General features: G+C 41.4%; 2 protein-coding genes across 3 annotated transcripts; both read right to left on the reverse strand.

Annotated features, from left to right (window-relative positions):
• Nucleotides 1–445: 445 nt before the first annotated feature.
• gatad2ab (GATA zinc finger domain containing 2Ab) lies at nucleotides 446–39,573 on the reverse strand. 2 transcript variants are annotated; one of them, XM_012871650.3, is made up of 11 exons: nucleotides 39,403–39,571; nucleotides 14,249–14,557; nucleotides 9,379–9,502; nucleotides 9,041–9,172; nucleotides 6,676–6,747; nucleotides 6,426–6,542; nucleotides 6,141–6,320; nucleotides 5,805–6,054; nucleotides 5,331–5,725; nucleotides 5,012–5,237; nucleotides 446–3,182 (listed from the first exon to the last, which is right to left on the reverse strand). In XM_012871650.3, exons 2-11 carry the CDS (start codon nucleotides 14,542–14,544, stop codon nucleotides 3,049–3,051), a joined length of 1,926 nt encoding a protein of 641 aa, XP_012727104.2. In that variant the 5' UTR covers nucleotides 14,545–14,557; nucleotides 39,403–39,571; the 3' UTR covers nucleotides 446–3,048. The 2 variants fall into 2 exon arrangements, with proteins under 2 accessions (XP_012727104.2, XP_035997267.1); XM_036141374.1 differs by lacking the exon at nucleotides 6,676–6,747 and having other exon boundaries at nucleotides 39,403–39,573.
• A 3,137-nt stretch (nucleotides 39,574–42,710) lies between these two features.
• Nucleotides 42,711–60,727, reverse strand: mau2 (MAU2 sister chromatid cohesion factor). Its single transcript, XM_012871665.3, has 18 exons — nucleotides 60,460–60,727; nucleotides 60,076–60,159; nucleotides 59,795–59,890; nucleotides 56,601–56,695; nucleotides 55,923–55,950; nucleotides 55,591–55,746; nucleotides 55,310–55,456; nucleotides 52,609–52,699; nucleotides 52,414–52,517; nucleotides 51,607–51,684; nucleotides 47,763–47,828; nucleotides 47,545–47,628; nucleotides 47,076–47,125; nucleotides 46,907–46,984; nucleotides 46,718–46,829; nucleotides 44,440–44,530; nucleotides 44,201–44,328; nucleotides 42,711–44,026 (listed from the first exon to the last, which is right to left on the reverse strand). The coding sequence occupies exons 1-18, from the start codon at nucleotides 60,691–60,693 to the stop codon at nucleotides 43,952–43,954; spliced, it is 1,797 nt and encodes a 598-aa protein (XP_012727119.1). The 5' UTR covers nucleotides 60,694–60,727; the 3' UTR covers nucleotides 42,711–43,951.
• Nucleotides 60,728–60,948: the final 221 nt, after the last annotated feature.

The following is a 60,948-nucleotide window of genomic DNA, read 5'->3' on the forward strand; positions in this document are numbered from 1 at the left end:
TTTTTCCCCCTCAAGAAATGAAATAATTAGACAAATACATACTATGCTAACTGGTTACCAAGTTTTCCACAACATGCATCAACAATATGTCTTTGCTTCCAGTAAAGCACGAGTGAAAAAAAAAAAAAAAAAAAAAAAAAGTCATGGAACAGGGGTTAAAATTAGTTTTATTATTTGACAGAGCAGAAAAAGAATCCAAAACAAACAAACAAACAAACAAAAAAAATCTTATACATTATTGTCCATTTGCGCTTCACTGCAGTCAGCAGCTGTCTGACCCCAAACAAACATACATAAGGGAATGGTGATAATGTTGCCGAACAGCAGCAGCAGCAGCAGGCAGGAGCCAGGACAGCACAGGGTTGCACTAAGTGGGCCATGAAAGAAGCAGGGGCTCATTCCAGGTTGCTTTGCTTTTCGGGGTTTTTTGTGTTTTTTTTTTTGGTTTTTTTTGCTTGTCAGGAATGTACGCACACCCTGGAATATTTCCACTGCTGCTCGAGTGCAGAAAACATGAACTTCACAAGAGATCTGCTTTAACTCTTAGTAGGTTTGCATTACCACCAGGATGGATGCTTATGGTAACTGATACATTGTTTTAATTTAAACACAAACACAAGGGATACATCTCAATTAATGCACCGCAGTGCAGCTGTTTGATTACATTATTGAAACATGATATCTGACGGGAGCACATCAGGCTGCAAGACGTGGAGTTTCTAAGGACACGGTCTTTGAATGCAAGGAGGAATCAGAAAAGGTTCAAATTTAATTAAAAAAACAAATGTAAAAATCCACCCAGGCCTGGCAGTCACTTAAACCTAGTTGTCTTTTTTTTTAAAACTAAATTTACCCCAATTGTCTGATTTTTTTCTTTAAAGATCTGCAGCAATCACTTTTCTTTCCCATTCATTAAATGCGTCGAAACTAGGATCGCCGACCATTTCCCTCCCGTCAACAGAGCGCGTGTTTCTAAAACTTGGGCGACATATGCTTTGATGCAGAAACGGGAATATTCTTGGAATATCTTAAAATTCAGCTAGATTCAAAACTACCGCCTCTATCAATGAACCCCCGCGACACACGCTCCTCTCGTGTGTCACGGACCTTCGCATCAAGAAAACGCGTGGATAAAAATCAGAATAAGCAGGTGAGAACGGAAAGAAAAACCGGAAGTGTGCGTCGGCCAGGAACGGCTGGGCCGGTGCATCCCAGTTTCTCTTTACTGAATGCCATTTCCCATTAAAAACACAGAACAGAGCACTTTCTGATGAGCGGCACATGAGTAAAGTGGACGACCCTCGAGGCCGACGAAAGGAAAAAAAAAAAAAAAAAAAACGTCCGCTTCTGTCCGTGGCCGTAACAAAATCCTGTTATTCACCGTGAGGCTTTCCTTTTGTAGGTCTGCCTGTGCTGCTGCCATCGGATTAAAAACGCACTATAGCTCCTGTAAAAACGCAAGGATTGACTTTAGAGAAACCCATACACACCTTGAAGACTAAGAAGTTCGTCATGTGCTGCGGAAGGGCTCGCCTTTTGTTGTTGCACGACTACATTCTGAAAGCTGTGCAGCTTCGCTCGGGCCCAGATGAAGTGGTTTAGGAGCCTCTTGACACGAAAGGAGGAAACAACTTTTAAACCAATATCCATTCAAACGTAGGGCATATGCATATGTCTTTACTAACCCTATAAATAAATTCAGACAGTTTGTCTATAGAAGGAAAATTTAACAAAATAATGCACCACAACCTATAACTAAAAAGCAAAAAAAACCAAAAAAAACAAAAAACAAAACAGATGTCAAACCTTGACATTCCTTACACCCACTCAGTTTAGCATGAATTCATGTTTATATCCAGAGAGGGTTCAAATAAACTAGAAACCTTCTAGCTGAAGGGGTTCCATTTGGGCTCCACTAGTTCTTTGGAAGGTTTATTTTACAATATTCAATAAGAATAGTCCTCCAAACATGATCCATGTTTTTTTTTCTGCTTTTTTTTTTTTATCTTTTTACATGAGTCTGTGAAACCCTTAATCTTTATTCTTCCTCATCATCTTAGCAAAAAACAAAGTATTTAAAACTAGGCCACAATAATGGAAACCAGCAGATGTAAAACCACCTCAACAGTAACATTAGCCTTTTCTTTTTTTTCTCCTTTTTTTTTTTTTTTAATATTCGGACCTCGACAAGAGGCCGCTATCCAAAGTGTCAGGGAGCACAATATTCCAAACACAGCATAGGACTTACAGAAGAGAAGACAAAATCCTAACATTCAGCCATACAAAAACAGTCCAGACAGACACATCCACTTCTCTAATATACACGCTGAAGGATGGTGAGAAGAGGCAGTCTGTGTGCAGATAGATCCGTTTTCTTTTTTTTGTTTGTTTTTTTCCTTTTCACAGTCTTTTTTTTTCTGTTTATCTTTTTCATTGTTGCAAAGCTAAAGCAGTTAATATTTTTTTTTTTTTTTTACGGATGGTCCTCGTAGCTCAACAATCCCTGTGATGAGGACCTCAGGAGGGTTGAGTTAGGCCCGCGCTCGGGGGGGGGGGCTAGAGTCTGAGTGGCGCAGGCCGGAGAGGGCGGTGGTGCGCGGCGATTCTTCCTGCGTATAACGGTGATCGTTGCTAATCCCTGCATGGTCCATAAGCAGGAACGCTCAGCGGTTTTTTTTTTTGCACCGCCCTCCTCCTGCTTTGAGCAATCAACAGACGGAAGAGGCGAGGTGGGACCCAAGTCGGCCCTAAGTCTTGCGAAAAGGTACCCAAAAACGTTTGGGACACGTTTCCTTGCATCCCTGAAGCTGTTGCAGCACAACTCCGTGAAGGAAATGATTCGGAAAAAAAAAAAAAAAGGACCAAGGTAGCATAAGAAGGTGTAGAAAAGGTTTAAAATCCACCTCTCACCAACAAGAAAAGGAGTTCTCATCCTGGCCGTCGGAGCCAGAGTCTATAGAAAACAATAGAATGATAATGAGCATGGCTGTTATTGATTTTAGGAGGGCTAAAAGCTGTGGCTTCAGTAGGAGAGAGTAAAAGATTGCATTATTTCCATGTGTTTGCTGCCTGGGAGATAGAACGGGAGGGAATCATGTCCAGCAGATATTCCCGCTGACGTTCCACGGCGGAGGAGGTCTTATGAGCAGACAAGCTGGGATTGACATAGGCCATCGTCACTCCTGTAAGCACACAGAGCGTCAGTGTTCAGTCATATTCCATACACCAGAACAATCATGAAGAATTTACTAACTCTAATCGCCAAGTGAAACGCGCTATATGGTTAAATTACAAGCAATGAAGTTTTCAAGCATTTATTTCTGTTAATTATGAGGATTTTCTGCTTGCAGCTGATGAAAATGCAACATTTAACACTAGAAAACTCACATCAGACCAATAAAAATGTATTTTTAACACAAATGTGGGCTTAGTGAAAAGTATGTTTAATACCTGCTTAATTTTAACCAGAGTAATTAGCCTCATTGGAACACATATTCTCATTTACTGTTAACAGCTGTATATCAAAAATCCGAGAGTAAAAGAAACAAGATGAAAAAAATGCTTCATTTATGATTACATCTCAAAGGAACGCAAACAAAAGCAACATCAGAATCGTGTGCCTTGCTAATGTATTCACAATAACAACCACAACCTTAATGTGTTTTATTAGGATTCAATGTGACCAACACAAAGTGGTACGTTAAGCGGAAAGAAATGGATCCAGAGTCATCCACTTTACAAACAGGAATCTGAATGGTGTGGCACACATTTAGCTGCGTTCAGACAGTTTACCCTGATAATTAAATAATGCCATCAGACAGTTACCATGCATGTAATCTGATATAAACACGTCATGCCCTGAATAACCTGAAACATGGTAGTGGCAGCATCATGCTGTGTTTTTAGCAGGGGCAGAGAAGCTGCTCATAGTGGATTAGAACAAAGAGGAAGCTAAATAAAGGACAAACTGTTGGAGGCTACGGTGGAGGTTCACCTTCCAGCAGGTCAACGGCCCTGAAAATACGGCCAGATCCACAATGGAGAGCTTCAACTCATTTCCACTCATTTTCATGAATGGCCTAGTTCGGGGATTTGCAACTTTTACAATTCAAAAAAAAAAAAAAAAAAAACATTTTTGGCCTCTGTCTATGAATCTAAAGGCTCAGTTCCAGTGGCTCGGTTTGGCTGTACACCAAGTCGGGTTTCTCCAGGCCTGCTCAACACCAGGGTCAAACCCAGCCGACTAGCAAGGAGTTTTGACATCAACACACTGCTTTCCAGTGATTGGCCGAGCGGAGAGGACAAATTAGAAGGTTTTACTCTGAGGATGTCCAGAAAAAGAGCGATGACATTCATATTAAGGACCACTATGAACGGAGTGGGTCAAATTCTACATTTTGCAAACCATGAATCACGCCTGAAAAAAAGAAAAGGGAAAGGACACGTTTTGCTTCTGAAGTGTCCATCCATCCGCCTCATGCGGCAGGAGGCAGCGGCTCTCTACAGACAATTCTTGAAAGCCATTGTGAAAGGTCCAAACAGCTGTTTGTGGCTCCATAGCTGCAGGTTGCAAAACTTTCACCTAGTCAAAGCCCACACCACCAATTATGTACAAATCTTCCAAAATCTTCTATCAAACATAGCTGAGCTTGAGCAACGAAGAATGGGGAATAAACGTCAGCCTCTAGATGGGCAAAGCGGGGGTAGACATATCCAAAAATATTTCCAGATGCAACTGCAGAGTTGGGCGCTTCTACAAACTCAGAGATGCTGCAAACAAATGCACACTAAACTTGTCAGATTTTGATTTACACTTTTATCCATAAAAAAACCCCCAAATAATTACCTTTTCACAACCATGTACCATTTAAAATGCGTTGAGTTTAGTTGATATTTTATGACAAAATGTGAAACGCGTTAAGCGCCATGACCACTGTGCGTATTACGCTACACAGAAGCCTAAAGAAGGAAATGCGGAGAGCGCTCTCTGGATAACGTCGTGCTCGTGTACCTGCATTCCCACTGCTCTGCTTCCTCCAGGCTCCCATGTTGCCCTGGTTACCGCTGCCGCTGGCGCTGACCTTTGCTCCCTGCTGCAGCGAGAGAGCTGCGGCGTGTTTCCCTGCTCTGCTGCTCAGCGCGGCTGCAGTCACCGCGTTCTGCAGCTGGGAGGTGGTAAAGGAGTGGGCCACTCCACGAGAGCTCACTGCAGACTGGATGCTGTGCGCCAGGTGACTCTGAGGAAGGTGGAGATCAAACAGATATGATGCAGGAGCAAACAGAGGGAGGGTAGTGGTGCAAGCAACATCGTGATTAAAAGGAATGCCAACCTGCTTGATGGAGTGGTGCGCAGACATCGATCTGTGCTGCAAGTCAGACCTGATGTGCTTGTACTGCGGGGACACCAGCACCTCACTCTTCGACAGCGAGGAAGAGGAGGACGAGGTGGTTTTGGAGCCGGAGGAAGATGTGGAGGCCGCCTGCTGGAGGATCCGCTGTTCGATCTCCTGCTCCTGTTGGAGTGCCTTCACGAAGGCTGCCTTCAGACGATTTGTGTGCTCGGCCTTCAGGGCCTTCTTCTGGTTGGAAGACATGCATTGGTCGCAGAGGATGGTGCCAGCCTTCTCCTTCCTCCAGCGGGAGGTGAAATCCGTCTTGCACTGGGCGCAGGTGTACGGGTCTTTGGGATTGGAGCTGGCCATGGCAGCAGCAGGACCCAGATTACCTAGATAGGGAATGATATGTGATGATGTAGGTCGTTTAAACAGATTTACATCCTGCTGTCCCTTTCAACAATAACCTACCTCGGCCATGCATCTCAAGGAGCTTTTGAACCACCTCCTCCAAACCCAACAGGTAGATGAACTCATTATTGGCTGCGGATGGCAGGAAGTTGAACTCTGGAGCAGGAGGTTTGGGTGGAGGAATCTCTAGCAGCGTCTTCTCTAACTGCTTCCTCAGGGCTAGCTTAGCAGCCGCCTGCCTGCTGGCTGGAGAGTCGTTCACACTGGAGCCGGGGGACCCCGATGAGCCTTTAAGGCCGGCAGGAGAAGCCTATAAATACAAAGCCCAAATCTAAATTCCACACACAGAGTGAGGATATTATAGGAGCCACCATAGGTGAGCTGAGCGATGCTGACCATAACGTTGTTGGCCACATTAGCCACTCGAATGAGTCCCTGCTGAATGATCCTCTGGCCCTGGATCTGGACGTTGGGCACAGAAGCCCTGGGCGCCAATAACAGCGGGGGAGGGCCTGAACCGCTGTGCTGCTGGTGCTGCCGCAGGCTGGCTATCTGCTGGGGGGTCACTGCAATAGGCTGACAGACGCACAGACGCAGCAATTATAGGTGACAACCCTTCACAGATATAAATAAGAATCAAAGGTTTCAAAAGAACGACTTTGGGCAGTCATGGACAACAACCTGGGCTCCTCTGACCAGGGGCGGCATGACGATCTGAGAGTTGTGTTTGGACGGGATGTGCTGTCCTCCCCGCACTAAGGGTGGGGGGATCACGGTGCCTGAGCTACGACCTGTCACCTGCAAACACAAAAAGGATGACATTTATCAATAAACAGTTTCCACTTACTGCTCCCCACTTTCAGAAAAGGAAGAAAAAAAAACAGAAACTAGTCTGAATATTGATGGTTAGGCTTAGAGGGTGAATTAATACCTGGAGGGGTCCTTTACTGGATGTCATGCTGCCTCTGACAAGTGGAGGAGGAGTGGCCACTGAGCCACTCGCCTGAACACAAAGTAGGGTTTTAAAAACAAGTTAAACAACCCTTTCACAATAAACACTGTGACTTGATTTCAGTGGGGTAGCAGTAGGATTAAAAATATCATGACTTTAGAAGTGGGTTTAAATTGCAACAATACTTCTAACGCTCTCATTATTGATGTCCTGATCCAATCCAAAGTATCGAGTCAGAATCCCCATCCAGACTTTTTTAAATGATAATTAGTTCAGTTTGTGACTAAACTCAACTCCTCATCCCTGGTACTGTGGGATTTAGTCTGCAACACCCCAGCAAGAAGACACTCCAGTACCACAGTTTGCTGTCATTCACGTAAAGTGGAAAGGGCCCAGAGCGTTATAACCCTGACGTGGCCATTTTATGGCCCGCGGGCCCCATCTGGACCCTTTGGATCTCTTCAAGTGGTCAACATAAAAATTTAAATTAGCATGCAAATGCAGTTATTTTTAAAACCTGGCTTTTATTCCCTGATTTTGAAAATAAGCACGGCGCATCTTTATAGGTAGCATCCGCACGTGTAAATAGAGAGATGAAAGCCACCATAAGAAATGCCAGCTCAGGCTAAACAACAATAACAAAAATAAAAAAAATATTAATAAGGAATGTAGTTTTTAAACATGGACCTTTGACTATCATACCTAAACTGACCTCTAGCTATAACACTATGATGTTTAGTTTGTGGAAAAGTTTCAGACCTTTTCTCTTAGTAATTACTTAAACTAGAACCTAAATGATCAGACTAAGCATCATACAACTTGGCTATTTTTAACAAGAGCTTTGTTAAAGCTAAACACTTTTAGGTTAATACAAAGCTTCTGTTGTCAGTATGTGCAACCATAATCATAAAATTGCTTGCAAAATAGGTGAATTATGTAAATGGACCAAAGGAGATGTACTAACTGGTTACATTTACTTGAGTACCCTATTGAAAAAAAAAAGTTTTAAAAGTAGTTTTTCTGCAATGTACTTTTTCCTTTGCCTTTAATAATTATAATATTAAGAAGCATTGCTAGCCTCTCTCCCGTTGAATGCTGGAGATAGGCACCAGCACCCCTCGTGACCTCATGAGGGATAAGCATGCATAGATAATGGATAGATGGAAGTATTGCTACTCTTGAGTAAAACTTATGGCAACTCTACCCACCGTGAGTAACTTCACTGAATGAAAAAATGCTTGTTTTAACCAAAAACGCACCATAGGGAAATGTGTCAGTAATCATGTTTGTTAAAAGACAACGTAGCTTCATTAAGTTGCTGGATTCCAGGTATCTGGACTGACTAAAGTTACTTCTGAAGCCACGGACAAACAGCATTCAGGAGCATTTTATTGTGCATCTAAGGTAGCGTTACACGGTCGTACGGAAATTAAGACCTATTAGAAAAAAAATTAAGACTTGAACACGATAATTCAGTGAATTTAAGGCCTTAAATTTAGATTTTTAAATGCAAGACTTTTTAAGACTCCATGGAAACCCTGATATAAAAACAGTGTTTTAGAATCGACAACAATTACTGTTGCTTATGTGGCACATTGGGGAAATGAATTGCCCAGCTCTAATCTAACAAATCTTTGGTTTTAGTGTTTTTCACCCTTAACAATGACATCCACAGAAAAAGCGGGTCTGCATTGGTAGCTACAGCTTCCTCTCTTTCTCTGCATATATTATCTACTCTGTGTGCTGCACTCAGATACCCCTTATCTGGCCAGCAGAGCTGTACAGACAGCTGCTGAAACATTACTCATCAAATTGTGTTACAAGAATCTGAGAAAAACATTTTCTGTGAGTTTCATCAGCAGTTGGACAATCGCTGCATTATCAAGTCATTTGACAGCAATGCTAGCATTAGCCTCGCATTTTAGCAAAGTGCTCTGCATAAAGAAGTCAAAGGGGGGGGGGGGAGATTAAAGCTTATTGAAGACTGTAGCTGTTTTGATTCAGAAGCATCTAGAGAAACAAAAACATGTTCTTCAGAAACCTCTATGGCAACAAATCATATGCTGTCGCCAAAACTGATACAGCAGCATCCAAAGCCAATAAGATGTAAACAACCACAATACTAATGTAGACCATGTAATCCTAAGACTCCGCATTGAAGTTACTGAGTTTATGAGCATTCATTGTAAAAATCACCAAATGCCCTTCTTAGTATAAGAAGAAATATAATAAACAAAAAAATCACGATCAGGACATCCAGAGCTTTCAGCCCTTTACTAAAAGGTCAGAACAGGGACAGAAACTTTTTAATGTTGGAACCTTTAATCTCCTCTGTGACGTTTACCTTCTGCACAGTGCTTTCCTTCTGGATCTGGCTTTGTCGCAGTTTCTTGAGGAGGACCAGTTTGGCTTCTTGGAGCCTCAGTTCCTCCTTCAGCTGTTTTATAATGCGCTCCCTCTCCTCAGGTGAGCTCTTCTGCACGCACAGCAACAAAAGGAAGACAATTTAGCTGAAACACGTTGGCACCAGGTTATCTTCCAATTGTAGTGAAATGAGTTTAACATAACGAACGCTTTCAAATTAAGAATTTTACAATTGTTTAACAGAATAAGGTGCATACTATTCATATAATTATACTGCACAGCAATAAGCTATAACATCCAATTAATCGGTTTTCCTACCATGAGTTTATCTGTGTCTGTCTTGGTGAAGCAGTGGCCATTCATGACGGGACTGGAGGGCTCGTTGTCTGATAACACGATCACATCATCTGGCGAAGGTGGCTGTCGTTCTTTCTTAATGTCACTGAAGGGAGAAATAATGACACATGCTTTTTATTCAACAAATAAGTCAACTTTATTACACACAAACAACTTAAAGTTGAATTATTTTTTTTCTGTGAATGGGATTATAGACGACCTAAAACAGGCATTTATTATAGGAGATCATAACCAGGTAATAATTTCTATCTCTAACCAGGTAGTAAGTTGCAGTCAAACATGTTAAACACAACAAAATCAAATGCATACTTATAAAGCAGAGCTTCTAAATATATCACCCAGCATCTGTCGTCGTAATATTAACCCGAGTAATATTGCAAACACCAAGAACGGCATGGGTGTGATATTCAGTGGGCTACCAAATGTCAGGATTGAAATTGTGCTTTCCAATAATACTTTGGGATATTTAGAGCCTTTGCCTCATGCGGAGGAGCTCATGTATCTTCTTTTTTTGTTCAAGGGTGACGGTAGGATGGAGCGAGACGTAGATGGACTGATTTGGGCTTCATCCGCAGCACTGTGGCTGCTGACTCAGCACGGCAGGAAAAAAGAGCCAAGCCAAAAGTCTACGTTCCAACTAGTGTTGCGCCGATGCCATTTTTTGGCCCCGATACCTGGCTGTGCAGTATCAGCCGATACCGATACCATTACTTTGAAATTTATGTGTGTGTGTATATATGAAGAACAGCATACTACATGGATGTAAAATAATTGCTATCATGGCTTTTTCAAGCTGCTACCTTATTAAAGCAGGAAAAAAGTGAATCCAGTAGAACTAGTGAGTGTCGGGAGAGAGAAGGCTGCGTTCAAGTGACATACAAACATCAAAATGGTATCGGTGGCCTATTTGTTGGTACTCGCCGATACCGATACCACCATTTTAGTGCGGTATCGGCACCCAGGCCGATACTGGTATCGGTATCGGTGCAACACTAGTTTCAACCCTGAGTTACGGTCAGGAAATATGGATTGTGACCAACAGAGTGATGTCCTGAAAACAAGCAGCTAATGAGCGTCCTCTAAAAAAAAAAAAAAAAAAAAAAAAAGAAAGGAGGCTGGGCGCACGCTCAGCATAAGGAGCGCCGTCAGAGTAGAGCCGCTGCTCTTCTGCATGGAAAGGAAGCAGCTGACGCCCACACTCGCATCTAAGAGCAACTTCGTTAACCAATTAAGTCAACCGCCATGTTTCTGGAACGTGGGAGAAAACCCGGAGTGAACCCCCGTATGCATGGGGAGAACAGGCAAACTCCACGCAAGGAGACCGCAGGCCGGGATAAGAACCCAGGACCTGTTTGCTGTAAAGAACCTAGATATTTTACAGCATTCTCCAATCTCAATCCCTGACATTAAGTATGCATCATTGATGGTCGATTAGCATTTTTGCTGTCAGGAACAAAGTTGTCAGTCTTTATCCTGTAGCTTTGTGTCTCATCCAGTAGATGGCAGTACCTAACTATAATTCTGTGATCATTGCTGCGGCGCATATGTGTGCAGGAACACACAAGACATGAACCAAGAGATCAATAATGGGGTAATGGCGGCGGAGGAAGAATGCAACAGCCGATTGTTTCCGGAAAAAAAAAAAAGGCAACGCCAGCAGAGCAGCGCCGCTCTCCCGTCCAGGAGCGAAAGGACGTGGGGAGTAGGGAGTCCTCATGAACTGCAGTGGAGAGCAAAGTGAAGTGAAAGCTGAACACCTTCGTTACATTCAGTCTTTCCTGGCGACTAGGCAAAACAAAGATGATTTACGGCACGCTATGCTCACCGTACGAAGAGGGGTGGAGAACAACTGGTAGTAGCAGAAGAAGAAGAAGTGGGGGGGGGGGGGGGGGTGCTCAGTACCATTACAGCACATGAACAATCCCTGCCTTTGACCACTGTGGGGACCCTGTGTAGGCCGAGGCAGGGGGACTAGCTTTATGCGGGGTGTGCTAGTGTTCGGGAGACGATGCCATGTTTACATCACGCTGTGGAATTATGCTCCGTCAAGTTGGAGAAAAGTTCAGTCACTCCCAACGAGACGCTCCAGGGCCTGAGGCGAGACCCGGTTTTAAAAAAAAAAAAAAATCGGCCCAAACAGGGCCTCACCCTGCTCTACCTCGATGGCGAAGGCCTGTGGCCTAGCCGCATCGACGCAGCCTGGGCCTCGGCTCTCCCCTCCCTCCGAGCTGCCAACACCAGAGTCACAAGCGGAGGAGAGCAGAGGTCTGCCCGAGACGCTGGAGAGGGTGACAGCGAGGAGGGGGGGAGGGGAGGACATGGCCAGGAGCCAACCTATTGTGTACACTCACTCTCACTCAGTCACCACTTCACGCACCCCTCCCCCAGCCTTACGTGTTCATCTTTTATACTCCAACTCACTGAGTCAGTTCTTCATTTTTTTCCCCTTTCTTTTGCTCCCCCCCAGAGTCATGTCTCTGCTACCCTCTTAACTACTCCCCCCAATAGACATCAATCGGTGGCTATATATATATATATATATATATATATATATATATATATATATATATATATATATATATATATATATATATATATATATATATATATATATATATATATATATATATATATATATATATATATATATATATATATATATATATAAGCAAAAGGCAACACAGGCTATGAAAAGGTTTTTACAGTCCTACTAAAACCCTTTCAGCTTTTGCCTTGTAAAATAGACATATGACCTTGTAGTAAATTATATTACTTTGCTGTATAAAGCATTTTCCTTATGTGTTTAAGTTTAGTATAAAAAAAAGAAACACTGATCTTCATAAAAATCCTGCTTTTCAAAGAAATATTAGCCCCTTGAGGAAAACTAAACCCTGAAAGGAGCAGTTCTTCCTCCTCCCTTCTGTTTACACTCTGCATAGGAGCTAAAACTGTAGTCAGGAGAAATACTGTAAGCAGCGCTACCGAGGCGTCCTAATGTGCCGCAAAACCTTAATGGCCACCCTGCACGCCGACCGATGTGGCCTCATTACCGACGCGACACAGACTAGCTGATGAAGGTTGCTACCATCTATTGAGAACAGCTTACACAAGCGTCACAACAACGCATGCCAGCTTGGTTATGTAAGGTCCAGTGTCTCTGCATGCCTCAGCTTCCCTGATCATAGCTTCACACTGACCCCCATGGTAGGATTTGCTGATTCAGTCGTTTTGAGGTGCAGACGATGGATCCTCAATTCAGAGTGCAATGCAATCCCGTCCAGAGCCAATTTCAGCTAAGGGAGACTCTTTAAGGTAATGTAATAGCTGGGCTATAAAAAGACAACTGATTGAGCACAGAGTGGCTGAAATATTGTCAAAGTGCTGTAAAGCACACACACACACGCACAGAAAAAAATAAATACAGTAAGATTGCCTGGCGTAGTTTGAAGCTGACTTGAACTCTGCCATTCATACTTTTCACGACGCTGAGCTCTGAAGATAAAGGCCACCATATAAACAATCAAAAATAATCACTTTGCAGAAACGAGGCACGTAAACACGGAGGGGATGAAAGCCGGGGCCAAAGGTGACACTTGTGTGTAATTACGCCGTAACGCAGCAAAGCCAAACGCACTCTCTGCTCAATCACCCCTCTGTTCCACTTAAACTGTTATCATATCCCTGTGTGTGTGTGTGTGTGTGTGTGTGTGTGTGTGTGTGTATCGCTCTACCAAATACACATCACATGACATCAGGCATTTCTCTGCGTGGTCATGTGACACACCCACCACTCCTCCTGGCCCCTCCTTCCTCCAACTGCTCCTTCCAACGTGGAAACCATGGCAACGGCCAGTTGGAACCAGTTTGTGACACATAGCCTTCATTTTGTGAGAAGTGTGAGGCAGAGTTCAGGTGCTGCTGTGGGAGAAAATGGAGCCCGGGCCTTTTAGGAGCCTCAAAAACTTTTTTTTCAGAATGGGGGCAGGCTGCTGGCAACCGCACAGCGACTTCCTGTACGACTCCTGTCAGACCACTCGCTCTGCTGCGATTTCAGCGAGAAACTTGAAACTCCAAAAAAAAGACTCGGCTCTATGCAAAAAACACCCCGCTGTGCACGCCTTGCGTACAACCCGGGGTCTACGGCGACACGCCACATAAAAATACGTGTAATTACTTTGCCTCGGTTGTCCCTGTGATTCAAAACCAGGATTCAACTGCAGTTAAACCTACCGGTCTGCAACTCTATGAGCAAGGCAGCGCAGGGTTAGGCGCAAACAGGAAGGTTTCTAACATGCTGGGAAGGAGTTGTGGACATAATTGACTGATAACGTTATATGGAGGCCTGGAGATCAGGAATAGACTGCAGCGCGTTGCCTTCAGCTCCCTCACGTATTGATGATTACTCACTAAAAGTTCGGGACTAGAGCTGGACGGGTTCCTGACATCAAAGTACACCAAGGCTTCAGAACCGCAAACATTTCTTTGTTCCTTCGGTTCTAGGCACTTGTAACGAGATGTCAGCTTGTTATACTTTTTAGAAATGGCAAAAAGCTTGAACTCTCTGACCTTGAGTAGTACTACTAAATTAATGACACAAACATACTGGAACACATTATACCTGTGCTTTAAAATTGATGTAATTGAATCCTGATTTCTTTGTTTGAAAGTTCTGTCTGAAAACATTGAACTCTTTATGCTTTTCATCAAGCTTATGCCACAAGAACGTCGTGCCGGCCCGTCCCCACTGGCAGAACAGTCACGTAAAGGGCCGACGCTGTATGTTGTGTTTACGTGACAACAAAATCAAGCCAGGACGGATCCCTCGTCTCACCTTTTGGATGTGCTCATGTCCACAGGCTCGTCTCCGGTCTTCACCTCCAACTTGATGGTAGCCTTCACCTCCCCGGTCTTAAGGATGCTGGCCGTTACCTTGGCAGCCTGCTCGCTCTTCAGCTTCATGCCTTCACCTCCTGGTCCCACCAGGGCCAGCGGGGCCTCAGCTGCATCGCCTCTCTCCAGCTTTACCCGCTTGCCGTCCATGTCCCCCGGGGAACCGCCGACGGTTGCGTGGTCCCTCTCCAGAGCCCGCTTCTGGCTGCGCGTTTGACGCACCGCCTCTTCTGACATGGCTGCTCTCGCCCTGGAGATACAGATTGAACAAAACAGTTGCAGCAACGAGTTTGCGCTTTCAAGACGTCCACACAGGCAAACAAAAGAGGGGGGTTGGATAAAAGTAACGAATGGAAAATGTTATAGTTGCAGAAATCGAGACACATTGTCACTGCTGGCAAAACGACAGTAACAGTGGATTCCACACTAAACAGCTCGCCTTTTAAAGAATAATGTCATTCACGTTTGGCAAACACCACCAATATATGTATAAAGAAGTTGTCTACTGTAAGAATGCACAAAAGAGGCGATCTTGAGTCAGGTCAGGTAGAGTTTGTGTAAATATAACTTCACTGAAGCGCAATAACTATCTGAAAGTTACAATAATAGGTTTATTTGATCGGGACAGAACAAAAAAAAACATTGTTATAATTTGAAGTGCAACCGATGCCATGCTCATTGGTCATCTAGCTAATAGCTAATTTGCCAACCAGATCCCTAAGATAAAACAAATACTAGCAGTAAGATAGAAAGCTGAAAAGCACACAGAACATGTGATACAGACTACATACAAAAGTGGCTCTAGTGTTCACAGGTTTGAGTAGATTTGAGCCATTGTTTTACTTTGTTGTTGGACTGTTTTAGGTCTGCGAGGGTTTTTGATTGGGCAGGTATGGTGCTCCAGATCTGAGGCCCTTTTACTGTCAATGAGCTCTGTGCAAATGTGAGTCAATTAAAGTGCAATAGAGCAGCGCCAGGCCTGAGCGTTGCTCTGATACTGAGCTAAGTGGCTGCCTTAGACCGAGAGACAACAAAGAGTCTTAAGGCCGACTGAAGATGCTAAACCAGATCAGCTAATCTCAAACTTGAAACAAAGTGCTCACAAGTAATCCCCCTCAAAGGTATTTGATACTAAATATTTCAAGGTTATTTTGCATCGGAGGAAAACCTACACATCAATTTAGATCCTGGGATGTAAAACAATAAAGGGGCATATCATATGCAAGATCTGATTAAATAAAACATCTCATCACTGGATAAACTTAACTTTATTATAACAGTTGATAAATCTACATGTGATTTACTCAAGTCTATCAGATGTTGATAGACATTTGTAGAAAAAGAGAAACATACTCAGGCTCCTAATCAATATTTGGCACTTTATTTTTTCTCCTAAAACAGACACCTCTAGAAAGTTTATTAGATGATCTTAATTCACAGCTACCATCCTAAACGGGTACAGTGCTGAAAGAACAAAAATAATCTAATCAAAAATAATATAAAACCAATTTTTGGGCCAGTCGACCTACTGCGTTATTCCACCCACTTTATGATATTTCATAGAAACACCGATAGTGAAACAACCCCTCAGCATGATGCCACCACCACTATGCTTGACAGCTGGGCGCAGTGCTCCTAGCTTAGGGACCTGAGAAGACTACCAACTATCACGCACGGTGGTGATGGTGTCATGCTTAGGGTATCTTTTGCTGCCAGGGTATCTAGTGTTGCAGTGAGCTCCTTCCCACTGTCTCTCAGACAGCAGCCTCGTCTTTAAATCCGCCTGTAGTCAGATCAAAGTATGGAGAGGCTGCAAATCTAACCCAACCCACAAAGCTGGATAAGACATAATATTTTTTTACTTTGATTTTTTTCCCCTCAGAAACTGTTGTACTAAAATAAATCATCCTTGAATTTTATTCACACACAGCTTCGTTCCCGTATTCACCTCGTCCACGTTGTGCCTCTGATAACTGCAGTAAAGTTGTTTTAAGTCCTGTGGATTCAGGCAACGTTTTAAAATCCATACATTATTTAATAAAGTTAATTTCTAGATCCAAACAAGTTTATATATTGAGAAATAATTATGTTTAAATGGAAAGATTTAGAGATTTTATTTATAAACTAAAATATATCACTACATTAACACAAAAAGTAAAATAGGTACCGTAAACCCCCGGTATCGATTCCCAGGTATCGGTACTGTACGGTTCTAATGTGAAAGATACCCATCCCTACATCGTCATCATTAACATTAACAGTAACCCCCCCTTATTGCACTTTTTTAAATAATATTTGAAAGTCTATGATGTGTTGTCAGTATATTTTATTTGTGCTGATCATATGCAGCAACCCTTTGAATTTTATTCCGAAAAGGTAGGGTTAGATAATAATAATAATAATAATAATAATAATAATAATAATAATAATAATAATAATAATAATAATAATAATTTTTTTTTTGATAATCCACTTTACATGTCGTTTACATATCTCGAATTGCTACAAGTAACAGGGTAAAAACTAAAATAGAATAAAAATAAATAAAACCAGAAGTGATTAAAATAAAGTTAGGGTAAAGGTGTTGGATAGCAGAGAAGTTTACCCTTTATGGAAATCTTTCAGGATTTCATAAATACCGTCTATTTGAAACCTGCACAGTAGCACATTTGTTTTCAAGATGGGATTTTTCCTGTGAACACGTTTCTCTGACTTCTTTTGTGTGTTTAAACCTAACAGTTGTATTTTGGGAAATGCATGCTTACATTCATACATACCATACTTGCCGGTAGAAAAGAGTTTATTACAGGCGTTAAAAAACATAAATGATAATCAACAATATGATGAGAATAACAAAGCAAAAAGGGCTCTGGTACCGGAAAAGTCTTGGTATCGACAGATACCCAAATTCTGGTACAGGGATCGGGTGAGAAGTGAAAAAATGTGGATTGGTGCATCAGTCGCACAAAGTGGATGAAACTATGAAGAAGAAGCATTAACTCGAGATTCTTCAACTGCGTACAAATCAACAGCAAGGCAGCTGAAAGCTCAACACCAGGGCGTTCCAACAAAACGATGTTCTCAAACACACGTCAACGTAGATTTTTGAGCAGAAAATACAGGCTTACAATGAGCTTCTAAAGGCTCTTCTGAAAATGTATGGACCACGTTTGGAGCGCCGCTAAACATCCCCAATTTAAATAAGTGCAAACATTTCTGATGGGGCAGTGTAAAGAAAATCGATTTTCCTATTCTGAATCCAAATTTAGTGTCCCATTGTGATTAATCAAATATTTTTTTAATTCAATTGAACTGAAATAATAGCTGTAGATATCTCTGGCGTCCTGATTTTGGAAAAGCAGAGCCATACATAATGGCAACATGTCAAAACATTAGCATGTAGGCTGTTTTATTTTAGAGCCTGCAGGTCCAATTGTGTCTTTAAAAGTCCCACATTTTTAGGATATCGAAGATCGTGACAGACGTGTGTAAACCCAGAGGTATAGAGTAATCTTCTGCTTCTTTGTGCGGCCCAAATCGCACTGAGTAAAGCGACAGCGAAGTACAAGAGACCCACTAAGATGTCAGATAAAGTAGAAACTGAACATCTTCAGTGCAGGAACTCAGATCCTCACTTTAATAATTCCTGACGGTTTATATATATGCTGTTTGGAAACATTTCTGGGTGGTGATCGAGTTCATTTATACAACTCCTGAACACATCATAAACTATGTATGAGAGGTGAAGCACTTCCTTGAAAAACCAGTTCCAACTGGTGGACGGAAAGCAGAGGCTGAACCCACCCAGACACGAAGTCGCAAGGACTGAGGAAGAATACAGGAGAAACCATTTCAGATCAGTTACAGCATGTAACACGACGACATACTGCTTATCTATACTAATATGAACATTTGGGCTGATATTGCTGGCTTATAACCGGTATTTACCGATATAATTTAGATATATTCATTTCCCTACCCTTTCAATAACATGAATAATTGACCTTACTGCTGAGATTGCTTCCCTGCTTTAGTCAAACACCTGCAATCCTGACCTAAAATCTGTAACACTGTCAGATGACCAAACAAATACTCCCCAAGAAAGACATACAAAAAGGTCAACATGATAAAATAATAAATAAAATAAATAAATAATAATAAATTTGGTAAATACTCTCAGCTCAGTTTAAACAAGGGAACAATACCACATGTTAAAACTGGCTGATACCGATATTGGTGCCGATATATCGTTTCTCTCCAATAGGGGAGCTGGTAGTGGACAATGCAATAGGAATGCTTTGATTTTATTTACCTAATAAACACCTTTATCCATCTTGTTGCAGCAGCAGAATTTTTTTTTTTATCTGCAGAGAGGTTTGGGACATAGGGTTTGAGGCATTTAGTTTTGTATTATACGTGGTAAAAATGACCACGCGTAACAGACAAATCATCTTAAATCATAGGCCACACCCTCCTTTCCATTGACACACTGCATCATAGATGCATTACACTACGAGCAGCAACAATCCCCTCTCATCCAGCATATCACCCGTTCACACTGTTGCCTTCTGGAAGGCGCTACAGGTCTCTGCCAACCAACTCAGTCAGGTTCAAAAACAGATTTTTCCCCACCCAACAACAGTATGGACATTAAATCAAGCCACTGACTGATGTTTCTGTGTGTACCTGTCTATTTAGTGTCATATTGTGGTCTGTTGACACAGTGATGTGAGCATGTCATGCTGTACCGGAAACAAATTTGTTGTGTGGTCATTAATGAATGAATCAATGAATAGGCATAACACCATATCATTATTACAGCAATACCTCAGCAAGAGCTACTACGGATCAAACAAACACTGTAAGCGCACAAAGAAGAAGCAAGGACTAAAGCAACTTACAATAGAAAAAGGGGGTTGTAATCTAGAGGTGTTTAAAACTTTTTAAAGACCCAAGACTATTAAGTTAAAGACCTGTTATGACTTTTTTGGGCCTTACAGAAATCCTGTGTTTGTAGGGCCTGGGTTCAGTCTTTAGGAGTCAGGGTATTCCTAGCTGTACTTTAAAAACTATCACGGTGAAAAATAAATAAATACACATACACTAACACCAAATATCTTTGTATAGAGTTCCCCAATCTCTAAGTTTTCCGAGATTGGAGAAGGTATCAAACATTTGTGTGCACTTTAATTTCGGTGACGATAAAAATCTGTGACGATGCCGGAAGGTCAGCAAGACATCATGGTTAAACACAAAAGCGCAGCCCAGTCTACGGGAATCAAAAGCCGATGTCGAGCTGATAAAACAGACATGGGCACCTTAGCTTTCAGGCACTGTGAAGTTAAACATGTCTGTCTGCATTTTTTCCCTTCAAAAAAAAAAAAAGTGTTTCAGGAAATGTTTAGACTAGAATCTGGACCCGCTTTAGACTGATAAATGATTTCCCTGCCCACGTCTTTACATATTTGTTGTGGGACGCAATAAAAGCCAAATGTGTTTGTTATTTAAAAAAAATACCCAACATTTCTTTAACATTTTTTAGTCAATGAGCTAAAATGATTAATTTGAAAATCCAAAAAAAAAAAACAAGAAAGTGTAATTAATAGGAGCCCTAGTCCAAGAACAATATTCAGGAATGTAGGAGTGTCTATCTTTAGAGACTGATATGAAGCTGCTAGTTGGAAAAATAAATCTCCAAATACTTTGACGGTCATCGTGTTGCTGATAGACATAATTAGCTAAAGTATGGATGTTTGTGTCTGAGGGCAGACCATGGTAGTCTGCTGAAAAGATAGAGATGGTCAGGGTAAAGAAGAGTTACCGGATACCACAGGACTCTATGAATTAGGTCTCTTTAATACTAATTAGCTAAACGCAGAAAATGCTTGATCTCCGTAGCCGACATTGCGCCGTGTTATTATGCCGAGTCATTCCCCAAAAAAACATCCAAAACAAAGGCAACTTAATTTAGCTGACGTCCAGACCTTGCTGGCAAAAACAACATTTGTAGCATTTAGAGCGGACCCAGCTCTGTAAGGCAGGCAGCAAGGGCAGATGTGCCCCGCTGTACCATGGCAGAATACAAAGAGCGTCTATCTACCAGACATGACAGCTTGTGTGTGGGAGTGGGTTGCACACGGGACTTCAGAAATCAAACTTAAACCGAGACAGAACTTAGGAACGGCTTTCACAGTCAGTTTGCACCGTGGTGAACTATATCAGACAGGAGAAGAGTATTAACCGTCGAGCCGAGGCGCTCAGAACTTCACGCGAGCAGAAAGACTGCAGCAGTAGGTTTCATGTTGAGACACGTGGCTAAGCTTTGTGTCTGGCAGAAAACGGACAGATCGTGAAGCTCAAAAGCGTCGGATGCCATGACGCGGCGCGTTTTCTGTGATGCATGTGTTGCAGTGTGGCGATTACGCTTTAAGATCAACGAGAGGCCTTTGTGTGGCTGAGCTTACGCTGCTGGTTTACCTGTTTAAATAAGCTGTCCAGAGAGACGGCATCAGTCGCTCATTCACACAATAAGCGGACAATAATCTACAGCACCATTATTCTAGCTGAAATCCACCGGCGATCAGGACTGGGTCATTTTCAGTTTCATCTGCCACACGCTAGATGGAAACTCAAAGGTCAAAGGTATTTCCTGATCAATGAATGCGCCATAGTGAAGCACTGCCAGGCCCTGGATCCATAAATCCTCTTCGGTGTGGAGACTGTTTCTAGGCAAAAAAAAAAAAAAAAAAAAAAACTAAAAATCTGCCACTTTCCCAATCACTGAAATGTTTTAATAAAAAGGTTTATTCAGGATGTCAGACAGTAAGAGAGCTGATAAAAACCCAACAGCCTTAGGGTAAGAATCTCCATACTGTAAACAATTAGTGGCGTCAAGCACACTAACTGCTAAGATGCTAAAGACAGTTCAAAACATCAGCTACATAACCTTAATTTTCTTTTACAATATTAACAAAACACCGTCTCACAGTTACTGCTCTTTCACTTCACGCCCGGTTAGGGTGACCAGATCGCAAAGAACCAAAGGTGGGACGACGGGATGCTCGTGAGGGACCATGTAGGACACATAACCAACACTATGATGATGTCATACATTTGCATTTATTACAGTAATCAGTGTCTGCTTTCCCTGTAATTGCAGAACAATGCATTTTTCACCATTTATGACATAAGCATTATTTCATTTCTTTGAAGTTTAACATAACTGTTGAACTTTAACCCTGTGACAGACTGGCGGCCTGGTCGGGGTCGACCCCGCCTCTCGCCCGCTGACCCCTGAAGATAGTGCTGCTCCCCTCCGTGTAAAGTTGAAAAATAACTTTGGCGAACTTCACAAAAAGCTCTTTGAGAATCACATTTTCTTTACTTTGATGTAGTTTACTGAATATTCCTTTTATTATTTTTAATTTTTCAAGCATCCTGGTGCCCAGCTTCTCAAGACGCGGGGCGCTGCTGCATATTTTGACTGACAGCTGACTCAACTCTCATTGACGACGACCGCAGCTCTGCCTACTTTATTTCAGTAAAGCGCCTCATAAATAATTTTTAGACTTCTCAGAATTTGACCCAATCAAATGTGGGACACTGGGACAAGAGTGAAAAAAGGCGGCACAGTCCTGCGTAAATCGGGACATCTGGTCACCATACGTACGGTCGCAGCAGACGTCCTCTCCGTTTCCCACATAAATATTCTAATCTCGAAAAGGAAAGCTAAAACCAATATTTTGATTGCTGTTCTTATATGTTTTAATGTCATGGTTCTTATATGTTTTAATGTCATGGTTCTTAAAGAGAAACTGGAATCAGCTAAACTCAATATCTGCAGGTGAAATCTTAGCCACAAAAGTGTGATCAACGCATCTCCCTGTATTATAACGGATTAAATTACGCTCTCTCCTGGTTGAAAAATGTTAAACTTAAACGTCAGAAAACTTCCATGTTTGGCAATGAACTACAATAAAATTCGAAAGCAACCATGCAGCAGTAGTCTTATCCTTGAACGTACCATAAAGTAAACAGCAACAGTCCCTATGATCACACCAAGAGCCCTGATCTGTAGCTGTACAGTCCAGAAGAGCCAAGGAGAAGCTGAAACCTGCAACCAGGAGGCAGATTTTTTTCAGGGAAACGGATTTCCTATTATGCCAGAAACACTTGAAACCAGGAGGAACTGGTGTCTGCCTACCTTAGTGATCGGGCTAAAATAAATAAATAAATAAATAAAAAGGAGACGAAGCAAATGCAGAAGCAAAAGTTCATAAGATGGGGGAAACAACATCCCGTTGGCCACTTTGTCACCAGCTTTGTATGAACAGGGCTGTTTCCTCATTTTTTGCTGATTGGCTGAGACGGCGCCATTTTTCACAAGATTAATGACACCCGACTGTCCTAAATTTAGGACCAACACCTGGGAACAGTCGCTGACCTTGTGTGGAAAAAAACAAGAGACAGTATGGGTTGCAAAATACTTGACATGTAACTTTTTTTTGAGAAGCGCAACGTTTTAGGGGGAAACGGGTTTGTTCAGTTACCTAAACACTTTTAAGAACACATATTGTACTTAATATAACGGGATAGAAACGGACCATAGCAGGACATTTATGTGTGACGCCACAGCTCATGTGCCAGCAGCACGTTGAAAGCAAAGAAGAAAAACAATCTACTAATCAGTCTTCAGACAATGTAGAAATCACAGGTTAAAGGTCGCATTTGGCTGTCGGCAAACAAATACATCTTAGGTGAATCCTTCCACATTGACAGCTTTGCATGCTTTAGCCATAACACATGGAAGTTTTCGTTATTTAAAGAATACAATAAGAACATCACAGGAGAGGAAACAAATTATACCTAAAAGAGTTTCTTTTAAAAAGATACTTATTGAGTGTTTAACCGTCCGACTTGGCTAAAGTCTCAAACTGCGGTTTGAGGTAAACTATTGAGACACATAAAATATTACTCAGTAAACCTAATTTAAATAGAGATATATCTTAATGGCATGTTAGCTTAACTATGTGTTAATGCTGGGTGATAAATTAGGGCTGGGCAATATATCAAGATTTTTAAAATATTGATTTGTTTTAAAGAGAAACTATATTGTTTATATTGAGGTGGTCTATGCTGTGTTATAATTATCCGACAGGTTATTTTTCAGTGGTTTCTCATATTTATCTACAGCTGTTTGTTAAAAAATGTGCCAGTGAGACATTTGTGATAAAGCATGATTCAGGGATGCATTTTTATTCATGGAAAGGAAGATATATAGAGATTAATATTGTACATCGCAATTCAACCTAAAAATACTGAGATTTTATTTTTGGTCCATATCATCCAGCCCTAAGATAGATCAATTAATTTGAATGTTTAGGAATCGATCATTTTATTTTATTTTTTTGCCAAAGTACTTCTTGGGCTTCCATGAAACTTTACGCTACACTATCTTGGTAATAGCATGCAACGTTGGAAAAGGAAAATAAGATAAAACAAAATAGATTGTAGAAATACTCTAAAGAAGAAACCCTTTTTTAACCCTAAGAGGCACTTTATTCCTTTGCTTCAAGTTAGTTTGAAGTTATACTAGTGAAGTGAAACCAGTTCTTAGATATATACTCAAAACAAGCTGTTTCCACAAGCAGCGAAAAGTTTGTTATATTTTAAACTTTTTTTTTTAACAAAGCCAGGGCCACCATCTTGCTTTACAAGTATGTTTCCCAGCTTGTATTTAGTTGCACTTCGAATTCAGGTCAACTCCAAGACACGATGATTCAAATAAAATAAAGTTTTTAAACATCATTTCTGTAATTAGTTTTTTCAATTTTCAAACAATATTTCCCAGCCCTACTATGAGCAAAAAGGCAAGGTTTACACATTCCAACTTTAATTAAAGTGCATTTGTTTGGTGAGGAAAAATTATTTGAAGCTTTTTTTGTTTGCAATTTGCTATAAATTACCACCACTATAAGTGTAACCCTTACCATTCCTATAAAAATGTATGTAACTGAAGCATTTTTATAATTATACCAAAATTTTGATGTATATTAGAATGTTTAAATTAATAAAAGATAGAAGTAATGTAGTAAATGTGAAACATTTCTATGAACCACTCTTCAAAATGGGAAAGACTCAAGTTCAACATTTAACTAAAGGAGGGAACACGTGTTAACAGTCAGGAAACTGTTAGCTAAACTTCTCTACATCTACATTCAGAGTCATTTTAAGACGTGTAGAGCAGACCAAGCCTTTGTAACCCGTTACTATTTTTTTTCCCCTTGAGAATAAAATAGGGGTGTGAATAAGAAAGAGCAGCGAATTAGAGCTGAACAGAAACGTACGTACAAGGCAGGAACCACATTGCTTTGTAAAATAGCCTCGCTTTAATCAACACACCAGACATTTCCATTTCTCTGAGCGGACCCTACGGCCTCGCCAACATCCCCGAGTACAGTAGAGCGGGTTAAGATATACGTTCCCATAAAGGCGAACGGAAATCTGTGACCTGAACTCAAACTCCACGTTTTACCCTCAGTCGCCCTCCTTTTGTGTCCAGCGGCTCGCGGAGAACGGATCAATGGCGGAGGCCCAACCCCTCAGGTAGGCCGCTCATCTCCTGCGCTGTAATGCCCCCCCCCCCTCCCTCCCCGCCCCGCTGGGACCGGACACAGCCCGTGAACACATTAACAGCCATTTTAAGGCACACAAGCTCCTCAGCTGCGTCCTTAGGGTTCAATACAAGGAGAGACAACAATTATACCGGCCAATATAGATGCCACAAGAATGAATTATTACAGCCCAATAAAAAGACAACAGAGCACTAACTCATTTTTGGGTAGCTAAGCAGCACGGGCCTTTATTACATTGATTTTACCCGTCGTACTGACCGGCTATCTTACAGGATAATGCGTCCTGTGCGTGCGATGATCTTAAATTTAAGGCGGCAGCTAACAAATCATCGGCCGCGGACCCGTTTTTTTTTTCTGGGCTGCTGGCTTTACTGATCCAGCATTCAAAAGGCTCTATTCTCAAATCGCACGTGTTCCAAGGTGGCCAGAAAACAAGGATTTGTTCTCTTACAGATGTCATCTTTAAAAAGAAAAGATCAGCCTACGTCTGCTGGTTTGTGCACCACCAGGGTAGGAATGGGGGCAGGGACCCAGCTGAGGAGGTGCCATGGTTGGGGGAGGGAGAAGAACGCAGAGCGCATGTGGTTAGCTGAGCCATAATCTAACTGTACCCAAGTGAAAGAAAAAAAAAAAAAAAACTCTTCCTTGTCTTCTCTTTCTCACTGACAAGCTCACTCTCCATCTTACCCCTCCCTGTTTCACACACGTACTGCTTGCTCGCTTGTTCTGTTCTAGGCTCGGCCAGCCCAGAAGTCTGAGTGTGTCTCTGTGTGTGTGTGTGCGCGTAAGTGTGTGTGTGTGCCCCTACTGGTTGTGTCCCGTACGCCAAGGGTTAAGCCCCTGCCATTTTAACGCCACTGACAGATCAGACCATTAGGGTGTTACCTAACAAAATGGAAGCCTTTAACCCTGAATCTGCCAGACCGCCTCTTTGTGTGTGTGTGTGTGTGTGTGTGTGTGTGTGTGTGTGTGTGTGTGTGTGTGTTTGTGTGTGTAAATGAGAGCCAGAGCTACTCAGAGTGTATCTATGCGTGCGCATGTCTCCACCTGGATTCTCCCCCAGCAACATGATGACGACGCAGCACCAGCAAGACCAGGAAGTATGAAAAACACCAGACTTCTCTACGTGATGGCAGAAATAAAAACGCCGGTACACGCACGGGCCACGTTTAACCACAACGGCTCGCTTGTTTGCGATCCGCCAGACGCTCTCGCGCTTAATATTGTAACCCCGGCACGTAAAGACCCGGCATCACAGTCGCATCTAATCTGGATTACATCCGGCAGACGTGGAACTTCAGTAATGTTGTGTGCGAGAGAGACCACCAACCAAACTGCATAAACATATCATGTAAACTCCAGGTATCGCTCTGCTCTGTAATTGTGAAATCCCCCAGAGGCGTTTTCCGCCTCAAATATTTACGAGCCGCAATCTGAAAAGGGACGGCTGAAACGTTCTGAGAAACCTGAGGGATAATCTCAACTTTCAGCCCGATTGCTTCCAAACGTTTCCCCTCTGTAATCCTGTAAAACCAGAAGCGCATACCCTCATGCAGACCGGAGGGCCGGGACACACGCACGCACGCACGCACGCCGCTATCAGATTACATTTCTTAGAACTGGATCTTAGCAGGAAGTGACCGGAGTTAAAGGGGGACCTCAGGGAGTCCGACAAAACTGTATCAAAAAGGCGTCTGAAAATGCAGAACACCAACGCACAAAGGAGATCCAAACAACGTCTGGGACAACCGCTGCATATTTCTGAGCGCCTCGTAACTTCTCATCAGACGGTGTCGGTCTAGGTTAGCCCTCCACATGAAACGGTTTGCAGAAGAGCAAAGACCTGAAAACAAGACGCAGACTTTCGCGTTCGCTGTTTCAGACGAAATTCACGGAAAGAAACATAAAAAGAAAACGGAGCATTTATCATATATGCCACTAATAATTCATATTTTACTGCAGTTATCTAAAAAGGGAATAGACTGCTGTGACACTGACCTCTGTGGATTTACTAACGCAATAAAAGCAGCAGCTGTTTTGATCAAGAGGGGAAGCAGCCCGACAAAAGGAAAACCCAGATTTTTGATTGAGTCGGGTTTGAACGTTCTGATCGGCTGAGGAGTGTGAAAGCGAAATTAAACGGAGGCGGAGGTTGACTTGCCTGCTTAGTGTGCCACATTAAGCTTCAGTTGTAGGGACAAAAAAAAAAAAAGAGAGAGAGCGTATAGTCGAAACTGCAAGCAACAAAGTAGATCCTAAACATGTACTGATAATCTTTGTTATGGTTGCTGCTTCTAAACAGTATAGTCCTGCCCATGTTTCATATTTACATCCGAACAAGCATTAAGAAACGTGTTATTTTCTTAATTACCAAGGGAGCTCTCCTCCAATCTAAACTCCATGTGGTGTTTCTTGCTTCCACATTGCAGCAAAGTTTTACTACTTTAATGCCTCCGTACGTTCATCCTCCTCCGCTTATCAGAGAACGAGTGGCAGGGCTAACGGGTCCAGGTGGGAAAGAGACATCCATCCCCTCAGTGACATTCCCAAGCTCATTTTTTTTTGGGGGGGGGGGGGGGGGGGGGAGATCCCAAGACGTTCCCAGGCCAGAAAGGAGCGACATCCTAACCAGGCGAGGTCCCCCGGGGTCACAAATAAGGCTGCACAATATATTGCAAATATATCGTCATCGCATTATCAGTGTGTGCAATACTCATTCCCCAAAGGGCAGCTCGGAGTGCAGTCGTTGTTGCCTAATAAACTCCATGTGTTGTGAACTTGGGTTGCATGTGCCCATGTAATATTTAGCCAGTTGGACAGAGTCTCACGGCAGCAGATGCTCACACCGGACACAAATGACATTGGCCAAAATGCTTAAGGTCACTGCGTGCAGGAAGCACCGATGAGAAAAAAAGAGGAGAGACAAAAATAGGCATATATTGCACTGGTATCAGCGTTGCAAGATTTTCTAATATCATGCAGCCCCAGTCATAACTCAGGTGGAAGGGCCCGACAGACCTCCAAACCTAAACGGCGCCCAAGAGGCTTCTAATCAGATGCCCGGTGGTTGCATGAAACGATTCCTTTCGATGTGGAGGAGAGACTGCTCTCCATCCAGCTCCTCCAGGCGACCAAGCAACGATCACTACATTCATCTTTTGCTTCGTCCTACTATCACTACTGAAAAAGACACCAGGATACCTCAACTCCTCCGCTTAATGCCAACACGGAGAACGGTATGAACATGTCTCCAGTCATGAACCTCAGACTAGGAAACACTGACTTACATCCTTAACACCTGTTTTACAGCCACCATGACCTGGTAGAGCTGTCAGAGTAGCTCTACCACCCTGGAAGCTTTTTCCTAGGGTATGTCCACGTGTTTAACATTTAACAGTCCATTTGTTCATCTTTTTTTATGCAAAATGTTGAAATCTGGCTTGCAGTTTTTTTCTCTCTCAAGATATTAGATTCCACCTCATCTCCAAATTGACTCCAATCTCCATTTGCATGACTTGACCCTTAAAACATGACAAAATTAAAGCAAAATAACTAGAGCAGACTAAAGCAAATACATATTTTAATTTAAAATGAGTGGAGATTTTTTTTTTTTAATCATCAGCTGTGATGTCCTATTAACATACAAGTGTCAGACTGGATATATGAGTGTTTTCTCACGGTACTTTTTTTTACCCCTCCTCTAAAACTTGTAAGAGCAATGGAAGAGAGATATATATATATATATATATATATATATATATATATATATATATATATATATATATATATATATATATATATATATATATATATATACACACACCAGAGCAGCTAGTGAGATTATCCAGCTAATATTAATTTGTTTTAGCCGTTGCTCGATGAAGATCAAAACAGCAGAAAGGCATGTCAAAATAATAATCTGCACGATAAAAAGTTTGATAGAGAACTAATATTAACATTTAGCTGTATGTATACAAAATGTTTGCTTAACTTGTGAAGCCCTCAAAAATTACTAGCAACCCACAATACAGGATCTGACCAATAGTTCGTGCAAAAAAAAAGTGAGGCATAGAAGTTCTACAGAGGTAATAATAATTGACACCTAAAAGTTATAAAGACTGGTAGAAAGTGGTGTAGATTTGCTAAAAAGCTGTAAAAAGTACCACAAAACATTCACACAGTCATCAGTGCAGTTCACAAATCACCGCTATTCCTATAAAAATCACTTAAACAAAAAGACAGGGTTACTGCTACATACTTATACTAACCATGATCAGAGTTTGAAATGAATTTAAATATCATGACAGTTTAAAATGTAGTTTGTTTTGAAAAACCAACACTGCCGTCTATATCCTGTCTGGCTGCAAAGCTGTTAGCCGCTACTGTGCTGCAATCAGAAGGGAAGGAAAACTAGAGACGATATTCCAGTGTTGCCCATTTAGCGTTTTGTTGCTATATTTTGTGACTTTTCAGACCCCTCATGCAACTTTCTTCCAAAAAGCGACTAGCAATAAGTCTAACGACTTTTTCTGTTAAGGTAAACTTTCTGTGAAAGCACCAATCGAGAGCTACTATGAGCTCATTCCCGTTTCCCTCAGTGCTGTCTCACAGGCACACCACAGCTGCTGTTGCCTCGTCCAGAAAGCTCCGCATGCAATCAGAGCAAAGAGTGCAGAGAGGAGACCCAGGTCGAAATGAATCATGCATGTACAAAAGTGCTGGTTATCCCGCCCTGGATTACAAAGCGGGAAATAAATATGACGTAAACATAGTTATTAAATTAGTCGAATTTGTCTTTGCAACTGTTAGTCCCAAACACAGTTTTCAATCACTTTTCTGTGTCTGAAAAAGCTTCTTATCCCTACAACCTGGGTAACAAATGTATGAAGAAATAAGCAAATCAGATGATGACGTCTAGCGCCGAATAAATTCATACCCTCAACTCAGCAAAAAAAAAAGAATTAATGATATTTAGGTAAAGAGGGTTCTCGTCAGCACATTTCAGCATAATGGGCCATTGCGCTGTCTGTCAAGCTGCAAAATGGTGTCTTTAAACACATTTACCTGCTTATTTTGCACTCATACATGAGAAACCTTTCTGTTCGAGGACCTTAAGTCGGCACTAGAAAAATTTGTCATTTTGACAGTTACAGGCATGTGCACTTGTTTAGGTGTGCGAATATAGGTTAATTTATGTCCCGAATGCAGCCGTGTATTTATTTGATGTTTATTTTAGTTTTTTTATGCACTTGTAACAGGAATGCCAAAGATGGTATAGTTGTAGAGTATAGTTGTAGAGTTGTCAAAATGATTGATGCCTCAATATAACCAATACTAAACAAATTATTCAAAAATACAGATTTAACTCAAAATCAACATGATCTGGCCCATTCACACCTGACCCAAATAATAAACACCTGCTGGAAGTCTTAAAGTCGGCTAACGTGGAGAACAGCCAGAGGAAAGCATGTGACATATAAACACAACAGGGTTTTTAAGAGAAACTTTCCCAGACAAGAAAAACGAAATGCTGAATAATGCTACATGCTAAGCTAACGGTACAATACGGGTGTTTGAGAGCAACATAAAGAAATGTCAGTACAGCTCCTGTATCTGCTACAGTGAAGGAGTAAACCTCCCGGACAACATGGGCTAACGCTAGCTGTTATTAGCTTGAGAGAGAGCCCAATGACGGAGTTCTGTCGGTCTGGGTTCCCCTTTTGAGCTGCACAAAGCAATGCTCCGCTGCAAGGTTGAAGAAATAAATACTGAAGCAAGGAAACAAACCAGTGCTCCCCATTTTATAAACGTTTATAAATGCACCTGGAACCAGATGATATTTACCATTGTTAGGGCTGTCACGATAATCAATAAATCAATTAATCGCACCATAACTTTTAATCACATGATTGGCGTAATTAAAATAGGCTCGATGATTTGTGTATGCATGTATGCTCCCCCCCCCCCCCCCCCCCCCTTGTGGTTCCCTTTCCTATGAGACCAGATAACAAAAGGTTTCAGTATGGCACTCCGGTGTCTGCTCACCCCTCCCTTCCATCTGAGCTGTTATGTCGAGGGGATATACTTGCCATTAACGTGTTAGTTGAAAGAGGTCTCCAAGTTACAATATTATGGTTTATGCCATTAAGTTTTTGGAAGATTTACAGTGTTTCCCGCAGGAATTTGCTTATGTGCGAGGCGGAACGACTCGCGGAGCGAGTATCCATGTGTTTTTTCCATGCCATTCACGCACGCGCGAAAGCGCGTGTTAACGTCACTTTTTTTTTTTTTTTTTTTTGGAATGTTGTCGTGGCGGTAGCGTGAGTTTGGCGTGATAGCGCTGCGGGAAACCCTGATTTATCATCCAGCAAAATCTGTTATCATGACGAGCCTGACCATCACTTTTACAAACAATCCTGGTGAGAATTCTGGTAAACATATTATGAATAACCTGATGGTGTAATTTCTAAATCAGGATCACTGGTATCCTAATCTGGATACAGTAAGACCTTGCTGACACAGACTGGCTCCCCTATGAGCTGTCAGCATTGAAAACTTCTTGTTCCTACCTTCCATTGCTCTCACAAGTTGTAGAAGAGGAGGGCGGGGGGGGGGGGGGGGAACAAGTACCGTGAGAAAAAACTCCTCTTTGCGTTTAAACGTGTTCATTTATCCAGTCTGACACTTGTATGTCAAGCAGGACAGTTTCTCAGGGCCCCATTTGCCAATCTGGATGATTGTCACTCCTAGAGGTGGACTATAATTCAATATCAATATATATATACTGTTATATAACTTTATTCATTAAAGGTGACATGACATTTCCAATATTTCAATATACATTACAGTCTATGATTACATCATTTGTCACTGACATTCTGGGTTTTATGATGTTTTATTTTTTAATGCAAATAATTCTAAGATGTTATATATTGGAAAAGTTTTATAGGCATGGCAAAACAATTGTCCCAAATTTGTACAGGCATTTGTTGTTGAGTCTTTCTGAGGGTTGTATTTTGTTTATATCGATATTGTAATTATATGGTATCGACCGAAATTAAGAAATATACCGTGACATAAGTTTGGGCCATATGGTCCAGCCCTAGATCGATAACTCGATCTTATTGTTTTTTTTTTACCAATGCACTACCCTGGGCTTCAATTAAACTTTGCACTATATCAGTCCTGAAAGGAGAACTTTTTTTGGTAATAGTATGCAATGTTGAAAATATGTTTAGTAAAATATATTGTCAAAATACTCCAAAGAGTAAAACTTTTTACCCTAAGACGAAGCGCTTTAATTTATTAATTTACTTAATTTTTAAGTTGGTGTGAAGTTACACAAGTGAAGCCTATTCTTAGATGCGTAATACAACAAGCAGCAAACATTTTTGTGTTATATTTTCATTATTTACTATGCCGCGGCCTGCCATCTTGTTTTATAAGCATGTTTTAAAGCTGGTATAAGTTGCACTTTGAATTCAGGTCAACTCCCAGATGAGATTATTGAAATAAAAGTACATTTTTAAAAATAATTTCATCAATTTGTCTTTATGAAACAAAATGGGGAGAAAAATCAATTAAACGAAGGTGGTAAAAAATCTGATTTTATTTTTATGCCATATCGCCCAGCCCTAGTTACCAGGCGTTTGGATTGATTTTGTTGCTTGATGTGCTGCTGCATCCGGTGCTCTGGCTATATGGGTTAAGCTGATGTATGAAAATATGGAATTAAAAATATATTACTCATTAGCCGCATTCAAAAAAAAAAAAAAAACACTTCAGGGTGGAATTATGGCACCTAGTGTTACTTATTGGACTTAAAAACAGGAAGCCATGTCTCCGGGAGTCCTGCCGCTGTTCGAGTGGTAGTGAGGTTTGTGAAGATAATAGTGTTGATCCTTGCATCGTTAGAAGGCTCCATAGGTCAGGCCATATAAACCAAATATGTGGCAGGAAATCACTCAACCCCATTATGGAGACATTCTAGGATGTAATTTAGATCAGACCAAGTGTTTTCCCTCTCTCTCTCTGTAGTGCTTTTGTTTCCTCTTTTATGTTTTGTATTGTTCATGTACAGCACTTTGAATCGTCTTATTACTGAAAATTGCTTTATAAACAAACTTGCCTTGGATGCATCGTGCACTTTAGAGCTCAAGAACTGTCATCCTAGTCCTGTACTGAATATTATGTCAATGTGTAGTAACTTCTGCTAACATTTATGGTTTCAGGCACTACCAGTAAATTCAGGGAATACCGGTCATGCAGGTTATTGCACCAAAACCTGAAGGCCAACAAAATAAAAGCTTGATACTTCATTTAGAGCTACACGATATCAGAAAATCTTGTGATTATGACATAAGTTGCAATATGCGTTTCTTTTCTTCTTTCCTCCATTTCTCATCACTTTGTGACTTTAGCATTTTGGGTAAAGTCATTTGTGTCCAGCATTAGCAACTGCTGTTGTAAGACTCTGTCCAACTGGCTGAATATTACACTGGCATGAAAAATGCCAGGACACAACCTTTAACAACACAATTATTGCACTCCAAACAGTCCTTTTATGATTAATTTATTGCACTCTGATATTGCAATGACTATATAGTCGCAATATATTGTGCAACTCTACTTTTATTACTATAAAGATCAACGCATTGCAGAGACACATGACTCGTTTTAGAGAAGTTGCTGAATTGCAAAAATCATATACCACTATATCAAAAATGATGATATGTAGCTACAAAAGTAAAAAGGTTAAGACAGAAATAGCATCTCTGTCTGCAGAAGTTTCTTTGAAATCACAGGGGGGGAAAAAACAATTACTATTTCTTTTCAAAGCATTTTTGTCAGCTGATTAAAAAGGACAAGACAACGCATGTCCAGAACAGGGCAAGGAGTATTTCACAACTAGCTTTTAGTTGGACTAGTTTTAAAAGAAATGGTAAGTATATTTAAAACAGCCACAAAAACCAAAGACCATTTAGTTCTAAATTTATGCTCATGTTCACTTTATGTCTGATTAAAAACACAGGTTACATGTCCAAAAAAGCTACAATGGTCATTTCTAAAAGGTCAGGCCTACTATTACCCAATTATTAGCTTTGTTTAAAAACTAAACAGCATTACCCGTCTAAAAAAAAAAAATGGCAGGCTGGCCACACTACTAACGCCCATGCTTGACAAACCCCAATACGGTAAACAAGAAATAGTTAAGCCAGTTACAATCTCCTCGGCTTGTCATTAAAGAACCGCCCCAGGCCTTTGAGTGGTTATTCCTGTCCAATATGTCTGCTCCTGTCCTCTGGTATCTGGACGAACTGCCAGGACGGCAGATTCTACGACACCATGAAAACATTCAAATCAACAAAGTTATCTTGAAATTTGCTTAGGAGATTTAAATAAACATCTGGTGCTGAAAAATGACACCAAGGTTCAGACGTTTACCATCAATAGGCCTTTCGTAACCCGTATTGTCCACACTAGTAGAAACAGCGGCGTGACATGAAGCTGCAGAGTACTTTGTAAAATCCAACTATAACTAAAAATAATTTACCATTATGTAGTCCGGAAATAAAAAAAAAAAATAATAATAAAAAAAAAAACAAAAAAAAAAAAATAAACACTGCTCTTGCTTGGTAACCTACACCATACAGAGACCCCAGACACACATAGCGCAAGAACTTAGCACTTTTTAATTTGTAATTCATTTTTAATTTTAATAATTACAATATTTTTAAAGCACATGGCATGTTTCTCTGTGCTTGGTGAATATAGTATTAAAAGGTGCTAAACTAAACAGTGACATCAAGTCCCAAGGACTATAAGAAAATACTATGAATGAGGGAGGAGATGGAGCAGTTGCACATTTAAGTGGAACATGTGTTTCCGTTTCGACCGTAGCGCATTAGGATTAAGTGCTGCATGTTATGATTCTGAAAAACTAAGAAAAAAAAAACATATATACAGCTGGATTAAAATCTAGATTATATTCCAGAGGAATATAATGTTACAGCCTCACACTGTAATGTCTTTTATTGGGATCTAATGTGACAGATCAACACAAAGTAGCACGTAACTGTGAAGCGAAAGCAACGTCATAAAATGTTTCTAATACATTTTATAACTCAAAGGTGTGGCCTGCATTTCTATGTAGGCCCCCCCTAAATCAATCCCTTACAGATCCAGCCGTTCCCGGTGATTGCAGGTGCAAATCTTTCTGGTAAATGTCTTCATATTAGCTTTGCACATGTTGAGACGGGAACCTTTTGTCCATTGTCGTTTGCAAAGCAGCTCAAGATCACTTAGACTTCGATTTGAAAATGTTGCCACATGATTTTAATTAGACTTAGGTCTGGACTTCGACCGCACCACCCTAGCTGTACTTCGACCTAAACCAGACCCGGGCACTTCACGGCCCCTGCTCCACATCCGGCCCCTTTACACACGGAGAAGCCCAATTAAACATCTTAATAAACATAACATGCTAAAAAGTATCCCGCTTTTATTTTGAAAATTCTGTATTTATTTTTCAACCATTTATCTACAAAACTGGATGTCGTGTCGTCCTTTGGAGACATCAGATAGACTTGATCTCGGGAATTACTGAATTGAATTTGTCAGACTAGACCTACAGTATTATAAAAACACTGTGCACTTGCATGAGAATTGCAAAAAGATAATTGCTTGTGATAAAGTTTCACTTGTCAGAATGATGGGTCACTTTTTGTCAATCAGTTGCAATCTTTACTGCAGCCAGAAGAGCACAAAAAATATTAGTAGTTTATCAAACCCTGTTCAAAGTAATTAAAGGAACACTATTTAATATCAGTTTATACTATCAAGTCAGTTTAACATCTGTAATATTGATCCGGTCAGTTCTGTTGTTAATCGGTGTCGGCTGTTTTGGTGTTAATAAAATTAATAACAGGGCAACAATGAGCAGAGTCCAAAAACAGGAACGGTTTTGCAGGTGGAGGCCACAGACATCTTTTTATTTTTTTTTATTTCTTACTGCTTTTCAGTAGTTTAGCATCTGGCCAGGGCTAGCGTCACTACTGGTAGCATGAGGCCATGCCTGGACCCTACAGAGGTTGCACAGACAGTCCAACTCCACCAGGATGGCACATTAACACCCGCCTTTGTCAGAAGGTTTGCTGTGACTCCCAGCACAGTCTGGAGAGCATGGAGGAGACTCCAGGAGACAGACAGATTCTCTAGGAGAGCTGGACAGGACCGTTGGAGGCTGTTAACCCATCAGCAGGACCCGGATCTGCACTTTAGTGCAAGGAGGGTCGGGATAAGAACTGCCAGAGCCCTATTAAAGTGATCTCGCGTGGATGTGAACGTCTCTGATCAAACCACTAGAGTCCTCCAGTAGGCCCTGTGGTCACTGTCTGGCACCGCAGAGGTCAATAGGCCTTTGCCAGAGAACACCAGACTTGGCAGGTTCTGGACTGACTCCCAGTTCTTTTCGCAGGTTCTCTCTGAGCTCATGTGACTGATGTGAAAGACTCTAGAGAAGCTGTGGTGAACGTTATGCTGCCTGCAGCATCGTTCAGCATGGTGGTGGGTCAGTGATGGTCTGTAGAGCCATTTCCTCTCTGGGATATCATGTTTAGCTCCATCCAACACCGCCAGGATGCATCTCAGACTCTCAGTACCATTTTGAGTTGCTGCGATTGGACTAGTTTTAGTTTCATTTTCACTGTGGCTTGGATTTAGGCCTCTGTTTGCATCCTTTTGACCTCAACACATTACCTATGCCATATCAGTGTGGATATCCAGCATGTCCCCACCCCCGATGGGACATTCAGTGTGTGGTCAAAGTATTCCTTAAAAACTTTGGCCAGCATTTATACTTAGAAAATGGTCCAACCAGTGGTTGGCCTTGAACCATAGTGACAGATGCATCTGTGGCCCTTGGGTAAAATAATCGGCCACCTCTGACTTAAATCCTTTGCTTGCAGCTCTGATTGGACATTTAGGGTTTCTGTCCCACTGGAAGGTGAACCTGCGCCTCTGTCTCTAAACAGGTTTTCCTCCAGGACTGCCCTGTAGTAAGCTCCATCCCTCTTGTCATCAACTTTGACCTGCTGCCTTGTTTGAGCTCAAGAGCATCCCCACAGCACCGCAGTGCCACCACCGTGCTTCACAGTGGGGGATAGAGCATTCATGGTGATATGTAGTTCTATGTTTTAGTGTTTTGAAGCTGGTCATCTTCCACATCGTTGCCACAAGCCATGTGGGAGGAGCGGCAAACTCTAAATGGGACTTCTTATGGCCTTCAACAATGATTTTACTGTTGTTGCTCCTCTTCTTCTGTATTTATACACAGATTAAACAACACAGGCCGACTTCTGAAGGCAACTGATTCCACTGGATTTTATTAAGGAGAATCCGAGTAAAAAGTGGGAAATACAAACACATGCCACATTTTTCATTATTTTGCTAAACATAAAAAATAAATCATATCCACTTCAGTGACTTGCTATTTTTAATGTTTCTCTGTCACATACAAAGACGCCAAAGATTCTGGCTGCAACATGAAAAAGTCCAATGGGTGTGAATACTTTATAGGGCCTCTTATAAGGCAAACAATAACAATGAGCTGGATAACCAGGGAAATAAATTGACAAATAATGATCAGTCAACAATATAAAACCTGTAGGTTTAACTTTTAATCGTGATGAATAACATAAGGATCACAAGTCATGCCTGTCTAGCTGCATCACTCTAATGGGAGTTTTTTACCCCCCCCCCTCCTTTTTTTTTTTATAAGAGGCACCCCTCCTTGGGCAACTCCAAGGCACATCATAAAATGCAAAGCGACACATGTCCTCTTTCACCAGCCAAGGGTGCCAACTGTCTGCCTGATCTAAATAGAGGACGCTTGCTCAGAAGAGAAAACGATAATCAGTCTACTGCCCCTCTTACGAAAAGTCAGACATAAAAAAATAGAAAATACCACATAACCTCTTAAAGAGCAGGTAGGGATCTACGGCTTAAAATCAACTAGAAATCAGGTGACTGGTTAAAGCAATCTAACAAAAAGAAAGAAAAAAAAAACACTGAGTGACGATTATATAATGACAATAACGATGTTTATTACCAGGCATGTCTCCACTGGTATTAATGCTTCCACACACACACACAAAAAAAAAAACCCGCTGACCTCAACACCTAACAGTGCTGCAACTTCAAAAAAAAAAAATGTCTTTAAACTTGACAGCAAGTCTTGAATTTGCATCCTCCTGCTACGCAAACGTCGCTCCTCTAGTAAAACAAGAAGTGGACGTTTCGATGTCTCACTAAACACCTACTGGAGCGTGGGTGATCGCTACTGAGCTGCCGTGGACAGACAGACACACAGACAGACACGCATCGACCAAGGCACAATCGTCCACCATTATGCCTCCATAAAGTCTCTTCACGCTCGAGCTAATCTGACAAAAGTTACGGGCTCGGTGGGTTCCGAAGGCACAAGTGCACACATCTCTACCTAAAAGGAGCTGCTGACCTATAAATACCCCGCTGACCACAATAGTAATGCTGTTTCTAAACTTAAGGGACGCTACTTAACCCGAGGAGAGCGACCGCCTGCGTCCGACTGAACCCGATCAACAACAACAAGCTATCGGATGCTAACGTTAACTTGGCTTCCCAACCACAACCTGTCCATCTGTCCGGCTAAAGAGAGAGAGAGAGAGAAAAAAAAACCCAGTGGCTACATAAATCTAGCTACCAGCCCACAATGGTTCTCGGTGTTTTAGACGCGTTACTAGCTGGAAAACCAGGCGCCCCGTGCCCCTTTAAGACGCGATGTTACATATCATACAATTTAGTCTGGGTGCCCCCCCCTCCCACGAATAGCGATACACGAAAAGAGACAATGAAAGCGACCCCGTCTCGGAGAGCCGCGGGCTGGTTACGCGACGAGCTAACGTGCTAGCTAAGTTAGCCCGCTAACGCTAATTCTCCGGTCTGCACAAACAGTCCCTGGACGTGTTCACGAATAATTGAGCGTTAATTACGCGGAGAAAATGTCATTCGGGGCCGAATGGTTTGTGGCTTTAAAATAGCAAACGCGGCGACGGGCGGGGGGGGTCGTCGGGCACCGGTGCCGGTGCGGGAGGGGACAAGTTTGATGGGGAAAAGTTTGTTTTATTTTTTGCTCCACTTTTGAGGCTTTGCTGCTGGCAGCCCGGGCTGGGGTAGGTGTATGTGTGTGTCGCTGGGGCTCCACACACATACACACACACACATGAACACACACACACACACTGTTACCTTGCGCGTTAGCTGAGCTCGAGCTATGCTAGCTAGCTTAACTTGCGTTAGCCAAGCTAACGCCGACAGAGAGGGAGAGGGGAAAAAAAAAACTTCCGTCATCGTCACGTTTTAATTGGAAATTTTGATCTCGGATAAGATTACAGGACAGCGAAATAAAGTTTGGCGAACTTACGGAGTATCTAGGAGGAGCCGGGTCGAGTTCCCCCGCGGTTTTCACTTGTTTGGCGTCAGTATTTAGCTGGCTTTGGCGTAAAAAAATCCCGGGGATCCCCTCTCTTCTGTCCGCTGCCACTCCGGTTGCCAGATAATGTAATGAGCCACCACAGGCGGCGTCATGCTGCGTTCATACACACCTCGGAAATAATAAGTGCTGCGATGGAAGGAGAAAAGATGTGTTCTGGACCCACATCGCGGAAGTGACCAAGGAGTGGAACTAAATGCATGTTTGCGAATACTTTCACTTTGGAGTTTGATGAATATTACGAAGATGTCCGCTTATAATGTGCGTCTTAGATGCATTAAATGAAATGTGTTCAGCTGTGGTGGTTTACGGGCTCCCTTGGATCTGTCAGTGGATTTAAAAATTCACACAGAATAATCCGTCCCAGACAACAGGTAGCCCATGAAAATGTAACGCCTCTTTATTGCATTTTAACAAGAACTCAGTCAATCCAGTTCACGCCTTTTTTTATATATATATAAATATGTTCACATTTAGACATCACTGGGTGCATAGAAAAAAAATCCATGTTTATCCTCTTCATAAGAGTTTAAAAGTTGTATTTGCTTATGGGCCTGTAATATGATGCAGATGGTACATACTAGGTTTTCAGACCTCATTCTGTATGATGGGAGCTAAAAACCAAAGGTATAAATGCGAGGCAGGCATCTGGCTGTATAACGATCCCATTTTCAGATAACGTTCTGAGATCCAGTTCCATGCAAAAGTATTCACACCCCTTAAACCATGCATGCCCAAAGTGCGGCCCATGGGCCATTTGTGGCCCCTGTACTTATTTTGTGTGGCCCCCCAACTGCATTTCAAGAAAGATTTGGTCCAGGTGGCTGATGCAGATGAAAGATTTTAGTTTTTAGGGCAAAATTACCGGAAAGTTAAAATCCTACAATTGAAAATGTTACGTACTGCAAGCAAGTATTCATCTTTTAATGAACACACTTTTGACATTCTCTTTAATTTCAGAGTAACATCTGTCCAATGATATTTAATTATTCAGACTTTGGTGCATTAAAATCTGCTTTGAATTCAGTCATGAAAACTGGCTTATTACAACAAGTTTTAAAAATGTTTCGGCCCTCAAGTTCCTTTGACTTGACAATTTTGGCCCATGCACCGAAAAGTTTGGACACACCTGCCTTAAACTGTAAATATTGCAAATGTCAGTCTGTTCTAACTAGTTGCAGTGATGGACAAATGTGCCAAGTGCTTTTGTATTGTATTATATATATATATATATATATATATATATATATATATATATATATATATATATATATATAAAAATATATATATATAAAAACTGCTAAATGGATTAAACATGATAAATGGTTTTATTTTTTTCCCTCACAGAAATCTAGAGTATGCACTGCATTTGTATTCAGCACTTCACCCCTGAGTCAGCACTTTACATTTACGGCTGTAAGTCTTTGGAGGGTATGTCAACCTGCTTTGCACACGTAAAGGTTGATATTTTTGCCCGCTCCTCTTTGCAAATAGGTCAACCTCAGCCTGACTGAATAGGGTCAGGGTTAGGGAGCACCTGTTAAGAGCAAATTTCAAGATTTGCCACAGATACTCAAAAAGATTTGCACTTTGACTTGGTCAATTTAAAAACACAAACACACTTTTGGCTATATGCTCCTTGTTCTCGTCTTTTCTTTTTTGTCTTCTAAAGCCACTTTTCCACCATTACCTACTCAGCCCAACTCTTCATTATCAAAGAGGTCTGGAAGTCGGCGAGCGTTGGAGATGTGCGCAGCCAATCATATTGACTGGACACGTGCAGCTTTTTAATGAGGCAGCAAAGTTAATTTGTAAGATCGCACCTGTAATCCATTTTGCTTTTTCACTATAAGCTGAAAGAGCAGGTTAGAACCTCCATCTACTGAATGTGGCAAAAGATATTTTCTTTGATTTCACAAGCAGCGTTACCAGGGAACAGACCAGACAGGTCAGGGACAAAGTCGTCAGTTTCATGTAGGACTGGGTTATACAAGGAGCCAATCTCTGACTGTCTCACAGAATGCTGTTCAGTCCATCATCTGAAATGGGACGAGGACGCCTCAGCTGCAGTCCTGCCGAGACATAGCGACCCGCCTGAGCTTACAGGCAGGCATTCATGAGGAAGGCAGTCAGGAGGCCTTTGGTTCCCCTTCAAAAGGTTCAGAGATCTTTAGCTTTGGTTGAAGAATCTGTCAGATTTGCACTCAACAAACCTTGGCTTTATGGGCTGGTGGCAAGAAGAGAGGCAAAATAATTGATGTTTTAAGTTTACATGTGGAAGAAGGTGCCCTGGCTGGATAAAACCAAAAAAAAAAATTGGGGGGGGGGGTGATTGAATACTACACACTTCCTTGATGACACCATACCTAAGGAGAAACTAGATGGTGGCATCATGCTCTGGACATGCTGTGGTTCAACAATAGTGGTAAAAAGAGCCCCTATTTTTCTTTCGGTGTTCCCATTTTCCTTACCGCTCGAAATAGCCAAGTTGCTGCTGTGAGATAAAAATAAAATTAAAAAAAGCTGCTTTTTTTTTTAATATAACTTTTGTAACAGTTGCTTTCATGACGCCACCCACTAACCAAACAGGAACCAACAAACTTGTGACGTCGCATTTTCAGCTTGCCTTACAGGACATAAAAGAATCTGGTACCATGTACCAGTACCTAAAATGGAATCCCCTAAAACAGGAGCCTGAAACCTTTACAGTCCAAAGAGCCATTTTGCCTACAGTCCACTTGAATTAAACTTGTTCAGAGCCGCAAAATGTTGCAATGCCTTCTGAAAAAAGACGTTATAATTTTTGATAAAGACCTACTGTAGGAAATATGTTATCGTTAAAGAAACACCCTTTTAGGTACATTTTGAGGATAAAAAAAAAAAAAGGAGGATGAATGGGATGTTGATCTTTGTGGATAATGGTGTTTCATTTCTAACATAAAAAAAAAAAAATATGGATTTAAAATTAAAAATTACTGGCACTTTTAGCATCATTCTGTTGTGAAAATTAAAAGCAATTATTCCAAGAAAAAACATGCTAAAACATGCATTTACTATCATTATTACACTTAAATACCATAGTAAAAATATAATTTGTAGCCAAAGTTATTTAGAGCCACTGTGGAAGGTCCAAAAAGCCACAGGTTGCAGACCCCTGCCCTGAAACAACGAAGGGAGCGCAATCTAGTAAAAAATAAATTAACATGACACCAGAGGAAAAAGGTCAATCATCAAACTGACACATTTCAATTATATTTTTATTGGAAAAAATATTGAAAACAATGTAAGAATTAAAAACAGAGGCATTGGATAAAATATGGCTAGTACTGAAAGCTGAAACTGTGTGTCCACCTCTTACCAGTGCTTAAAATACCAGGCATTGAGATACCTACATAGGGTAGCTAAAATAATACATATCACACTTTACTAAATTGAATTTATAAAATGTCACTGTACAATAAAAGGTTCGACAAGTGGCAACTTTATACAAACATACTGTGAAAAGATCATTTAGTAGGACTATCCAGACAAATTAGAGTAAAATAAATCTTCTTTTCAATGTCTAAAAAAAAAAAAAAAAAAAAAAATGATTTGTGGAAAACATGAACCAGAAATATTCTATGGTGGAAATTAAACACATAGGAGAAATGTGTCTTTTTTTTTTAAGGGTATTAGTGATAATATAATAAATTCTACTAATATTTAGAACGCATCTCTTAAAACACGATAAAGTGTGCCTCAAAACAACCAATGCAGCTATTTTATTTTGTTTTGACAATGAGACTTTTCAAATGAATGGATCGTGAAGATAAGTTACAGGTCTACATTTCCTACCGCGGATGTTGTGCAAAAAGAAAAAAAATTATCAAAAACCTATGGTTAGCGACCCAGCTGGAAAACTATAGTACAGGGAGTTGCATTAGTAACTTCCACACATGGGAGAGAGAGAAAGAGAGAGAGACAGAGAGAGAGAGAGAGAGAAACAGCATCCATACAAAAAAGGCAAGATGTAAAATATTTATCAACAGTTACAAAAATAGCAACATGAATAAATTAATTTCTTCTACATATTTTTTTATTGTCCATATCTAACTGGATCGTTTCCAAGAAATGGAAATAGAAAATAATCCTGGCAAACTCAAATCCCTTGATCTGAGGCAATGAGACCCTTTTATACATTGCCATGTGTCCTTCCTCCTAAACCGACAGTCCTACCCGGATCTTGTGCCCCGAGTCCGTGCCATCAGAGTGTTATTGTTAGATAACTTTAGAAAAAAAAAAAATTTAAAAAAATTTAATAGCAGACAATCAGGAAGTAATCTTCAAAACGCAAAGAAAGTGAACGTCCGACCTGTCACTTGTTTTAAAAATCCTTTTTCAGCTACAGAGGTGTGGAAAGCAGGTTTTTTTTAGGCATCAAACTGCTGCTTGTGGTAATTTACCAGCTACAATCGCATGCATCCGGGGGGGGGGGGGTTTCTCATAGCAGGCTGGCGAGGCTTGTGGTTGGACCATTCTGGGCTTGGATCTGGACAGGAGGGGGGCCGTCCGTCCACTGCAAAACAGAGACATTGTGTAACTGCAGCGCGAAGAAGAAGCGCGGAAAGCCGTACCGGCACGTATTTACAAGCTAAATACGCAGATTTTACTGAAGGGGGGGGGGGCAAGCGAAAAGGGAGACAACTGAAGATTATGAATGGAAAGAATGAGTCAAATCTGCTTTCCGTACACTGATGAGGTTATGCTCAGGGAGGCTGCAGGCGGCGATGTGGTCCTGCAGCAGCTGCTGGGAGAAATTCTGGTGCATCTGTGCCGCCTCGTGGGCATCCATGTTGTTTCCGAGGGCCTTGTTCAAGTCTGCGGACACGACACAGCGGAGTCTTGAGCATTTTTATTTTGAACGGGGCGAGGCGTGTGCTCGCTCTCTGGAAAAGCTCCAGAAGAACGTGGGGAAAGTGGAGCGTGTACCTTTCAGCAGCGCTGAAGACCAGAGCTGGACGGACATATCGGGGATCTTGCTGGCCAGCTGCATGGCGGGGACAACCATGTTGTTGCTTTCCTAACGGGGGGAAAAAAATAAATAAATAAAAAATCAAAGTTTTTCTTTAAATTGCTCCAGGTTATAACAAAAAAGAACATCCAAGAACATATTGAACAAGAAAACAAAACACATAATACTTTTGAATGTATCCCGTTTTTACAGATTTAAGTCTCTGCTGCTACAATCACGACTGGGGGAAGAGCTTGTAATCATGTTTAGCGAGAAGATGCCTGCAAATACTGAATGATTTATTAGATGTATTAATATATTCATATTGTGTCCAAGGCCTCGAGCAATTAAAATTTCATTGCCTGGAATAGAAGGATGTTTTAAGGGGGAGGGGTCTTTTTCAAAGGATCATTAGATAACTGACCACTGCCTCCAGGAGTTTTTTTTTTTTCTCTCCACTCGCTCTCTCTCTCTCGAATGAACAGTTTTAGTAATTTGGGTCAACTGGAACTTAATCCCGTTTGATTGCAAGCCTACAGTAAAAACGAGAGCTGCTTCACAACCCTGTGGAGTAACTTTTTACACTTAAATCTCATTTCAAAACGGTTTGATCAAATTACGGGTGATGTTAAAGGTTTTTCCATAGGCACATTTAAGTGGATCTGGAAAACCAGCGCTGCACAGTTCAGAGACGAATCTTTTGCCAAATATTTGATTTCTTTTTGTCTCCAGATTAAAGATTTATAAGGTAATTATCAGAGACTCAAAAAATAAAACCCTGAATGAGTCAAAAACTGCTTTTTTCCTGCAGTAAATGTAATCCCCAGCAGATCTAACCAGAGACTTGAGAGAGACTTTACTGCTGTCCTTAGAGTTAATCATGGGAGAGGAGAGGCAACAGGGCATTTCATTGGCTCCTGCATACAGACGCACAGAGAAATCGGCTGGGAAAAGGAAACAACTGCATAAAAAAACCCTAAAAACTGTATTTTTATGACCAGTGAAGTCAGTAAGGCTGACAACAACAGCCCTTCATCGGTGTGGATGCTGTTACTGAGTGAAAAAGTAAACAGGCTTAAAGGCAACCAGACGTTTGCTCAATTTTTATGAATACCTTTTCCACATGTATTCCAGGAGACTTTGTTAACTCTGAGCCTCTCGTTGAGCAACTTGGAGCTTGGGAGCTGCTGTTTTTAGGTTTTTATAGCGCATGGATGTCTATCCTCCTAGCAGCGTTCATGTCAGAGGCGAATCAACGAGCCGCCCTGCCCTTCCTCCGGTGCGAGCGGTTTACCCGGCACCCCGAAACGACGGTCTGGGGTCCTTCGATTTAACCCTGCTGTAGTCGCCCTGACTGATGGCTGAGAATTTGCACAGGCAAGTCTGAAGAGTGGCTGTTTTCAGTTATCAGTGAGGTGTGATAAAGTGATAACATCAGCCTTTATTGTGGGAGAAACGGAAAAGTTGGCAGCCCCTCTCAGAAACGAAAGCGTTTTTAAGAAATGCACAAACAGATCTTGAGTAACGATAGCTGAGCTAATTGCTAATATGAGATGTTGAGGAGACATTAAAATGTCAACGTTACCATCCTCTCTTTGTTCGCATTAGTAAAACCCAGCTTCAGATCACGCAGATAATCTTTACCGCTCACAACAGGAAAGCAAGGACGTTAATACCGACTACCGTTCCTGGATCGTCGTCCATCATGGAAATCAGAAGCAACTGAAACTGGGATTAGCAGGTCAAAACTATAGAAAAAGGTTTTAAAATGTCCGATTGGTGCATCTCCAGTGTTGGAGCTTGTAGACCTGAGAGGATGTGTACCTGGAGGAGTATCCGTCAACCACCAATGTTTAAAATAACCAAATGATATTATTCATTACAATCTTCACCAAAAGATTTAGCTCGTCTGCTTGGTTTTGGTCTTTCCCTTCACAGTCAAAACTGAGGAGCTGCACCTTATTATTCACTTACAAATATAGCATTAATCATTAGTAAGGGCTTGCAATGTTTAATTACTTTATTTTAGGTCTGGCTGCCCAGAATAAACGTTTGGTTTTCTGTTTAAGGGGAACATGATTGGACTAAATGGACTTTAAGAGAGAGAGAAAAGAGAAAAAAACAGGAAACCATAGTGTTCTGTCTGGGTGACCTGGTGCTCCAACCTTATTCACAGTCCAGTTGTTTTTTACACAAAAACCAAAAACAAAGCAGCTTCAGTGTGTATCAGCAACGTTTGTTAAGTGTTGGTCTTACCCTGTGGTTGCCCAGTACGTAGAAAATGTGGCCCAGCAGAACCAGAGAGCACGCTGTGAGTCTGTTCAGGTCCTCGGCGTTGGACATTTTCAGAGTTTCTCGCAGGAATCGCCTGCAACGACACAAAGACGCCGTGTCAGCGGGACGTAGATCTCTCTGTGGGTTTTTAGTTTTTTGGAGTTGCCGTACTTTGCCTCGTTGTAGCGTCCCTGAAAGAAGGACAGGAGTCCCCTTATGTAAAAGGCTGCGGCGCGGAGGCAGTGAGAGCTGCGTTGAAACAAAGGGAAATAGTTCACTTGTGTGTAGAGAACAGAAGCTTTATACGACATGGGCTTTTAATGCGTGCAACAACTTCTACCTGACTGGGAAGTTATGATCGGGGTTTATTCTCTCCAAGAGGCCGTACAGCTGGAAAAGAAAGAGAGACAGGAGTATATTAATTTACTTTACGTTTTATTTTATTCATTCTGAAGATGTCTTCAGTTTTCATGCATTTTACAGCTTTGTTGTTAGCGGTAATAACACTGTTAGTCTGGATAGACTTCACTAAAGTTTGGTAAGCTGAATGCTGAGTGGGAAGTAGAACAGGAGATCAGGAAAAAAAAAGTTTAATGGTGCCCCCTGGTGGAATAAAACGGTAAAAGCAACTGTTTTTCAGATCATATCAAACATCTGAACCTGACATGTATATGTGCTTCTTAGGCTGGTCTAAAAACCAGCAATAAAACATTAGGCATCGAGGGATTTGAACTGAACCAGAAGGCTTCACAAACGTACTTAGACGCTCCAATCTAAGAGCATAAAACTATCATTTTTCCCCCCCTCACCTCCTGGTGTCTGTTTCCTTCCCTGATGTACACACTGGCCAGGTTGGTTACGATGTACGTCCACAGCTCCTGGTGAGTGGTGAGCTGCAACACAAACGGCAACGTGGTGACGACGGTGCAGGCCGACCGCAGCACAGAAAGGACCAGATCACAACCGCTGCCGCGTCGATGTAAAAAAAGAAAGAAAAAAAAACGAAATGAAGTGACAGTGAGCTTACCCGCAGTGCCGTGGTAAACTGTGCTTCTGCGTTGTCCATACAGTTCACTGAGATGCAGTACAGACCCTGGGGGTGAGAGAGAATAGTAGCTTCATTATTTTGGGAATCTAAAGAGTTTTTCAAGGCAAGACTCTGGTTTTCTTCACTCGAGTTTCCAGGTTGGCAACATTTTAATAAAAGTCTGGACATGCGAGTACAAAACCTTCACCCGTGTGTTTATGATGTGTAGGTTACAGAATAATGAAACGACACAATGCTTGCTGTGCAGCGTTTTTTTTTTTTAAAAAAAGGTTATTTCAGAGAGATCAGCTATATATCAGATTCTGCAATACATGGACTTGTCAAACATGGAGTGGATTATTCTACCCTAGATTCTGATAATCTGTGTATCAAGGTTTTGTTTTTGCATCACACAAGAGATTAAAAAAAACACATAAAAGTTAAAAAAATCCAGCCTAACCCAACCTGGTTCACGCAGCAGGATAATTTGCCCGATGTTCCCCTTCCGACAGGCCCTGACGATCGGGGTGGGCCTTGAAGGTGCGCAGCCACGTGATTTAACTTTTTTTATTATTATTTCTATGTGAGTAGCTCAGTCTGGTTGCATACAAAGTTTTTTATGAAAGATTATCACGTCCTGTTGGTGTATTAGTTGTTATTTTGGTGTTTTATGCTTTGTTTTTTGCTCAATTTAATAATAAATAAAGCCTTTCATGTTTATCTAGAATAACAACAGCAGTACGTACAGCGCATGCGCAGCAGGGGGTAAAACAAGGAAGCGGCTAACGGCTATTAGCATCTGCCAGCAAAATAATGAAAAAAGCTCCAAGATCTTTAGAAGACCTTTAGAAGACTCTAAAGGTCGCTGTAGATTGGTTTATTTAATTAATAACGGTAAGTCTTTGATCACGGTAGACGGCGGCACATCAGTTTATATTTGCTTCCGTTGTGGGGCTATGTTTAACCTCAAAAAGGACCATCAGAACATTATCACGATGGCTTGGTGTACGTAACTTTATTTTATCATGATCAAACAGTTTTTGGTCTTTTTTTAATAAGCATATAATGTGGCTACATACCTTAAAAATAATCTTAAGAGATACTCCTGCCGTGCGTGTTGCTCAGTAGAGCGTTGGCACCGCTCCGACTTCAAATCAGGGATATTCAACATGTTGGAATGTCTTACCCTGATATATTAGCGTGTGTGGACAAATAATAGAATAATTTTTATTATTTACTATTTTTGCTATTTTCTATCTTACTATTTTACTATTATCTACTAAGTTCATTGCATTTATTATGTATATACTCTTTACTACTGAGAAGTTTTAAGGTTTTATTACAGTGTATTTTATATGCCCGATCTCTCTTTACTTTAGTTTATTGTTAATTAGGTTTATTGTGTTATTCATATATTTGCTGGAATATATAGACCAGTGGTTACTATTTCATTTATCATGTATGTGTATTGATTTACTCTCTCTCTTATCGTTGCAGAAAGCCTGCAGAAAGCAGAGAAATATGTTAATATGTGACGATAAGTGTTTTTCTAAATATGTCTGAAACTGTGATGAACTGTATTCAGCCATCTGGAGTGCTTATGTATAAATGTACTTTGTGAACTGCTTAGTATTATCTCTGTGTTCCTAAGGTCACAGAGTGTTTTGCTTATCCCTACCCCTTAGGTGTTTGAACCTGACAACAAACGAGCACCGTCCGCGTTGTCTCCACTCCTTTAACCAACACCTTTTCTTTTTATGTTTTCTCTGTTAAAATTAGTCCACAAACAACCACCATGGTTCTTCCTGGTCGTCCATGTTTATTGGCTCTGAACTCACGTTTGATCCTGAGAGGTTTTACCAGATTTCCTGTGTGATACCCGAATGTTCCCGAGTGAAATCTGTTCGTGTGTGGTGTGTTGTGCCTGCTGTTGACCGGGCACCACACACTGTTTTATCTATAATTTTTGGCCGTCACGCGGGGGGTGTCTCAGGCTTTGCAAACGGGCCGACTATTTTAAAATCTTGCCTTTGGAAGGTCTGGAGACACAAACAGCAGTATAAGTTGTGTATGCTTTATTCCTGAAGATGTGTGACTTTCTCGGTCATCTCTGTCAGCAACGATTCCAGATCAAGTCAGCCTTGGATAACTGCTACCACAATCTGCTATACCACCAGTTTGTACCCGTGCACTGCCGTTGTGCATGCAGGCATTTTTCATAGGTGATGGAGATAAATAGTCCTAAAATGTTCAGATCTCACGTGTAACTTACTGCAGTAATTATTTAGCATTATATTACCTTTCATTTTGGATTCTGGTCTCCATTTGGACATAAACGTCCCACAGCAGCGACTCCGTCTCATACATGAGTTAGATTTCAGAAACTAAAAACCTGAAATGATTTCCCAGCGCCGTGTGAGTGAGCTGCTTGTTCCAGCAGCTCCCACTAAGCACTGACTTTTTCTGTTTTAAATCTTTTTTATTTTATTTTTTTAAATTTTAGACGGTGTGTTTGCGACACTAACTCGGCATCAATGGACTTGTAGAGAGAACAGCTTGGTCATGCTGACAGAGACGCGGCTGACCGGTGATGCACCTGTTCTGGCACTGTCGCAATACTGCCACCTGCTGGAAGGAAGTAATCTGGTTCATAAGACTCAAGATTGACTGATTTCTGTTTCATTTGGGACAATGTACTGTTTCCAGCCCATGATATCAAAGGCTAAAAAAAAAAGAAACTATATATTAAACATTTAATAATACTCTTAGGGAAATCCCATATTCAAAAATGTAAGTTTCACACTTTCCATCGTTTCTGATGTTTCAAAAGGAGTCAACAGTGCATTGTTAACATCTGACTGTAATAAGAAAGCTATAAAAACACTATCAACTTCATGAATTTACGTGAATATTCGCCCTGGCTTCTGGTCAATTGTATTTTAATTGTCTTGAATTGAATATAGATCTTCCAACAAAGTTTTGGGGGAAAAAAGCTGTTGGCCTTCCCAGCATCATGTCAACTCTCATGTGAATATTCAGAGGCATCCTGTGTGTTTTGGCCTTCCTTATTTTTTTTTTAATATACATTTTCTTTTCCTTATTGAGTCTTTGCATGGTTCCATGTACCTTTCACTTTGGTGCTGATGCACCCAAACCTTCCCTATGTGGGACAATAACGGGAATCTGTATTTCTAAACTGTTCACTAACTAGGATAACAAGTTAGTTGGTAAACTAAATATAAAAGGACATACTCAATGGACAAAACAATATGGAAGCCCTTAATTCTTCTGAAATTCGTGTTAAAAGATACAATTACATTGTTTCCGATAAAATAATAAAATCAAATTCCTTATTTCTAGACTGTAGGAACTTTGTTACTTAATTGAAAATATGCAATTCTCTACGTTTATCAAAGATACCGTGTTAATGACGTTCTAAAGTCTATAACCTGTTAAAAACCCCGCACTTACATTTCCCCTTAATTTGATAAAATTACCTAGACTTCCTTGCTCTAGCAAATTTAACTGATTCTGTACTTTTAATACTCTTAACACCTTTAAAAACGGGATTTTGTTTCTTTGCAGGTGATTATATTTTATAACAGCTATAGGTCTTTAATTCAAATTTTATCCACAGTCCAACAACAACTTCAATAACTAGTCAATTGTTTTAACAGCATTAGTTGTTTTGTTTTCCAGCAAGAAGGATTTCTCTTGTAAGCCTGATAAGCACCAGAGGATGATGAGGACAACAGACGTATCAGAGACTCGGGTCTCTTTCAGACTTGAATCACTTTTAAAACACATTAGCCACACAGAGACGGCTTTGCTTCTAAATACTCACTAATAGTGTGTGTAGTTGAGCAGCGTGGTTGTTGAATAACCTGGGGGACTGTTGGCACAGTTGACAAACCTGTGAAATCTGAACAGAACGACACAAACTTTCATCAAGAATGCAGATTCTGTGATGAAGAAAGAAAAGAAACGGGACCGAGATGAACAGCTTCAGAACATTTTCCACCTTTAATGTGAACCGCATCAGTGCAACCTCATGGAAAAAAAAAAAAAGAACACGCTGAAATCTCTTAAGGGAACAAATACAACAACTAAAACAATGTGGTTGGGTTTTAGTTTTATTTTTTTTTGTAGGAGTCAATCAGCTCGGCATGTCTGGACTGGACATTTCTCAACATTAATGGACAAAAACAAATAATCTACCTCGATCTTATCGGACATTCCTGCTGCCCTCTCAGTGTCAACGCAGGCCCTCATGACTACCTTCCTTCTCGTCTGTCCATTAATTCTGGAGGAAGGCCCAGCATCAAGAATCTTACAGCGGCCAAACTTGGTTGGAGGTGATCATGGGGGACTTTAAACGACGCGAGGACGAGTACCGACCCCCATAATATGAAGGTGTGCATACTTATATAACCACGTTATTATACATTCTCCATTTTTAAACATCTCCTACACTATTTCAATGCGTTTATAAGGTGAGTTGGGCGGGCCGGGAGTCACATTAAAGGTGGGAAGTTCTGATTTTTTTTTTGGTGAAGCCTTTTTAAACCCACTGAGTGTCAATGTTCAACGTGAGCTTGCGTATTCAAGCGCGTGAAGCGGAGCTGTGGCCGCAGGAACAGAGACAACGTACCTCCTGTAACGCCGTGGCCTTGTGGCCCGTGACCAGTCGACACATGATGATGTGCTCCAGCAGAATGACTTGAAAGGTAGACAGGATGGGGCTGCAGTCCAACACTGAGAAGAGTTTAGGGGTTAAAAGGAGCAGGGTTTGGTTACTTCTGAGCGGCGTACGGAGCGGAGCCCGCGCCGAGACGCTACAACTCACTTTTCAGTTTCTCCAGTTGCATAAGAGCCTTGTCCGTGTACTTCTGGGCCTTTTCCAGGTAGCCCGCCTGCATGGAGTGCATGACCGTCACCTGGAGAAAGAAAAAAAAAAACAACTTCCATGAGATCAACTTCCAACTTCCTGAGATCGCGGCCTGTTCCTCACGCTTTCCACTGCAACTAATCAGACATCAAAACTACGCGCTCCGCTTGTTAGGCGCAGAATACGACTTCTTGGTCATAAAGCTTTACAATTGATTTAGCGCAGAGAGCGAATGGAAAAACTGGGGGATAATTTAGTGGCGAGCAGAAAAACTGAGCAGTGAAAACGTGATTACACGTCTATTGCTTATTGATCCGGCAGAGATGCACCGACGCGGGCTTTTGCAAGCTGTCATTTTCCAGTTTTCTTTGAGGTCGGATCGGCTGATTCCCATCATCACCAGTCAGGATTTTTCACCGGGAGCCGATCAACTGAAAACTGCTCGAAACCGTGACGAAGATAAAACGTATTTAAAGGTGACCCAGGATAGGATAGGTCTATGGGCAACACAAAAACCTGTTTGTTACATTTTCTGCACAACATCTCTGAGATGATGAGATTCCACCTATTGTGAGCTCCTTTCAGAATGAGCCGTTTTTATAGAGTTCTGTCAGTTTCATGCATATAAGCTGCAGCTGGCCGCACCCCCACCCACTCAATGTTTACGCTGGCACTTTATAGATGTGAAAATGGCTGCAACAGCACATCTTTGACCCGGAGTCAGACCCGGATGCAGAAGAAGTGGAGCTTCCTGCGCCACCGGCAAAGATGCAGCAGAAGTTAGTGAACGGTAAGGCGCCTGTTCCTGCAGGGCGGCCTTAGAGGGAGCTCCAGAGCTGCGATGAAAGCCACGTTTCTGCCGTATTAAACTATCCTGTGACTAGGGCTGGGCGATATGGATTAAAAAATAAATCTCAAAATTTTCCATTCCAAATTTCCTCCTTTTTGTTTCATAAAAAGAAATTGACGAAATTATTTTAAAACCTTGCTTTTTATGTCAAGCATTTCGTCAGGGAGTTGACCTGAATTCAAAGTGCAACTAAAAACAAGCTGTGAAAAACAAGATGGCAGCCGTGCCATTATAAACAATGAAAATATAACAAAACATTTGCTGCTAGTGGTATACTACACATTGAGCTAAGAACAGGCTTTCACTGCACTTGTGAACTTCAAACTAAGTTAAAAAAGAAGTAAATAAGTAAATGAAGTACCTCGTATTATGGTAAAAAAAAAAGTTTCTACTTAACAATATTTTGACAATACATTTGCCTAAACATATATTCAGCATCACATGCTGTTCTCTTCATGGAAACCCAATGAGTGTATTGGCAAAATAAAATCTAGATTTTCCAAAAATGAAATCTTAAAGAATTGTAAATTCGAATTAATCGATTACATCGATTTATCGCCCAGCCCTACCTGTGACATCTTCTCAACTGCCTAGAAACATCTGCCTGTGAGTGTTTTTTTAATAAAGTGTTGGTTTGTGAAAGAAAAACAGCTCGTCTTTCTTCTGTTGTTGGCGACTTCACGTGAAAGCGCCATTCTTCCTCTAGTTACTTGAGGGAGCCGTGATTCCCTTTCCTCTTCTGCAGTCAGTCTCACAGACAGCTGCAGCTGCCTCATCATGGCTACAAATCCCACTATGAAGTTTCTAACTACCTGCAGTTAGAGCAATTTGAATAGATGTAAAAAATAAATAAAAAAAAATTCAAACCTACATAATTTTCCAAGAAAGCAGCATTTAATTCAGTGAGCAGCAGTAGTGCTGCAAAGAGCTCCTGCTGGCATGGAGGTGGTGAAAAGCTCTGCAGTAAGCAGTCATGACAGGGCAGAACGGAACTCCCTCCATTTCTTGAAAACTATCTCGATATTGACTCTGGTTTTGATCCGTCGCCGATCAGACTCCAATTTTTCCCTTTTCATCGCACTAGACATTTTTTTTTTTTACTTGTGGTGAGGTCTAAGATGCGCTTGTTGCTGGTCTTCTGTGGTCCATCTTCTAAAACAGTCGCAGTGTTCTCTCCCTGATGCCTCAGTTTTCACGGAGACTCTCAACAAAGTAACATTTGAACAACAGTTTGAACAGTTTGAACAAACGAGCAGAACATCACACCAACGCGCACACCCAGAGGATCCGGCCCGAATTACTCTCTCATAAACCGACTAATGGGGCCTTTAGAGGCAACCGTGGTAATTAGAGGATAACTCATTTTACATGTCGGGATATTGTAAGGGCATGTATGGGAAAGAAAATAAATAGTATTTAACTTAAAAGCGCAATTCACGTTTAATGTTCTATTGTTATATAATGCCTCTCTACGTTTTGCTCTCTTGTTTTAAACCAGGAAGGCATCAGTCCCGCCTATCCTCCAATGCTCTTCTGTCTCGTGTTAATATCAAAATACGACATGCTACGTCATGCATCTGAACAACTGTCTGCTATGAGGTTGCCTCTCTAAAGCGTAACCACAGGGAACTTATTATTTTGGCTCAGTTCAAATACTGCTGGGTATTCCCTGCGTACCTTAAACACTGCGGGGCTGAATGGTTCTGAGTTATGAGGTTTGTTAATGAACTGTTGTTTTGCGTCAGTCACATAGAGAAAGCAGGCCGTAAAAAAGCCAGGCTCCAAAATGATTGAAGAAATCAGCATTACCAAATATACGAGAACACACATGTGCTCCTTGGGCAGCCAGTGGAAGAGGTCAGCCGGGTTGGTGGGAAGGATCTCGTCGTCTTGGAGTGTAGAGATGGTCTGAATACACTGCTGCAGCTGCTTCAGACATGGCTTCACGCTTTTTACCTGAGACAGTTAACGCAATGCAAGCGCTCGTGTCAATTTCCACACTTATCTTCATAAAGCTCCAGAAATGTGGAAAACACCGCTGCTGACCAACAGCTTTTGTGATCCTGATCACTCCAGGGTACATCTCCTACCTGTCCAGCATCCAGGTAGTGTGTTACTTGTAGTACTAGGAAGAAGACTCTCAGCGACTCCTTCTGGATGGGGTTTCCCTGCCAGTTTTCGACTATGGTTCCGCACAGTGTGAGAAGAGGATGCACCTCACCGAGCTTCCTCTCCATCAGCAGCAGCTGCAAGGTTGGAGATCAGTTTCAGGTCCAAACAAAAATGCAAAAACAAAAAAAACACATGTAACACTGTAAAATACACTTCCTTGTGGAAGACGTAAATAAGACCAATAGTAATAATACTAATAATAAAACCCAGCACAGAAAAGAAACAGCACAAAGAGAAATGGAAAACTTACCATTCCTTTACTAAGAAGAAACAAAGCCCTAAAAAATAAAAAAGTAAAATTAAGTCAGATTTTTCCCCATTAAATTATAACACACACACAAAATAAATACTTTTTTAAAATAATAATTATTGGCAGAAATTAGAATATCAAACATTTAAAGCACCGTACAAAGCTTATTTGATAAGAAAACAAGAAGTTTGTAATTTCCATAGATTTAAAATCAATTAAATATACAGCTTACAGTGAAAATTTGCTCATAAATAACGATGATGAAAAAAAGTGGTAGCTTCATTGCACATATATGTTGATCGCTCCTTTCCGGTTTTAAAACTACATATGGTCTATTTACTACAAGATGTTCAGATTTAAATATATTTTACTGTCTCTGAACATTTATTCTTAGAACTATACCAGGTTTAATGGCATTAATTTCACATACAATAAAAATAAGTCCTTAAAACCTCTTGAAAAAGTTTCCATCTTTTAATCATCTACTGTGCAACAGCCAAGGCACAACGACTTCAGCTGAAGCGGATCACATCAGTCGGATGTAGACTGAAGAGTTACGCGCCGTCAAGCTGAGAAAATTATCATTTCGATTTGGGCATCCCATAATAATGCCATCTTCTTCCCTGTCGAGCAGGTACAGCTTTAACCGCGCAGTCTACAGCCATCAGAGAGCTTTACCTGGTATATTCTGAACCCACAACTCGGGCATACTCGGCACCAACACCCAGAAGGTCACAGGCTGACACCAAGTCCTTCTCCAGAGTGTGGAGTTGCTGAAAGAGAAAGGATAAATTTTATCATCCAGAAACAGGCAACGGCAAATAAAAAAAACATCTTCTAACTTTCTAACAACCGCAATGTAACTGCAGCATAAAAAAAAATAAAAAATTCTGTTCTCCAAACGTAGGTCCTGTTTGCACGGAAACGCTTTTTGCTTAAAACCGAAACGACTGCTTGTGTGCAACATAACGGTGCACGTTTCACTAAAAATGGTACAATTTGAAGACGGGTTCCAGAGTTTGCAAACATCCTGGTCTCCACTGTGGAGTAGACATGAGGAAAAAAAAGATGAGTCGTCTGTCTGTCTGGGGATCACCTGGCACACGCACAGGAAGACTTAAACCATCCGATCCGACAGATCCATACAGATTTTTTTCCCCTGACCTACTGGCTGCCTAAAGCCTCCTATGGACCCGCGAGATCATGTGTACCAGAAGGTCTGCCAGCATAAACTAGGCGGTAAAGGCTATGCTGCAGTTAGCTACTCGAACCAAGCTCAAAGAACATGACCGTTAAACAGTCTCATCTGTTTACAGCACATCTACGCTCCTGCTAGCCTGGCCGGCCAGACTGAATTACACGGAGCGTAGGCCAGTCTGGTAAGGCTCCATTCCCTCCGGCTCAAAACAGACCGGGCCAATCACAGCGCGGGACTTTATGATACGTCACTTTCAGCGGCTGAATTACCCACAATGCAGCAGCGCTTTCTGCTACCATAACAGTCAAGATACATACGGAGATTTGTGTTGCTCGGTGCCTTGGAAGATTATGAAAGTGCAACATGTATCTTATTTTTATTTTTTTAGACAAAAAGCAGCAAACAATTGTTCACTGGAGAGTTTGCTCAATAGCATGACATGTTTCACCGGCTACAAATTCAAAAAACGAGAGCATGTCGCTTTGAGTAACATCTGTAGTTACCCGATTGGTTCTAACCTGATGACGCTGACCCTGTGAGTCCTGCCTTTGAAATCAGACTCTAGCTGCTCCTTTCCAGACTTATACGCACTGTATACACGTAAGCCCGTCTGGCTGACCAGGCTACGCCCCTACCATGGGTTTGTACACAAAAACACTTCTATTTTCCACTTCCGACAATCCGCCGTTCGTCGTCCAGCTTGGGGATCGGGGTACAGCAATGCTGAGGTGTGTGCAGACGACCTATATGGGGACGGACCTGGCCAGAAATAGCATGCCGTTTAGATATTTTATCGCGGTTCAGAGATTTTATTTTGTATTTTCCCCAAAGCGGATGCGTTTTACTTTGCAAAAAGTGTCCCTCTTCCTGTCTGACTCATGACTTTCCCACCAAGTCGCTGCGTGGCTCCGACCAAGGCAGACCAGGGGACTATCTTAGTCGGCAACTATGCAAACGCCCCGTTCACTTCCACCCGAACTCAGCGCTGCGACCTCATACGCCGCGATTTTCCGTCGGATCGGACGGGTCGGCGTGTCTCGGGCATTTAGTGGCAGCACCTTTTTAAACAGGGAGTGTTAGTGGAGCTCTGTGCAGGTTGTTAAGTTTCAAAGGACAACGAGTGGTGTGGGTCAAATACAAAAATAGATAAATGAATAAAATCTTCTTCAATACATGAATGAACCAAAACATAAGTGTAGGGCTGAAGTTAAGGCTTATTTTAGTAAGAGTATTCTATCAATTATCCTGAGAGTTAATCAAGTAACTGGATTAAAAAAAAACAAAAAACAAAAAACTGCCACAATTTGCAGATATTTCATTTAACTACTTAAGCTTATATTATATTATATACACGTCAAGTACCAGAAATACATGCAGAAAATGAACATTTTATTGCTTAAAATGAAATAACATAGCACGGCTTTCGTGTACACTTGAACATTAGTAGCAAAGGATGCATCCATGCTGTCATTAGCAGAAGTGAGAGCGACGTGCAACAGAAAAACCCACCCGGCCGGATCACGGCTCGCTGAATAAACCCGATTTAACGAAGCCTCAGGAAATCTTGGTAATCGAGTTACGTGAATCATTAGAGGAATAGTTTCAGTCCTACAGAAATGCTAACAGGTCACACAGACAACTAAACTCTTTGTTGAGGAAGTTGCTGCTTCGTAAAGATGAGCCAGCTAGTTTCAGTATCTGTGAGGTTCTTAATGTTGTTAGAAGAAGAACATAGAGGTAAGAATCCTCTAGAGAGAAAAAGGTATTTTCATTGCAAGCTCCTTCAGGCTGCCACAACGGGGAGATAGAAGTCAGCAGATAATAGGACGCTTAACATATTAAAGCAAAGTTTCTCCATTTTACTGTTCGAAGAGTACGATTTTATTCTGTTATGGGACATGCTGGGTAGGAAAATGTTAGCAACCTTTCGGAGATCTCACAGTCTTCCCACTCTGGAGCAATGACAAACGGTTGATGGTAATAAAAGATGCTAAACGCGGTTTAAAAAGGTCAACTGAGTAACTATGTTGTCTTTGTTTTAAAAACCTGAGTAACTGCAGACGTGTGTATCACCCACTGTGTTGACCTTTGACCTACCCACTGTGATGCTGCGTCTGGCGCTAATGTAAATAATTATTTAGCAAATCCCTAAAGTTGCTCAAGGCTCTTTTACATTTACAATAAATGTAAATAATACAATAAATGTTGATTTTTTTAATTTTGTGACGTAAAGTGAGATAGTTTGTTACCTTCCGGCATATTTGGAGAATATCGCTGTTTTGGCAAACAAACGTTAAAGTACATTACTGTCGCCTACTGGACTGGAGGGTCAGTGCGCCAGAAATGAGGCGACTGAGAAAGATACAACCAATATTTTTGGGGTTGTTTTTAGAAACAAGTGATTTTATTGCTACTTATTGAACTGGTATTAATGCATTAAACTCCCAGCCATAATAAAAACACATTAATTTAAACACAACTCAATTGTCTATTCATATTAAAATGGGAGGGGAGAGTACATTGTTACAGTTCTTAGAGATAAATCAGAACAGGCTAACATCTGTATCAACATGTCAGCTATTTAGAAAAAAAAAAAAAAAGGTTGGACAGAGATCAGCAACAAAATCTGTGATCGATGTTAAGAAAAGGCTGAAACCATTAAAGAAATACGTACCGCTAACTGGAACAGCAGTCTGCAGTGCCAGTATGGCGTTTGCTGGGATATCTGGATAGCTTTACGCAGCAGAGGCTTTGCAGAGTCCACCAAATTCTGACAATATAATCACAAAACACAAGCAGTTAGCAGCTTATAATCCCTCTGCGAGCTTTCAGGGAAAAAAACCCATACATTAAGAAGGACGCGTTAATGTCTGCGGAAAGTAGAGAACCGACTCGGTTCTCTCTCTCATTTCTGCTACCCTGATAAACATTCTCCTAAGTCTCAGTTTGCCTTACCTGTTGGCAGAACAGTTCCGACAGAATACTCGCAGCTTCAAATTTGACATCTTCGAATTGAGGAAGTTGTTGAGATATAAACCACTGCAACAAAAAAAGAAGAAAAAGAGGTGTTCAGCTAGCATTTTTTTTTTGGACATCGGTGTTTCAACAGCAGCTTATTTGGGAGAGAGCAGATAGTGGCCGTAAAGTGGCTGAAGCGAGGGTTTTAAACGGCAACACGCATATAAAACACGCATTTGAGCCCCTTTATTAACGCAACCTGGTTGAGCGAACGGCATTTTAAAAACGCTTCCGCCGGACGGGGCTCCCACTGCCCGCGGCCTACACGCCGCCCGCTCCTCCGCCGCGTCCCCGCTCTTTCCCACATCGAACGCCCCTCACCGCTTTCTCTAGGTGGCTGCGGGCCAGCTCGCTGTTCTTGGTGTGATGGTAGAGCACCGAGCCCAGCTGGAGGTGCGTCCGGGCCTCGATCCTCTGCGGGGGCTTGAACTGAAACACGGCCTGTAGACAGTGCACGCAGAGGCGGATTTTGGGTGGACTGGAGGTTCGAAAATGTTCGGCGAAGCCGAGGAGGGCGAGGTACCAGCGCTCCGGGGCCTCTACGTTTGACGCCATTTTCCCAGACAACAACAAGTTTTTCAGCGCTACGGCCAGAGCCGCGGGTTGCCAGGTCGGCCCAAAACAGCTTTGTACGGCTGCAGGGGAAAGTTTGGCCGGAGCCTGGGTTACCATTTTAGTAAGGGAATTAAATTATTGAAAACTAATAATTTAAAATGCTTTCTCCTATTATGCAACACACAGTCTAAATATTATACATTTTCCGATGTTTTTGTACCTAATAATAGGAGGACTAAACTTGCACTAAAAATG

The sequence above is a fragment of the Fundulus heteroclitus genome, chromosome 9 (genome assembly GCF_011125445.2).
Source record: "Fundulus heteroclitus isolate FHET01 chromosome 9, MU-UCD_Fhet_4.1, whole genome shotgun sequence".
In the NCBI taxonomy this organism is placed as follows: domain Eukaryota; kingdom Metazoa; phylum Chordata; class Actinopteri; order Cyprinodontiformes; family Fundulidae; genus Fundulus; species Fundulus heteroclitus.

Excerpts from the sequence above, each read along its gene's own strand:
- gatad2ab (XM_012871650.3), bottom strand. The coding sequence starts at position 14,544 with ATGTCAGAAGAGGCGGTGCGTCAAACGCGCAGCCAGAAGCGGGCTCTG. Across the intron at positions 6,321-6,425 it reads CCCTGGTCAGAGGAGCCCAG|CCTATTGCAGTGACCCCCCA; the intron begins GTTGTTGTCCAT and ends TGCGTCTGTCAG. Across the intron at positions 5,238-5,330 it reads CGCACCACTCCATCAAGCAG|AGTCACCTGGCGCACAGCAT; the intron begins GTTGGCATTCCT and ends CACCTTCCTCAG.
- mau2 (XM_012871665.3), bottom strand. The coding sequence starts at position 60,693 with ATGGCGTCAAACGTAGAGGCCCCGGAGCGCTGGTACCTCGCCCTCCTC. Across the intron at positions 47,829-51,606 it reads CTCAACTACACACACTATTA|GGTCTGTACTGCATCTCAGT; the intron begins GTGAGTATTTAG and ends TCTCACCCCCAG. Across the intron at positions 47,126-47,544 it reads AAGGAAACAGACACCAGGAG|CTGTACGGCCTCTTGGAGAG; the intron begins GTGAGGGGGGGA and ends TTTCTTTTCCAG.